We start from the raw sequence: 72,089 nt of genomic DNA, 5'->3' as shown, positions 1-72,089 counted from the left end.
AGGCCTATAAGCCTGAGTGAAGGAGTCCATGTTGATGCCATGCTGGGGGTCACGCTACAGGTGAGCAATAATAAATCACACTCAGAGGAAGCAGCGACAGCCAACAAGTGCTGATGCAATGATAATAAGTGATGGGTAAGGCCCGCTCGTTGGGTGGAGCAGACATTACCAGTTGTGAGCATTCTCCAGCGTCAACAAGGGCCACTCTAAGTCCACTTTACATGTTGAGGCTGTTTTACATGAACACCTTCATCATGTTTTAGTCCCCACATTGTCGGTCCGCCAGACGGAGTGTGACGCCCGATCCCCACATTGTCGGAGCGTGACACGTCAAGGACTGAAATTCTCCCCGTTGGTGGAGGATGCGGCAGAAGAATGGTGGATTGGAAAAATACCAGAGGGGAATGTGCAATGGAGAGAGAGAGAGAGAGTAATGCAGTGATTTCTTGTGCGACAGAGCCCCACAGCAGACACTGAGGGAATAGCAGGTAATGAGTCCGTCGGGAGGGTTTTTTTTTTTTAAAAAAAGGTGTTTGATGACATATTTAATGGGAAAGACTATCTTTAAATTGACATGAGGGGACGACACCCTGTTGGGGAACTGCTGGGGGTCCCCCCTCTGCACTCTGCTGGGGCCAGTAGCTGCCAAACTGGAAAACATGTTGAATTAATGAATATGTGGCCTTGAATTATGAATTAGTGCCAAATGCTAATAGATTGCTGCATCGATAGGAATGCAGCCTTTGGGAACATAAGGTTGTTGTTATTTTGAGCAACTTAAAGTGATTTTCATTAGTTTCACTGTCCTATTTGTGTATGTACATGAAGCCCAACCTTTAGTCTTCATGAATATTGTATTGTGTATTGCTGTTTTGCTTGTATTTTCTACAGGTGATTCTTGAAATATCCATCATGTCGTTCTAATTGCGTCACAAGGATGCCCTTTTCAAACATGGTGTCGCTGGTCATCAACAGAGGTGGGTCGGGTAGCCAGAAATTGTACTCAAGTAAGAGTGCTGTTACTTTAGACATTTATTACTCAAGTAAAAGTAAGGAGTAGTCACCCAAATATTTTTACTTCAGTAAAAGTAAAAAGTATGTTGTGAAAAAAACTACTCAAGTACTGAGTAACTGATGAGTAACCTGTCCGTTTAATGATGACCGCAACAAACAATGCACAAAAACATAAAAATAACAATTCAGAGCCAGGAATATCTCTTAAGCAACTAAAACAATAATATATATTAAATAATAATATACATTAACATAAAAAAAATGAAGGCAAATTGAGCCACAATAACTTAACAGCACCATAGGCTCAGTAGGCAGATATTACAAAGGAAAATAACAAGTTAGCCTTTACGCAAACCATAAACTGATAGATGTGGGCTGCACAGCAGCGGTCACATGACCGCCTGGCTTTGTTTGATTGGTGAAACGGAGTCAAAACGTCACCTGTGACTGCATTTGATTGGTGAAACGGAGTCAAACGTCACCAGTGGCTGCATTTGATTGGTGAAACGGAGTCAAACGTCACCTGTGACTGCATTTGATTGGTGAAACGGAGTCAAACGTCACCAGTGACTGTATTTGATTGGTGAAACGGAGTCAAACGTCACCAGTGACTGCATTTGATTGGTGAAACGGAGTCAAACGTCACCAGTGACAGCATTTGATTGGTGAAACGGAGTGAAACGTCACCAGTGACTGTATTTGATTGTGAAACGGAGTGAAACGTCACCAGTGACTGCATTTAATTGGTGAAACGGAGTGAAACGTCACCAGTGACTGTATTTGATTGGTGAAACGGAGTGAAACGTCACCAGTGACTGTATTTGATTGGTGAAACGGAGTCACACATCACCAGTGACTGTATTTGATTGGTGAAACGGAGTCAAACGTCACCAGTGACTGCATTTGATTGGTGAAACGGAGTGAAACGTCACCAGTGACTGTATTTGATTGGTGAAACGGAGTGAAACGTCACCAGTGACTGTATTTGATTGGTGAAACGGAGTCACACATCACCAGTGACTGCATTTAATTGGTGAAAACGGAGTGAAACGTCACCAGTGACTGTATTTGATTGGTGAAACGGAGTCAAACGTCACCAGTGACTGTATTTGATTGGTGAAACGGAGTCACACATCACCAGTGACTGTATTTGATTGGTGAAACGGAGTCAAACGTCACCAGTGACTGTATTTGATTGGTGAAACGAGTCACACATCACCAGTGACTGCATTAATTGGTGAAACGGAGTCAAACGTCACCGGTGACTGCATTTGATTGGTGAAACGGAGTCAAACGTCACCAGTGACTGCATTTGATTGGTGAAACGGAGTCAAACGTCACCTGTGACTGTATTTGATTGGTGAAACGGAGTCAAACGTCACCTGTGACTGCATTTGATTGGTGAAACGGAGTCAAACATCACCAGTGACTGCATTTGATTGGTGAAACGGAGTCAAACATCACCGTGACTGTATTTGATTGGTGAAACGGAGTCAAACGTCACCTGTGACTGCATTTGATTGGTGAAACGGAGTCAAACGTCACCTGTGACTGCATTTGATTGGTGAAACGGAGTCAAACGTCACCAGTGACTGTATTTGATTGGTGAAACGGAGTCAAACGTCACCTGTGACTGCATTTGATTGGTGAAACGGAGTCACACGTCACCAGTGACTGCATTTGATTGTTGAAACGGAGTCAAACATCACCGGTGACTGCATTTGATTGGTGAAACGGAGTCAAACATCACCGGTGACTGCATTTGATTGGTGAAACGGAGTCAAACGTCACCTGTGACTGCATTTGATTGGTGAAACGGAGTCAAACATCACCGGTGACTGCATTTGATTGGTGAAACGGAGTCAAACGTCACCTGTGACTGCATTTGATTGGTGAAACGGAGTCAAACGTCACCAGTGACTGTATTTGATTGGTGAAACGGAGTCAAACGTCACCTGTGACTGCATTTGATTGGTGAAACGGAGTCAAACGTCACCTGTGACTGCATTTGATTGGTGAAACGGAGTCAAACGTCACCAGTGACTGTATTTGATTGGTGAAACGGAGTCAAACGTCACCTGTGACTGCATTTGATTGGTGAAACGGAGTCACACGTCACCAGTGACTGCATTTGATTGTTGAAACGGAGTCAAACATCACCGGTGACTGCATTTGATTGGTGAAACGGAGTCAAACATCACCGGTGACTGCATTTGATTGGTGAAACGGAGTCAAACGTCACCTGTGACTGCATTTGATTGGTGAAACGGAGTCAAACATCACCGGTGACTGCATTTGATTGGTGAAACGGAGTCAAACGTCACCTGTGACTGCATTTGATTGGTGAAACGGAGTCAAACGTCACCAGTGACTGCATTTGATTGGTGAAACGGAGTCAAACGTCACCTGTGACTGCATTTGATTGGTGAAACGGAGTCAAACGTCACCAGTGACTGTATTTGATTGGTGAAACGGAGTCAAACGTCACCAGTGACTGCATTTGATTGGTGAAACGGAGTCAAACGTCACCAGTGACTGTATTTGATTGGTGAAACGGAGTCAAACGTCACCAGTGACTGCATTTGATTGGTGAAACGGAGTCAAACGTCACCTGTGACTGCATTTGATTGGTGAAACGGAGTCAAACGTCACCAGTGACTGCATTTGATTGGTGAAACGGAGTCAAACGTCACCTGTGACTGCATTTGATTGGTGAAACGGAGTCAAACGTCACCAGTGACTGTATTTGATTGGTGAAACGGAGTCAAACGTCACCAGTGACTGCATTTGATTGGTGAAACGGAGTCAAACGTCACCTGTGACTGCATTTGATTGGTGAAACGGAGTCAAACGTCACCAGTGACTGCATTTGATTGGTGAAACGGAGTCAAACGTCACCTGTGACTGCATTTGATTGGTGAAACGGAGTCAAACGTCACCAGTGACTGTATTTGATTGGTGAAACGGAGTCAAACGTCACCAGTGACTGCATTTGATTGGTGAAACGGAGTCAAACGTCACCAGTGACTGCATTTAATTGGTGAAACGGAGTGAAACGTCACCAGTGACTGTATTTGATTGGTGAAACGGAGTGAAACGTCACCAGTGACTGTATTTGATTGGTGAAACGGAGTCACACATCACCAGTGACTGTATTTGATTGGTGAAACGGAGTCAAACGTCACCAGTGACTGTATTTGATTGGTGAAACGGAGTCACACATCACCAGTGACTGCATTTAATTGGTGAAACGGAGTGAAACGTCACCAGTGACTGTATTTGATTGGTGAAACGGAGTCAAACGTCACCAGTGACTGTATTTGATTGGTGAAACGGAGTCACACATCACCAGTGACTGCATTTAATTGGTGAAACGGAGTGAAACGTCACCAGTGACTGTATTTGATTGGTGAAACGGAGTCAAACGTCACCAGTGACTGTATTTGATTGGTGAAACGGAGTCACACATCACCAGTGACTGTATTTGATTGGTGAAACGGAGTCAAACGTCACCAGTGACTGTATTTGATTGGTGAAACGGAGTCACACATCACCAGTGACTGCATTTAATTGGTGAAACGGAGTCAAACATCACCGGTGACTGCATTTGATTGGTGAAACGGAGTCAAACGTCACCAGTGACTGCATTTGATTGGTGAAACGGAGTCAAACGTCACCTGTGACTGTATTTGATTGGTGAAACGGAGTCAAACGTCACCTGTGACTGCATTTGATTGGTGAAACGGAGTCAAACATCACCAGTGACTGCATTTGATTGGTGAAACGGAGTCAAACATCACCGGTGACTGTATTTGATTGGTGAAACTGAGTCAAACGTCACCTGTGACTGCATTTGATTGGTGAAACGGAGTCAAACGTCACCAGTGACTGCATTTGATTGTTGAAACGGAGTCAAACATCACCGGTGACTGCATTTGATTGGTGAAACGGAGTCAAACATCACCGGTGACTGCATTTGATTGGTGAAACGGAGTCAAACGTCACCTGTGACTGCATTTGATTGGTGAAACGGAGTCAAACATCACCGGTGACTGCATTTGATTGGTGAAACGGAGTCAAACGTCACCAGTGACTGCATTTGATTGGTGAAACGGAGTCAAACGTCACCTGTGACTGCATTTGATTGGTTAAACGGAGTCAAACGTCACCAGTGACTGCATTTGATTGGTGAAACGGAATCAAACATCACCGGTGACTGCATTTGATTGGTGAAACGGAGTCAAACGTCACCAGTGACTGCATTTGATTGGTGAAACGGAGTCAAACGTCACCAGTGACTGTATTTGATTGGTGAAACGGAGTCACACATCACCAGTGACTGCATTTGATTGGTGAAACGGAGTCAAACGTCACCAGTGACTGCATTTGATTGATGAAACGGAGTCAAACGTCACCGGTGACTGCATTTGATTGGTGAAACGGAGTCAAACGTCACCGGTGACTGTATTTGATTGGTGAAACGGAGTCAAACGTCACCAGTGACTGCATTTGATTGGTGAAACGGAGTCAAACGTCACCAGTGACTGTATTTGATTGGTGAAACGGAGTCAAACGTCACCAGTGACTGCATTTGATTGGTGAAACGGAGTCAAACGTCACCAGTGACTGCATTTGATTGGTGAAACGGAGTCAAACGTCACCAGTGACTGCATTTGATTGGTGAAACGGATTCAAACGTCACCAGTGACTGCATTTGATTGGTGAAACGGAGTCAAACGTCACCAGTGACTGCATTTGATTGGTGAAACGGAGTCAAACGTCACCAGTGACTGTATTTGATTGGTGAAACGGAGTCAAACGTCACCGGTGACTGTATTTGATTGGTGAAACGGAGTCAAACGTCACCAGTGACTGCATTTGATTGGTGAAACGGAGTCAAACGTCACCGGTGACTGTATTTGATTGGTGAAACGGAGTCAAACGTCACCAGTGACTGCATTTGATTGGTGAAACGGAGTCAAACGTCACCAGTGACTGCATTTGATTGGTGAAACGGAGTCAAACGTCACCAGTGACTGTATTTGATTGGTGAAACGGAGTCAAACGTCACCAGTGACTGCATTTGATTGGTGAAACGGAGTCAAACGTCACCTGTGACTGCATTTGATTGGTGAAACGGAGTCAAACGTCACCAGTGACTGCATTTGATTGGTGAAACGGAGTCAAACGTCACCTGTGACTGCATTTGATTGGTGAAACGGAGTCAAACGTCACCAGTGACTGTATTTGATTGGTGAAACGGAGTCAAACGTCACCAGTGACTGCATTTGATTGGTGAAACGGAGTCAAACGTCACCAGTGACTGCATTTAATTGGTGAAACGGAGTGAAACGTCACCAGTGACTGTATTTGATTGGTGAAACGGAGTGAAACGTCACCAGTGACTGTATTTGATTGGTGAAACGGAGTCACACATCACCAGTGACTGTATTTGATTGGTGAAACGGAGTCAAACGTCACCAGTGACTGTATTTGATTGGTGAAACGGAGTCACACATCACCAGTGACTGCATTTAATTGGTGAAACGGAGTGAAACGTCACCAGTGACTGTATTTGATTGGTGAAACGGAGTCAAACGTCACCAGTGACTGTATTTGATTGGTGAAACGGAGTCACACATCACCAGTGACTGCATTTAATTGGTGAAACGGAGTGAAACGTCACCAGTGACTGTATTTGATTGGTGAAACGGAGTCAAACGTCACCAGTGACTGTATTTGATTGGTGAAACGGAGTCACACATCACCAGTGACTGTATTTGATTGGTGAAACGGAGTCAAACGTCACCAGTGACTGTATTTGATTGGTGAAACGGAGTCACACATCACCAGTGACTGCATTTAATTGGTGAAACGGAGTCAAACATCACCGGTGACTGCATTTGATTGGTGAAACGGAGTCAAACGTCACCAGTGACTGCATTTGATTGGTGAAACGGAGTCAAACGTCACCTGTGACTGTATTTGATTGGTGAAACGGAGTCAAACGTCACCTGTGACTGCATTTGATTGGTGAAACGGAGTCAAACATCACCAGTGACTGCATTTGATTGGTGAAACGGAGTCAAACATCACCGGTGACTGTATTTGATTGGTGAAACTGAGTCAAACGTCACCTGTGACTGCATTTGATTGGTGAAACGGAGTCAAACGTCACCAGTGACTGCATTTGATTGTTGAAACGGAGTCAAACATCACCGGTGACTGCATTTGATTGGTGAAACGGAGTCAAACATCACCGGTGACTGCATTTGATTGGTGAAACGGAGTCAAACGTCACCTGTGACTGCATTTGATTGGTGAAACGGAGTCAAACATCACCGGTGACTGCATTTGATTGGTGAAACGGAGTCAAACGTCACCAGTGACTGCATTTGATTGGTGAAACGGAGTCAAACGTCACCTGTGACTGCATTTGATTGGTTAAACGGAGTCAAACGTCACCAGTGACTGCATTTGATTGGTGAAACGGAATCAAACATCACCGGTGACTGCATTTGATTGGTGAAACGGAGTCAAACGTCACCAGTGACTGCATTTGATTGGTGAAACGGAGTCAAACGTCACCAGTGACTGTATTTGATTGGTGAAACGGAGTCACACATCACCAGTGACTGCATTTGATTGGTGAAACGGAGTCAAACGTCACCAGTGACTGCATTTGATTGATGAAACGGAGTCAAACGTCACCGGTGACTGCATTTGATTGGTGAAACGGAGTCAAACGTCACCGGTGACTGTATTTGATTGGTGAAACGGAGTCAAACGTCACCAGTGACTGCATTTGATTGGTGAAACGGAGTCAAACGTCACCAGTGACTGTATTTGATTGGTGAAACGGAGTCAAACGTCACCAGTGACTGCATTTGATTGGTGAAACGGAGTCAAACGTCACCAGTGACTGCATTTGATTGGTGAAACGGAGTCAAACGTCACCAGTGACTGCATTTGATTGGTGAAACGGATTCAAACGTCACCAGTGACTGCATTTGATTGGTGAAACGGAGTCAAACGTCACCAGTGACTGCATTTGATTGGTGAAACGGAGTCAAACGTCACCAGTGACTGTATTTGATTGGTGAAACGGAGTCAAACGTCACCGGTGACTGTATTTGATTGGTGAAACGGAGTCAAACGTCACCAGTGACTGCATTTGATTGGTGAAACGGAGTCAAACGTCACCGGTGACTGTATTTGATTGGTGAAACGGAGTCAAACGTCACCAGTGACTGCATTTGATTGGTGAAACGGAGTCAAACGTCACCAGTGACTGCATTTGATTGGTGAAACGGAATCAAACGTCACCTGTGACTGCATTTGATTGGTGAAACGGAGTCAAACGTCACCAGTGACTGCATTTGATTGGTGAAACGGAGTCAAACATCACCGGTGACTGCATTTGATTGGTGAAACGGAGTCAAACGTCACCAGTGACTGTATTTGATTGGTGAAACGGAGTCAAACGTCACCAGTGACTGCATTTGATTGGTGAAACGGAGTCAAACGTCACCAGTGACTGTATTTGATTGGTGAAACGGAGTCAAACGTCACCAGTGACTGTATTTGATTGGTGAAACGGAGTCAAACGTCACCAGTGACTGCATTTGATTGGTGAAACGGAGTCAAACGTCACCAGTGACTGCATTTGATTGGTGAAACGGAGTCAAACGTCACCAGTGACTGCATTTGATTGGTGAAACGGAGTCAAACGTCACCAGTGACTGTATTTGATTGGTGAAACGGAGTCAAACGTCACCAGTGACTGTATTTGATTGGTAAAACGGAGTCAAACGTCACCAGTGACTGCATTTGATTGGTGAAACGGAGTGAAACGTCACCAGTGACTGTATTTGATTGGTGAAACGGAGTGAAACGTCACCAGTGACTGCATTTAATTGGTGAAACGGAGGGAAACGTCACCAGTGACTGTATTTGATTGGTGAAACGGAGTGAAACGTCACCAGTGACTGTATTTGATTGGTGAAACGGAGTCACACATCACCAGTGACTGTATTTGATTGGTGAAACGGAGTCAAACGTCACCAGTGACTGTATTTGATTGGTGAAACGGAGTCACACATCACCAGTGACTGTATTTGATTGGTGAAACGGAGTCACACATCACCAGTGACTGCATTTAATTGGTGAAACGGAGTGAAACGTCACCAGTGACTGTATTTGATTGGTGAAACGGAGTGAAACGTCACCAGTGACTGTATTTGATTGGTGAAACGGAGTCACACATCACCAGTGACTGTATTTGATTGGTGAAACGGAGTCAAACGTCACCAGTGACTGCATTTGATTGGTGAAACAGAGTGAAACGTCACCAGTGACTGTATTTGATTGGTGAAACGGAGTCAAACGTCACCAGTGACTGTATTTGATTGGTGAAACGGAGTCAAACGTCACCAGTGACTGCATTTGATTGGTGAAACGGAGTCAAACGTCACCAGTGACTGTATTTGATTGGTGAAACGGAGTCAAACGTCACCAGTGACTGTATTTGATTGGTGAAACTGAGTCAAACGTCACCAGTGACTGCATTTGATTGGTGAAACGGAGTCAAACGTCACCAGTGACTGTATTTGATTGGTGAAACGGAGTCAAACGTCACCAGTGACTGCATTTGATTGGTGAAACGGAGTCAAACGTCACCAGTGACTGCATTTGATTGGTGAAACGGAGTCAAACGTCACCAGTGACTGCATTTGATTGGTGAAACGGATTCAAACGTCACCAGTGACTGCATTTGATTGGTGAAACGGAGTCAAACGTCACCAGTGACTGCATTTGATTGGTGAAACGGAGTCAAACGTCACCTGTGACTGTATTTGATTGGTGAAACGGAGTCAAACGTCACCTGTGACTGCATTTGATTGGTGAAACGGAGTCAAACATCACCAGTGACTGCATTTGATTGGTGAAACGGAGTCAAACATCACCGGTGACTGTATTTGATTGGTGAAACTGAGTCAAACGTCACCTGTGACTGCATTTGATTGGTGAAACGGAGTCAAACGTCACCAGTGACTGCATTTGATTGTTGAAACGGAGTCAAACATCACCGGTGACTGCATTTGATTGGTGAAACGGAGTCAAACATCACCGGTGACTGCATTTGATTGGTGAAACGGAGTCAAACGTCACCTGTGACTGCATTTGATTGGTGAAACGGAGTCAAACATCACCGGTGACTGCATTTGATTGGTGAAACGGAGTCAAACGTCACCTGTGACTGCATTTGATTGGTGAAACGGAGTCACACATCACCAGTGACTGCATTTGATTGGTGAAACGGAGTCAAACGTCACCAGTGACTGCATTTGATTGGTGAAACGGAGTCAAACGTCACCTGTGACTGCATTTGATTGGTTAAACGGAGTCAAACGTCACCAGTGACTGCATTTGATTGGTGAAACGGAATCAAACATCACCGGTGACTGCATTTGATTGGTGAAACGGAGTCAAACGTCACCAGTGACTGCATTTGATTGGTGAAACGGAGTCAAACGTCACCAGTGACTGTATTTGATTGGTGAAACGGAGTCACACATCACCAGTGACTGCATTTGATTGGTGAAACGGAGTCAAACGTCACCAGTGACTGCATTTGATTGATGAAACGGAGTCAAACGTCACCGGTGACTGCATTTGATTGGTGAAACGGAGTCAAACGTCACCGGTGACTGTATTTGATTGGTGAAACGGAGTCAAACGTCACCAGTGACTGCATTTGATTGGTGAAACGGAGTCAAACGTCACCAGTGACTGTATTTGATTGGTGAAACGGAGTCAAACGTCACCAGTGACTGCATTTGATTGGTGAAACGGAGTCAAACGTCACCAGTGACTGCATTTGATTGGTGAAACGGAGTCAAACGTCACCAGTGACTGCATTTGATTGGTGAAACGGATTCAAACGTCACCAGTGACTGCATTTGATTGGTGAAACGGAGTCAAACGTCACCAGTGACTGCATTTGATTGGTGAAACGGAGTCAAACGTCACCAGTGACTGTATTTGATTGGTGAAACGGAGTCAAACGTCACCGGTGACTGTATTTGATTGGTGAAACGGAGTCAAACGTCACCAGTGACTGCATTTGATTGGTGAAACGGAGTCAAACGTCACCGGTGACTGTATTTGATTGGTGAAACGGAGTCAAACGTCACCAGTGACTGCATTTGATTGGTGAAACGGAGTCAAACGTCACCAGTGACTGCATTTGATTGGTGAAACGGAATCAAACGTCACCTGTGACTGCATTTGATTGGTGAAACGGAGTCAAACGTCACCAGTGACTGCATTTGATTGGTGAAACGGAGTCAAACATCACCGGTGACTGCATTTGATTGGTGAAACGGAGTCAAACGTCACCAGTGACTGTATTTGATTGGTGAAACGGAGTCAAACGTCACCAGTGACTGCATTTGATTGGTGAAACGGAGTCAAACGTCACCAGTGACTGTATTTGATTGGTGAAACGGAGTCAAACGTCACCAGTGACTGTATTTGATTGGTGAAACGGAGTCAAACGTCACCAGTGACTGCATTTGATTGGTGAAACGGAGTCAAACGTCACCAGTGACTGCATTTGATTGGTGAAACGGAGTCAAACGTCACCAGTGACTGCATTTGATTGGTGAAACGGAGTCAAACGTCACCAGTGACTGTATTTGATTGGTGAAACGGAGTCAAACGTCACCAGTGACTGTATTTGATTGGTAAAACGGAGTCAAACGTCACCAGTGACTGCATTTGATTGGTGAAACGGAGTGAAACGTCACCAGTGACTGTATTTGATTGGTGAAACGGAGTGAAACGTCACCAGTGACTGCATTTAATTGGTGAAACGGAGGGAAACGTCACCAGTGACTGTATTTGATTGGTGAAACGGAGTGAAACGTCACCAGTGACTGTATTTGATTGGTGAAACGGAGTCACACATCACCAGTGACTGTATTTGATTGGTGAAACGGAGTCAAACGTCACCAGTGACTGTATTTGATTGGTGAAACGGAGTCACACATCACCAGTGACTGTATTTGATTGGTGAAACGGAGTCACACATCACCAGTGACTGCATTTAATTGGTGAAACGGAGTGAAACGTCACCAGTGACTGTATTTGATTGGTGAAACGGAGTGAAACGTCACCAGTGACTGTATTTGATTGGTGAAACGGAGTCACACATCACCAGTGACTGTATTTGATTGGTGAAACGGAGTCAAACGTCACCAGTGACTGCATTTGATTGGTGAAACAGAGTGAAACGTCACCAGTGACTGTATTTGATTGGTGAAACGGAGTCAAACGTCACCAGTGACTGTATTTGATTGGTGAAACGGAGTCAAACGTCACCAGTGACTGCATTTGATTGGTGAAACGGAGTCAAACGTCACCAGTGACTGTATTTGATTGGTGAAACGGAGTCAAACGTCACCAGTGACTGTATTTGATTGGTGAAACTGAGTCAAACGTCACCAGTGACTGCATTTGATTGGTGAAACGGAGTCAAACGTCACCGGTGACTGCATTTGATTGGTGAAACGGAGTCAAACGTCACCAGTGACTGCATTTGATTGGTGAAACGGAGTCAAACGTCACCAGTGACTGCATTTGATTGGTGAAACGGAGTCAAACGTCACCAGTGACTGTATTTGATTGGTGAAACGGAGTCATACGTCACCAGTGACTGTATTTGATTGGTGAAACGGAGTCAAACGTCACCAGTGACTGCATTTGATTGGTGAAACGGAGTCAAACGTCACCAGTGACTGCATTTGATTGGTGAAACGGAGTCAAACGTCACCTGTGACTGTATTTGATTGGTGAAACGGAGTGAAACGTCACCAGTGACTGCATTTAATTGGTGAAACGGAGTCACACATCACCAGTGACTGCATTTGATTGGTGAAACGGAGTCCAACGTCACCAGTGACTGCATTTAATTGGTGAAACGGAGTCCAACGTCACCAGTGACTGCATTTAATTGGTGAAACGGAGTCCAACGTCACCAGTGACTGCATTTAATTGGTGAAACGGAGTCAAACATCACCGGTGACTGCATTTAATTGGTGAAACGCAGGCACGCGATTGATCCTACTTTGAAGGTCTGTCTGACAAACCAAAACAAACAAAGTGTGCATTAACAGACGGATAAAAAATCAGTAGAGAGTAGCGAGCTGAATGTAGATAAATGGATCGGCGTAAAAGTAGCGTTTCTTCTCTATAAATATACTCAAGTAAAAATAAAAGTATGTTGCATTAAAACTACTCTTAGAAGTACAATTTATCCCAAAAGTTACTCAAGTAGATGTAACGGAGTAAATGTAGCGCGTTACTACCCACCTCTGGTCATCAAGTACCATATTTTCCAGACCATGGGGACACCGCCAATGGTCTATGTCCAATCTTTTTTCATATATAAGGCGCACCGGATTATAGAGCGCATTAAAGGAGTCATATTATTATATTTTTTTTCTAAATGTAAAAGACTTCCTTGTGGTCTACATCAGTGTTTTTCAACCTTTTTCGAGCCAAGGCACATTTTTTGCATTAAAAAAATCCTGAGGCACACCACCAGCAGAAATCATAAACTCTGTTGACAGTAAAAAGTCGTTATCGCAATTGTTGGATATGACTTTAAACCACAACCAACCACGCATTAATATAGCTCTTGTCTCAAAGTAGGTGTACTGTCACGACCTGTCACACCACGCCGTGACTTATTTGGAGTTTTTTGCTGTTTTCCTGTGTGTAGTGTTTTAGTTCTTGTCTTGCACTCTTATTTTGGTGGCTTTTTGTCTTTTTTTGGTATTCTCCTGTAGCAGTTTCATGTCTTTCTTTGAGTGATATTTCCCACATCTACTTTGTTTTAGCAATCAAGAATATTTCAGTTGTTATTATCCTTCTTTGTGGGGACATTGTTGATTGTCATGTCATGTTTGGATGTACATGGTGGACGCCGTCTTTGCTCCACAGTAAGTCTTTGCTGTCGTCCAGCATTCTGTTTTTGTTTACTTTGTAGGCAGTTCAGTTGTAGTTTCGTTCTGCATAGCCTTACCTAAGCTTCAATGCCTTTTCTTAAGGGCACAAACTTTTGTTTATTTTTGGTTTAAGCATAAGACACCTTTTTACCTGCACACTGCCTCCCGCTGTTTCCGACATTTACAAAGCAATTAGCTACCGGCTGCCACCTACTGATATGGAAGAGTATTACACGGTTACTCTGCTGAGTTCTAGACAACACCGACACTCAACAACAACACATCATTTGCAGACTATAATTACTGGTTTGCAAAAAATATTTTTAACCCAAATAGGTGAAATTAGATAATCTCCCACGGCACACCAGACTGTATCTCACGGCACACTAGTGTGCCACGGCACAGTGGTTGAAAAACACTGCTCTACATAACATGTAATGGTGGTTCTTTGCTCAAAATGTTGCATAGATGATGTTTTACACATCATCTTCAAGTCACTTTCTGACGGTTGCTTCAGAATGCGCCGTTTTGTGGGCGGTCTCATTTTACGTGGCTCACCTTCGACAGCGTCTCCTCCCCGTCATCTTTGTTGTAGCGGTGTAGCGTGCAAGGACGGGAGTGGAAGAACTGTCAAAAGATGGCGCTAACTGTTGTAATGACATTCAGACTGTTGTGATCCGCTGCCCGGATCATGTTCTGTTTGGGTTTTTCGAGTCACTTGGGCATTTCTGTTGGTTTTGGACTCCTTTAGTTCCTGTTTGTGCACCTCTGAGTTGGTTTCCATAGCTACTTATTATTTTCACCTGCCGCTTGTGTTCCGGTCACGCACTTATTTGCGTCACGCGACTGTTACGTGGGTTTTGGCTTGTCTCCTAGCCCCCTGTTAGTGATCCTAGTCTGTGCTAAGTTGTAGCCTTAGCTTCCGGTGCGCTCGGCACCTTATCCAGTCGGTTTGTTTTCTGTTTTGTACCTGTTTTGTGTTGTTTTACTATTAAATCAAGTCCTTACCTGCAAGTCCGGTCCTGATTCGTCCATTTGCATCCTGGGAGAACAAACCCCGCACCAACATTGTGACAGAAAAGCCCAAGTGACTCGAAAAACCCAAACAGAACATGATCCGGGCAGCGGATCACAACACAGACTTTACTTAAATCAATAACGGAGCAGCATCTCCTGATCCGTGGCTCACAAGTGCAACAACAACGCCCGAAATGTGTCCCGTGAAAAACCGTCCGACCGGAACGCTCTAATAACTAAAGTTTCTTGGGTGAATAATGTAAACTCACTATACCGGTATGTTTTAGTGCTTTCTTGGTGAGTTTACTGATAGACATAAGTAAGAACTTTACACTACTTTATATTAGAAATGGCAACAGTGGAGGATGAATGTCACATAACAAGAAGATAGAGAAAAAGAAGAAGCTTATCGACTACGGTGTCGACACAGACTACAAAGGCGGATTCGGGCAATTTTTCAGGATCTATGCAGATCCCAAATACAGATCAGCAGGTACCAGAAGGTAAGAAAAGTTGCTTTCGCATAATATTGCAAAACAGAACGCCAGATAATATGTCTTACCTTATACACACACCATAATAATACTCCTATGTTGAAGCACAGTACAATCCATCAAGCGGTGTGGCTTCATAGCTTACCAAAGTCCTACTAAAACAGTTTGACAGATTTTTGAGCGCCGTGTGTAATGTTCTATATTTTCAATGGAACACGTTGGTGTTGTTTACTTAAGTCATATTGCAGTCTGCACATATCTCTTATGTGTGTGTCCCACTTATCATTACACCATGCATCAAATAAAATTGCTTCGAAGGTCAGTTAGCAAAACCAGAATTATTCCGTACATTAGGCGCACCGGCTTATAAGGCGCACTGTTGAGTTTTGAGGGGGGAAAAATTATTTTAAGTGCGCCTTATAGTCCAGATAATACGATACACCTGATCCTAATGCGTGTTGTACCTCTCTCATTGTAATATACGATGTAAAAGGTAATGACTGTGTAACCTCCAATTATATTTATCTGTCCTCTGAAAAATCAATCAATCACTGTCTCAGAGATTAATTAAAAAACGGTATTTTAATGAGATGACTAAGATATCTGGTATGTATGTTGGAATGTCAAAAATGTCAACTTGAATTGTCGCCGCTGTGATTAAACTGCAATGTCAATGCAAAACCTTCGGCGCTAATCAATTAGGCATGAAGAGCGGCTGATGACTGCAGCATGGAAGACGCTGCTGATCGCCTTTTCACGGCTGGCAGCGAGCTGATGAGGGGACGTGGGGACTGACAGTCTCTCCGTTTCGTTCCGAAACTTTTCAAAGACAATGGACAAAAACATCTCATCTTTTTGCTTATGTGTAAGTGACCATGGACTGGACCTGGGTGGTTCCTCACTTGGAATGCTTCCTTCAGTAACCTTCAATAAGGTACTTTGTACTCGGTTCTTTAGTGTCTCGGAAAATGGTCACATCTAGTCTTAGACTTAGATTGGTCACATCTAGTCTTAGACTTAGATTGGTCACATCTAGTCTTAGACTTAGATTGGTCATATCTAGTCTTAGACTTAGATTGGTCACATCTAGTCTTAGACTTATATTGGTCACATCTAGTCTTAGACTTAGATTGGTCACATCTAGTCTTAGACTTAGATTGGTCACATCTAGTCTTAGACTTATATTGGTCACATCTAGTCTTAGACTTAGATTGGTCACATCTAGTCTTAGACTTAGATTGGTCACATCTAGTCTTAGACTTAGATTGGTCATATCTAGTCTTAGACTTAGATTTAGATTGGTCACATCCAGCCTTTGACTTAGATTGGTCACATCTAGTCTTAGACTTAGATTGGTCACATCCAGCTTTATACTTAGATTGGTCACATATAGTCTTAGACTTAGATTGGTCACATCCAGCTTTATACTTAGATTGGTCACATATAGTCTTAGACTTAGATTGGTCACATCCAGCTTTATACTTAGATTGGTCACATCTAGTCTTAGACTTAGATTGGTCACATCCAGCTTTATACTTAGATTGGTCACATCTAGTCTTAGACTTAGGTTGGTCACCTCTAGTCTTAGACTTAGATTGGTCGCATCTAGTATTAGACTTAGACTTAGATTGGTCACATCTAGTCTTAGACTTAGATTGGTCACATCCAGTCTTAGACTTAGATTGGTCACATCCAGTCTTAGACTTAGATTTAGATTGGTCAAATCCGGCCTTAGACTTAGATTGGTCAGATCCAGTCTTAGACTTAGATTGGTCACATCTAGTCTTAGACTTAGATTGGTCACATCTAGTCTTAGACTTAGATTGGTCACATCTAGTCTTAGACTTAGATTGGTCACATCCAGTCTTAGACTTAGATTGGTCACATCTAGTCTTAGACTTAGATTTAGATTGGTCACATCCAGCCTTTGACTTAGATTGGTCACATCTAGTCTTAGAATTAGATTGGTCACATCTAGTCTTAGACTTAGATTGGTCACATCTAGTCTTAGACTTAGATTGGTCACATCTAGTCTTAGACTTAGATTGGTCACATCCAGTCTTAGACTTAGATTTAGATTGGTCACATCCAGCCTTTGACTTAGATTGGTCACATCTAGTCTTTGACTTAGATTGGTCACATCTAGTCTTAGACTTAGATTGGTCACATCCAGTTTTAGATATAGATTGGTCACATCCAGTCTTAGACTTAGATTGGTCACATCTAGTCTTAGACTTAGGTTGGTCACATCCAGTCTTAGACTTAGATTGGTCACATCCAGTCTTAGACTTAGATTGGTCACATCTAGTCTTGGACTTAGATTGGTCACATCTAGTCTTAGACTTAGATTGGTCACATCCAGTCTTAGACTTAGATTGGTCACATCTAGTCTTAGACTTAGATTGGTCACATCTAGTCTTAGACTTAGATTGGTCACATCTAGTCTTAGACTTAGATTGGTCACATCTAGTCTTAAACTTAGATTGGTCACATCCAGTCTTAGACTTAGATTGGTCACATCTAGTCTTAGATTGGTCACATCTAGTCTTAGACTTAGATTGGTCACATCTAGTCTTGGACTTAGATTGGTCACATCCAGTCTTAAACTTAGATTTAGATTGGTCACATCTAGTCTTAGACTTAGATTGGTCACATCCAGTCTTAGACTTAGATTGGTCACATCTAGTCTTAGACTTAGATTGGTCACATCCAGTTTTAGCCTTTGATAGGTCACATCTAGTCTTAGATTTAGATTGGTCACATCTAGTCTTAGACTTAGATTGGTCACATCTAGTCTTAGACTTAGATTGGTCATATCCAGCCTTTGACTTAGATTGGTCAACTCTAGTCTTGGACTTAGATTGGTCACATCTAGTCTTAGACTTAGATTGGTCACATCCAGTCTTAGACTTAGATTGGTCACATCTAGTCTTAGACTTAGATTGGTCACATCCAGTCTTAGACTTAGATTTAGATTGGTCACATCCAGCCTTTGACTTAGATTGGTCACATCTAGTCTTAGACTTAGATTGGTCACATCTAGTCTTAGACTTAGATTGGTCACATCCAGTCTAAGACTTAGATTGGTCACATCTAGTCTTAGACTTAGATTGGTCACATCTAGTCTTAGACTTAGATTGGTCACATCCAGTCTTAGACTTAGATTGGTCACATCTAGTCTTAGACTTAGATTGGTCACATCCAGTCTTAGACTTAGATTGGCCACATCCAGTCTTAGACTTAGATTGGTCACATCTAGTCTTACACTTAGATTGGTCACATCCAGTTTTAGATATAGATTGGTCACATCCAGTCTTAGACTTAGATTGGTCACATCTAGTCTTAGACTTAGGTTGGTCACATCCAGTCTTAGACTTAGATTGGTCACATCCAGTCTTAGACTTAGATTGGTCACATCTACTCTTAGACTTTGATTGGTCACATCTAGTCTTAGACTTAGATTGGTCACATCCAGTCTTAGACTTAGATTGGTCACATCTAGTCTTAGACTTAGATTGGTCACATCTAGTCTTAGACTTAGATTGGTCACATCCAGTCTTAGACTTAGATTGGTCACATCTAGTCTTAGACTTAGATTGGTCACATCTAGTCTTAGACTTAGATTGGTCACATTCAGTCTTAGACTTAAATTGGTCACATCTAGACTTAGACTTAGATTTAGATTGGTCACATCTAGTCTTAGACTTAGATTGGTCACATCCAGTCTTAGACTTAGATTGGTCACATCTAGTCTTAGACTTAGATTGGTCACATCCAGTCTTAGACTTAGATTGGTCACATCTAGTCTTAGACTTAGATTGGTCACATCTAGTCTTAGACTTAGATTGGTCACATCTAGTCTTAGACTTAGATTGGTCACATCTAGTCTTAGACTTAGATTTAGATTGGTCACATCTAGTCTTAGACTTAGATTGGTCACATCTAGTCTTAGACTTAGATTTAGATTGGTCACATCCAGCGTTTGACTTAGATTGGTCACATCTAGTCTTAGACTTAGATCGGTCACATCTAGTCTTAGACTTAGATTGGTCACATCTAGTCTTAGACTTAGATTGGTCACATCTAGTCTTTGACTTAGATTGGTCACATCTAGTCTTAGACTTAGATTGTTCACATCCAGTCTTAGACTTAGATTGGTCACATCTAGTCTTAGACTTAGATTGGTCACATCTAGTCTTAGACTTAGATTGGTCACATCTAGTCTTAGACTTAGATTGGTCACATCCAGTTTTAGACTTTGATAGGTCACATCTAGTCTTAGACTTAGATTGGTCACATCTAGTCTTAGACTTAGATTGGTCCCATCCAGTCTTAGACTTAGATTGGTCACATCTAGTCTTAGACTTAGATTGGTCACATCTAGTCTTAGACTTAGATTGGTCACATCAAGTTTTAGACTTAGATTGGTCACATCTAGTCTTAGACTTAGATTGGTCACATCTAGTCTTAGACTTAGATTGGTCACATCTAGTCTTAGACTTGGATTGGTCACATCCAGTCTTAGACTTAGATTGGTCACATCTAGTCTTAGACTTAGATTTAGATTGGTCACATCCAGCCTTTGACTTAGATTGGTCACATCTAGTCTTAGAATTAGATTGGTCACATCTAGTCTTAGACTTAGATTGGTCACATCCAGTCTTAGACTTAGATTGGTCACATCTAGTCTTAGACTTAGATTGGTCACATCTAGTCTTAGACTTAGATTGGTCACATCTAGTCTTAGACTTAGATTTAGATTGGTCACATCTAGTCTTAGATTGGTCACATCTAGTCCTAGACTTGGATTGGTCACATCCAGTCTTAGACTTAGATTGGTCACATCTAGTCTTAGACTTAGATTTAGATTGGTCACATCCAGCCTTTGACTTAGATTGGTCACATCTAGTCTTAGACTTAGATTGGTCACATCTAGTCTTAGACTTAGATTGGTCACATCCAGTCTTAGACTTAGATTGGTCACATCTAGTCTTAGACTTAGATTGGTCACATCTAGTCTTAGACTTAGATTGGTCACATCCAGTCTTAGACTTAGATTGGTCACATCTAGTCTTAGACTTAGATTTAGATTGGTCACATCCAGCCTTTGACTTAGATTGGTCACATCTAGTCTTAGACTTAGATTGGTCACATCTAGTCTTAGACTTAGATTGGTCACATCAAGTTTTAGACTTAGAGTGGTCACATCTAGTCTTAGACTTAGATTGGTCACATCTAGTCTTAGACTTAGATTGGTCACATCCAGTCTTAGACTTAGATTGGTCACATCTAGTCTTAGACTTAGATTGGTCACATCCAGTCTTAGACTTAGATTTAGATTGGTCACATCCAGCCTTTGACTTAGATTGGTCACATCTAGTCTTAGACTTAGATTGGTCACATCTAGTCTTAGACTTAGATTGGTCACATCCAGTTTTAGACTTAGATTGGTCACATCTAGTCTTAGACTTAGATTGGTCACATCTAGTCTTAGACTTAGATTTGTCACATCCAGTCTTAGACTTAGATTGGTCACATCTAGTCTTAGACTTAGATTGGTCACATCTAGTCTTAGACTTAGATTGGCCACATCCAGTCTTTGACTTAGATTGGTCACATCTAGTCTTAGACTTAGATTGGTCACATCTAGTCTTAAACTTGGATTGGTCACATCCAGTCTTAGACTTAGATTGGTCACATCTAGTCTTAGACTTAGATTTAGATTGGTCACATCCAGCCTTTGACTTAGATTGGTCACATCTAGTCTTAGAATTAGATTGGTCACATCTAGTCTTAGACTTAGATTGGTCACATCCAGTCTTAGACTTAGATTGGTCACATCTAGTCTTAGACTTAGATTTGTGACATCCAGTCTTAGACTTAGATTTGTCACATCCAGTCTTAGACTTGCATTGGTCACAACCAGTTTTAGACTTAGATTGGTCACAACCAGTCTTAGACTTAGACTAGTCACATCCAGTCTAAGACTTAGATTGGTCACATTTAGTCTTAGACTTAGATTGGTCACATCTAGTCTTACACTTAGGTTGGTCACATCCTGTCTTGGACTGGGATTGGTCACATATAGTCTTAGTCTTAGATTTGTCACATCCAGTCTTAGGCTTACATTGGTCACATCCAGTCTTAGACTTAGACTTAGATTGGTCACATCTAGTCTTAGATGTAGATTTGTTACATCCAGTCTTAGACTTACATTGGTCACATCTAGTCTTAGACTTAGATTTTTCACATCCAGTTTTAGACTTACATTGGTCACATCCAGTCTTACACTTAGATTGGTCACATCCAGTCTTAGACTTAGGTTGGTCACATCTAGTCTTAGTCTTAGATTGGTCACATCCAGTCTTAGACTTAGATTGTTCACATCCAGCCTTAGACTTAGATTGGTCACATTTAGTCTTAGACTTAGATTGGTCACATCTAGTCTTAGACTTAGATTGGTCACATCCAGCCTTATACTTAGATTGGTCAAATCTAGTCTTAGACTTACATTGGTCACCTCTAGTCTTAGACTTAGATTGGTCGCATCTAGTCTTAGACTTAGTTTGTCACATCTAGTCTTAGACTTACATTGGTCACATCTAGTCTTAGACTTAGATTTTTCACATCCAGTTTTAGACTTACATTGGTCACATCCAGTCTTACACTTAGATTGGTCACATCCCGTCTTAGAATTAGATTGGTCACATCCAGTCTTAGACTTAAAATGGTGACATCTAGTCTTAGACTTAGATTGGTCACATCCAGCTTTATACTTAGATTGGTCACATCTAGTCTTAGACTTAGGTTGGTCACCTCTAGTCTTAGACTTAGATTGGTCGCATTTAGTCTTAGACTTAGACTTAGATTGGTCACATCCAGTCTTATACTTAGATTGGTCACATCCAGTCTTAGACTTAGGTTGGTCACATCTAGTCTTAGTCTTAGATTGTTCACATCCAGTCTTAGACTTAGATTTGTCACATCTAGTCTTAGACTTAGATTGGTCACATCCATTCTTAGACTTAGATTGCTCACATCTAGTCTTAGACTTAGATTTGTCACATCCAGTCTTAGACTTAGATTTGTCACATCCAGTCTTAGACTTGCATTGGTCACAACCAGTTTTAGACTTAGATTGGTCACAACCAGTCTTAGACTTAGACTAGTCACATCCAGTCTAAGACTTAGATTGGTCACATTTAGTCTTAGACTTAGATTGGTCACATCTAGTCTTACACTTAGGTTGGTCACATCCTGTCTTGGACTGGGATTGGTCACATCTAGTCTTAGTCTTAGATTTGTCACTTCCAGTCTTAGGCTTACATTGGTCACATCCAGTCTTAGACTTAGACTTAGATTGGTCACATCTAGTCTTAGACTTAGGTTGGTCACATCTAGTCTTCGACTTAGATTGGTCATATCTAGTCTTAGACTTAGATTGGTCACATCTAGTCTTAGACTTAGGTTGGTCACATCTAGTCTTCGACTTAGATTGGTCACATCTAGTCTTAGACTTAGATTGGTCACATCTAGTCTTAGACTTAGGTTGGTCACATCTAGTCTTCGACTTAGATTGGTCATATCTAGTCTTAGACTTAGATTGGTCACATCTAGTCTTAGACTTAGGTTGGTCACATCTAGTCTTCGACTTAGATTGGTCATATCTAGTCTTTGACTTAGGTTGGTCACATCTAGTCTTAGACTTAGGTTGGTCACATCTAGTCTTAGACTTAGGTTGGTCACATCTAGTCTTAGATATATAGGAATATAAAAACTGATGGTTTGGCTTCTCCAGGTTAGGAGTGCCTCATTTTTTTAACTTGACCTCCTCCAGGTACTGCAGTCCTGTATAATGATGCTTGCTTGTAATAAAGCAACGTGTTGTTCAGTAAACTCTTTTCTCTTTTGATCCAGCCGCACTGCCGGGTCACCCTTCTGCCCCGGGAGACTAGACTGAGACTAGACTACGATTAATCGCGATTAAATATGCTAATCGTTTGGCATCCCTATCATGTGACGACCACACACTACAGTCAGGGTCCCAATAAGCAGCTGAATGAATGCGTTTCTCAGAAGCCATTATTTCGGACGCAGCCCACAATAAACAAAGACAACCGGAGGAAGGGAAAAAAAAAAAAGTTTCTTTCACCACGCCGGCGTGATAAGAGCGTCTGAATTTCCACTCCCTTTATCACTCGCCGTCCCAGACAATGGATTGAATTTCAAAAGCCAATAAACAAGGGAGATGTCCATTCTGCGTGGCAGTTATCACACACGCCAGCCTCGCCGTGCCACCCCCCCCTCCCCCCGAAAAGAGCGGGAAAGGAGGGATGGAAATTAAAAAGTGGGGAGGGGGAAGAAAGGGAGCGGCGAAGATGAGACGCCTTCACGCTCCGCCTCTTCTTTCATGGCGCTGATAAAGGAAGGCATCAAGGCCAGGCTGGACCTGCCTTTTCTCTTTTGGAGGGCGATAGTGAGGGGGCGGGGGGGTCCCCCGCGGGGGTGTTTGGAGGAACGGGGAGTGGCAAGCCAACATAATAAATATTCTTATCGGTTATTGTCATTGTAATGGGGCGAGGGACGGGGGGGGGTGGGGGGGGGGACCCAGGGACCGACGGTGTTGACATGCAGAGGAGAAAGAATCAAAGATGGAAAGTAAAAGGAGGGGAGGGGGAAATATTTGAGTTTGTTTGTAATTATTGATGTCTGGTGGAGGATGCAAACAAGGAAACGCGACAACGGCGCCCACTTCTCCATCACTCGCTGCCAGGTGTCCTCAAAACGGCGCTCTAGAAACATCCCCGCCGATTATGGAAACATCCGCCGTTCAAACACAAGTCGTGTCGGTCAGTGCACTTGCACCCAAAGTCAGCGGGAAGTCGTACCGTCAGTTGGGGAGGGGTCTTGTTTACCTTTTAAAATCAGTACCGTATTTTCCCGACCATAGGGCGCACCGGATTATAAGGCGAACTGCCGATGAATGCTCTGTTTTCGATCTTTTTTCATATGTAAAGTTAAGTTAAAGTTAAAGTACCAATGATTGTCACACACACACTAGGTATGTGGTCTGCATTTGACCCATCACCCTTGTTCACCCCCTGGGAGGTGAGGGGAGCAATGAGCAGCAGCGGTGGCCGTGCCCGGGAACCATTTTTAGTGATTCAACCCCCAATTCCAACCCTTGATGCTGAGTGCCAAGCAGGGAGGTAATGGCTCCCGTTTTTATAGTCTTTGGTATGACTCGGCCGGGGTTTGAACTCACGACCTACCCATCTCAGGGCGGACACAAGGCCACTGAGTCCGGATTATAAGGCTCACTGCCGATGAGGGGATCTGAGTAGGATTTCACCTGCTAAAGTTAAGGAACTAAAGTTCCTTGGGTGAATAATGTAAACTCACTACACCGGTATGTTTTTAGTGCTTACATGGCGAGTTTACGGAACTCTAATAACAAAATTTCCTTGGGTGAATAATGTAAACTCACTACACTTTAGTGAAGTGAAGTGAATTATATTTATATAGCGCTTTTCTCTAGTGACTCAAAGCGCTTTACATAGTGAAAACCCAATATCTAAGTTACATTTAAACCAGTGTGGGTGGCACTGGGAGCAGGTGGGTAAAGTGTCTTGCCCAAGGACACAACGGCAGTGATTAGGATGGCGGAAGCGGGGATCCAACATGGAACCCTCAAGTTGCTGGCACGGCCACTCTACCAACCGAGCTATACTGCCTGTATAGTGCTTTCATGGTGAGTTCACTGACAGATATAAGTAAGAACTTTACACTACTTTATATTAGAAATGGCAACAGTGGAGGATGAATGTCACATAACAAGAAAATAGAGACATTCAGACTTTACTTCAATCAATAACGGAGCAGCATCTCCTCATTCGTGGCTCACTAGTGCAACAACAACGCCCGAAATGCGCCCCGTGAAAAAGCGTCCGATCGGAACTCTCTAATAACTAAAGTTCCTTGGGTGAATAATGTAAACTCACTACGCCGGTATGTTTTAGTGCTTTCATGGTGAGTTTACTGACAGATATAAGTAAAAACTTTACACTACTTTATATTAGAAATGGCAACAGTGGAGGATGAATGTCACATAACAAGAAAATAGAGACATTCAGACTTTACTTCAATCAATAACGGAGCAGCATCTCCTCATTCGTGGCTCACTAGTGCACCAACATCGCCCGAAATGCGCCCCGTGAAAAAGCGTCCGATCGGAACTCTCTAATAACTAAAGTTCCTTGGGTGAATAATGTAAACTCACTACACCGGTATGTTTTAGTGCTTTCATGGTGAGTTTACTGACAGATATAAGTAAGAACTTTACACTACTTTATATTAGAAATGGCAACAGTGGAGGATGAATGTCCCATAACAAGAAGATAGAGAAAAATAAGAAGCTTGTCGACTACGGTGTCGGCACGGACTGCAAAGGCGGATTCGCGCACATTTTCAGGACTTATGCAGATCCCAAATACACATCAGCAGGTACCAGAAGGTAAGAAAAGTTGCTTTTGCCTAATATAGCAAAACAAAACGGCAGATAATGTCTGCTAATAGGTGCCATTTTGCAATCCTTATACACACACCATACTAATACTGGTATGTTTAATGCACCGACAATCCATCAAGCGGTGTGGCTTCATAGTTTATCGAAGTTGTACTAAAAACATGTTGACAGATTTTTGAGCGCCGTGTGTAATGTTCTATATTCTCAATGGAACATTTAAAGTTTTGGTGTCTTTTACTGGCGTCATATTGCAGTCTACACATATCTCTTATGTGTGACTGCCATCCACTGGTCACACTTATCATTACACCATGTACCAAATAAAATTGCTTCGAGGTCGGTAAGCACAACCAGATTTATGCCGTACATTAGGCGCACCGGGTTATAAGGCGCACCGTCGAGGTTTGAGAAAATGAAAGGATTTTAAGTGCGCCTTATAGTCCGGAAAATACGGTACACTAGGGTTGCTGGGAAAATGTTTTTGATTTTTCTTTATTTCGATTTAAAATTTATCAAAAACTTTCAAGAATTTATATATATATATATATATATATATATATATATATATATATATATATATATATATATATATATATATATATATATATATATATATATATATATATATATATATATATATATATATATATATATATATATGTATATATATATACAGTATACATATATATATATATATACATATATATATATATATATATATATATATATATATATATATATATATATATATATATATATATATATATATATATATATATATATATACATACATATATATATATATATATATATATATATATATATATATATATATATATATATATATATATATATAAATATGTTTGATTCTTACATTTTTTTGAAGAATTCATTACTAAAGAAATGTTTTAGGCCATTTCAGCACTGACTTAAATTATTTGTCATACGTCAGCCAAGTGGAGCTTTTGTAACCTGTTTTGAAAAAGGTTTGGTCATATTGTTTTTTATACAAAATAACGTATTGCTAGTAGGGCTGAGCGATATGGCCTTTTATTAATATCTGGATGTTTTTAGGCCATGTCACGATACACCATATATATCTGGATATTTTGCCTTAGCCTTGAATGAACACATCGATGGAAAATGCAAGAAATGTAATGCCGAGTGCATATCATTATGTCAAGATAATGGCACTAGCATTTACTTCATTTAAGAATACTTTTCAACATATTGAGCAAAAAGATCTCATATTTGTTTTTCGTACCAAGAAAAGTGCACTTGTTATTAGTGAGAATATACTTATTTTAATGTATTTTTGGGTTCATTGAGGTTAGCTAATTAGGGACCGAGTCCCTTTGGGACAGAGGACCCTATTGTATTTCTAGCGTTTTATTATATTATTATTATTATTATACCGCCGCCTCTTTGAGCTGTAATCTGACCCCCTGAACATGCTTCAAAACTCACCAAATTGGACACACACACCAGGACTGGCGAAAATTTGGATCTAATCAAAAAACCAAACCCCAAAACTCAAAATTGCGCTCTAGCGCACCCTAGGAAGAAAACACAGACAAAACTGCCTCTAACTCCCAGTAGGAATGTCGTAGAGACATGAAACAAAAACCTCTATGTAGGTCTCACTTAGACCTAGATTTCATACACTGACAACCCCCAGCAAAAATCAAGAGGAAGTTTGCAATTCCCCCTTCAAAACAAAAGTGGAGTAAAAACAGTCAGCTTTTTTCAAACATTATCTCCTCTGAGCGCGTTTGTCGTGTCGGCTTCAAATTAGCACAGGAGAGAGATTGAACCCTTCTGATTAAAAGTTGATGAAAGAGTTTTAATTTTACTTGTTATGGAAAGTCTTGACAAGCTAAATGTTCTTGTTCTATTGACAGATAATTTTGCTTAGTTCAAGTAAAATGCCCCTAACTTTTGTATTTTTCTTTGTTCTTTTTTTAACACTGACTTCTTGCAGTGTGTTTCTCTCAGTGCATTCAGACACGTTTGTACGGGTTGTTGGGTTGAATTTGAGGATTTGACATTGAATTTAAGAAAGAAAACACGTATAAAGTGAACATAATTGAGTTAAATAAAGATGCACGGTCATAGATGACCATAGATGTTGGAGTCTCATGGCTCTCACAGACCATTCATCCCATCTGCAGGTTTTCCTTGCTGGACCGTGTGATGGTCCACCTAATGGAGACTCATGCTGCCATCTCACATTCATAAATTACAATCCAATATACTGATTCAGCATCCATCGACACCCCCACTCTACCCCACTTTAATGCTCAGCTGTGGACTCTTCATGTGAGTTATGGTGGGCAAGTTCCACCTTTGGGCTCAGCAGCATCTGATCTCCAATACCCGGCGGACTATTCCACGGTCCAACCTTCAACAATGTATTTTCAGCTAAATGGACTTAACTGTAAAATATCAATTTAGCCCTGGGACTTATCTATACATTTTCCTAACAAGTTCTTGATATATGTGATGTATATTCCATTTCAAGTGTGCCCTAACTCTCCTCTTTATGGACAAAGCGTCACATGGAGGTTTTCAAACATGAAATAGTTAGTGTTGTGCAACAATGTCCTCCTGCCACCTTCCACTTCTCCATGAAGAGACGGATGGAAATGTCCGCACATAAGAACTATTTTACATTCTAAGCATGAGTGCGCTGTCTTTTTTACAACGGTAGATGGAAAAACAGTCAAACTTTTTTAACGTACAATGGTAAATGGAAAAACTAACACTTTTTTAGGAGGAAGAAAATGTCAGTTTAGTCGTCACAATTTTACTGTAAAATGTACAGTGTTTTTTTTCTAGAAAAAAATGGCAATTTAGTCACCAGAATTGTACTGTAAAATTTACGGTGTTTTTTACAAGGTATAACGGTTAATGGAAAAACAGTAAAACTTTTTTTTTTTTTAAGTGGCAGTTTTAGTCCCCACAATTTTAATGTAAAATGTTGTGTTTTTTACAACGTTTAACAATAAATATATATATATTTTTTTTAGAATAAATTGGCAGTGTAGTCATTAGAATTTTATTGTAAAATGTACAGTGTTTTTTACAACGTGTAACGGTAGATGGAAAAACAGAACAACTTTTTTTCCGGAGAAAAAATGGTGGTTTAGTCGCCAGAATTTTACTGTAAAATGTACAGTGTTTTTTACAACGTATGATGGTAAGTGGAAAAACAGTAACTTTTTTTCTAGAAAAAAATGGCAGTTTAGTCACCAGAATTGTATTGTGAAATGTACAGTGTTTTTTACAAGGTATAACAGTTAATGGAAAAAAAGTAAAACTTTTTTTTTTTTTAAATGGCAGTTTTAGTCGCCACAATTTTACTGTAAAATGTAGTGTTTGTTACAATGTATAACAATAAAAAAAACTTCTTTTTTTTGGAAAAAATGGCAGTGTAGTCTTTAGAATTGTATTGTAAAATGTACAGTATTTTTTACAACGATAGATGGAAAAACAGTAAAACTTTTTTAACGTATAATGGTAAATGGAAAAACTAACACTTTTTTAGGAGGAAGAAAATGTCAGTTTAGTTGTCACAATTTTACTGTAAAATATACAGTGGGTTTTTTCTAGAAAAAAATGGCAATTTAGTCACCAGAATTGTACTGTAAAATTTACAGTGTTTTTTTTACAAGGTATAACGGTTAATGGAAAAACAGTAAAACTTTTTTTTTTTAAGTGGCAGTTTTAGTCCCCACAATTTTACTGTAAAATGTAGTGTTTTTTACAACGTATAACAATAAAAATATATATTTTTTTAGAATAAAATGGCAGTGTAGTCTTTAGAATTGTATTGTAAAATGTACAGTATTTTTTACAACGGTAGATGGAAAAACAGTAAAACTTTTTTAGCGTATAATGGTAAATGGAAAAACTAACACTTTTTTAGGAGGAAGAAAATGGCAGTTTAGTCGTCACAATTTTACTGTAAAATGTACAGTGTTTTTTTTCTACAAAAAAATGGCAATTTAGTCACCAGAATTTTACTGTAAAATGTACAGTGTTTTTACAAGGTATAACGGTTAATGGAAAAACAGTAAAACTTTTTTTTTTAAATGGCAGTTTTAGTCCCCACAATTTTACTGTAAAATGTAGTGTTTTTTAGAACGTATAACAATAAATATATATATATATATTTTTTAGAATAAAATGGCAGTGTAGTCATTAGAATGTTATTGTAAAATGTACAGTGTTTTTTACAATGTGCAACGGTAGATGGAAAAACAGTAAAACTTTTTTTCTGCAGAAAAAATGGCGGTTTAGTCGCCATAATTTTATTGTAAAATTTAGTGTTTTTTACAACGTATAACGGTAAATAGAAAAACAGTAAAAAAAAAAAAGTAAAAAATAAAGAAAATCCGAAAAAAATGGCGGTTTTGTCACCAGAATTTTACTGTAAAATGTAGTGTTTTTTACAACGTATATGGTAAATAGAAAAACAGTAAAAAAAAAAAAAAATTCAGAAAAAACTGTCAGTTTAGTCGTCAGAGCTTTACTGTTAAATTTACAGTGTTTTTTTACAACGTATAATGGTAAATGGAAAAACTAACACTTTTTTAGGAGGAAAAAACTGGCAGTTTAGTCGTCAGAATTTTACTGTAAAATGTAGTGTTTTTTACAACTTTTTTTCTAGAATAAAATAGCAATTTAGTCGCCAGAATTTTACTGTAAAATTTACAGTGGTTTTTTTACAAGGTATAACGGTTAATGGAAAAACAGTAAAACTTTTTTTTTTTTTAAATGGCAGTTTTAGTCCCCACAATTTTGCTGTAATGTGTTGTGTTTTTTACAACGTATAACAATAAATATATATATTTTTTTAGAATAAAATGGCGGTGTAGTCATTAGAATTTTATTGTAAAATGTACAGTGTTTTTTACAATGTGTAACGGTAGATGGAAAAACAGTAAAACTTTTTTTCTGCAGAAAAAATGGCGGTTTAGTCGCCATCATTTTATTGTAAAATTTAGTGTTTTTTACAACGTATAACGGTAAATAGAAAAACAGTAAAAAAAAAAGTAAAATATAAAGAAAATCCGAAAAAAATGGCGGTTTTGTCGCCAGAATTTTACTGTAAAATGTAGTGTTTTTTACAACGTATACGGTAAATAGAAAAACAGTAAAGAAAAAAATTCAGAAAAAACTGTCAGTTTAGTCGTCAGAGCTTTACTGTTAAATTTACAGTGTTTTTTTACAACGTATAATGGTTAATGGAAAAACTAACACTTTTTTAGGAGGAAAAAACTGGCAGTTTAGTCGTCAGAATTTTACTGTAAAATGTAGTGTTTTTTACAACGTATAACGGTAAATGGAAAAACAGTAACTTTTTTTCTAGAATAAAATGGCAATTTAGTCACCAGAATTTTACTGTAAAATTTACACTGTTTTTTTTACAAGGTATAACGGTTAATGGAAAAACAGTAAAACTTTTTTTTTTTTAAATGGCAGTTTTAGTCCCCACAATTTTGCTGTAAAATAAATGTTGTGTTTTTTACAACGTATAACAATAAATATATATATTTTTTTTTAGAATAAAATGGCAGTGTAGTCATTAGAATTTTATTGTAAAATGTACAGTGTTTTTTACAATGTGTAACGGTAGATGGAAAAACAGTAAAACTTTTTTTCTGCAGAAAAAATGGCGGTTTAGTCGCCATAATTTTACTGTAAAATGTAGTGTTTTTTACAACGTATAACGGTAAATAGAAAAACAGTAAAAAAAAATGTAAAATATAAAGAAAATACGAAAAAAATGGCGGTTTTGTCGCCAGAATTTTACTGTAAAATGTACAGTGTTTTTTTTCTAGAAAAAAATGGCAATTTAGTCACCAGAATTTTACTGTAAAATTTACAGTGTTTTTTTACAAGGTATAACGGTTAATGGAAAAACAGTAAAACTTTTTTTTTTTTTAAATGGCAGTTTTAGTCCCCACAATTTTGCTGTAAAGTGTTGTGTTTTTTACAACATATAACAATAAATATATATATTTTTTTAGAATAAAATGGCGGTGTAGTCATTAGAATTTTATTGTAAAATGTACAGTGTTTTTTACAATGTGTAACGGTAGATGGAAAAACAGTAAAACTTTTTTTCTGCAGAAAAAATGGCGGTTTAGTCGCCATCATTTTATTGTAAAATGTAGTGTTTTTTACAACGTTTAACGGTAAATAGAAAAACAGTAAAAAAAAATGTAAAATATAAAGAAAATCCGAAAAAAATGGTGGTTTTGTCGCCAGAATTTTACTGTAAAATGTAGTGTTTTTTACAACGTATACGGTAAATAGAAAAACAGTAAAAAAAAAAAAAAATTCAGAAAAATCTGTCAGTTTAGTCGTCAGAGCTTTACTGTTAAATTCACAGTGTTTTTACAACGTATAATGGTAAATGGAAAAACTAACACTTTTTTAGGAGGAAAAAACTGGCAGTTTAGTCGTCAGAATTTTACTGTAAAATGTAGTGTTTTTTACAACTTTTTTTCTAGAATAAAATGGCAATTTAGTCACCAGAATTTTACTGTAAAATTTACAGTGTTTTTTACAAGGTATAACGGTTAATGGAAAAACAGTAAAACTTTTTTTTTTTTTAAATGGCAGTTTTAGTCCCCACAATTTTGCTGTAAAATGTTGTGTTTTTTACAACGTATAACAATAAATATATATATTTTTTTAGAATAAAATGGCGGTGTAGTCATTAGAATTGTATTGTAAAATGTGCAGTGTTTTTTACAATGTGTAACGGTAGATGGAAAAACAGAAGAAAAAAAAATTCCAGAGAAAAAAATGGTGGTTTAGTCGCCCAAATTTTACTGTAAAATGTACAGTGTTTTTTACAAGTTATAACACTTAAAGGAAAAACAGTAAAAAAAAAAAAAAATGTTTTTGAAAAAATGGCAGTTTTAGTCGCCACATTGTAAAATGTTGTGTTTTTTACGACAATAAATACTGATAAAGTTTAGGAATGCTCATCAAACACTTATTTGGAACATCCCACAGGTGAACAGGCAAATTGGGAACGGGTGGGTGCCATGATTGGGTATAAAAGTAGATTCCATGAAATGCTCAGTCATTCACAAACAAGGATGGGGCGAGGGTCACCACTTTGTCAACAAATGCCTGAGCAAATTGTTGAACAGTTTAAGAAAAACCTTTCTCACCCGGTACGGTGACTCGGCCCCCCGGGTGAGTCAGTTGAAGGGCCCTCTGCTACAGCCTGTTAGGAATTCTCTCTCGTAGTTCTTTGCATGGCTGGCCTGCCAGGCTGCACGCCTCCATCGGATCAATTATTTAGACGAGCGTGAGCTTGCTGGGCTTTTCTGAGGATTTATGGGGTCCGGCAGCTGAGAGTTTGGCACAATGAAAAAGCTGCGGTGGGAGAGACAAACACCGGAGAGACTCGCTGAGATCGTTAGGACTGCAACATCTGATTAGAACAGCAGAAAATGCCATGATGTGTTTTCTTCTGAAAAAAAGGGACAACAGACTAGTGGGAAGAAACTTTTAGCCGCTTTTAAACGTGCACACCCGTGAAAATTATATCAACTTTTAAACGTGCACACTCGTGAAAATGACATTAACGTTCAAAAACGTGCACACCAGTGAAAATGACATTAAGTTGAGGTGTATTCCTCCTGACTGGGAAACGGGAAGAAAAACAAAAACGTGTTTGCTGAAGCACAGCATCCACGGCCACGTATGCACATTTGGCTTAGTGTGTGTGTGTTTATGCATGTGTGTGTGTGTGTGTGTGTGTTCTTGTATTTCTAGCCTTCTTGAGACGTGAAGAAGGAAAAGTATCTTCCATATGAGGAGGTGTGAACAAGTGATGACATAAATCAATAACACTGCATCTAATAGACAATGTCTCATTTGCACCCCTGCTGGTCAAAATGAGGGTGGTCCCAAAAAGGAGGGATTTTTCACATTGACTGTGTGTCGCTTTTAAAAGTGCTCCCCTCTCTGGCCAACATATGAAATAACAAGTGTGTGTAAAAATTGGAAGTACTCCCCTCTGGTCAACATATGAAATAACAAGTGTGTGTAAGAACATGAAATGCAAACCTTTTTCAAAACAGGTTACAAAAGCTCCACTTGGCTGACGAATGACAAATACTTAAAGTCAATGAATTCTTCAAAAAATGTAAGAATCAAACATATATATATATATATATATATATATATATATATATATATATATATATATATATATATATATATATATATATATATATATATATATATATATATATATATATATATATATATATATATATATATATATATATATATATATATATATATATATATATATATATATATATATATATATATATATATATATATATATATATATATATATATATATATATATATATATATATGTATATAGAGACATACTGTAATAACTTGAAGTAAATAATGAAGATTAAAAAACAATTACAAACAAAACATTAAAAAATAAAATAAAATAACTAAAAGCGGTCTTTTTCTCTCCGTGTGTCGACTTTGTTCTTATAAAATCGGGAACAATTTCTCGTATTCTTTCTGTTGCCGTAATATTGCAGTATTTTCTCGTAAAATTATTACTTTTTCATGCAAAATGGTGACATTTGTCATATAAAATTCTGACTTTTATCACGATATTGCCAATTTTTCTGTTCTTCTTGTAAAATAGTGAACTTTTTTGAAATACAATTACGATGAATATTATAATATTGCCAAAATGTTTAAGTTTTCTTATAAAATTGTGACCTTGGTCGAGTAAAATTACGACTCTTTTCATAAAATTGCCAAAATTTTAAGCTTTTCTTGTAAAACTGCGACTGTTAATGAGTAAAATTCAAACGTTTATCATAATATTGCACAAATGTTCAGTTTTTCTTGTAAAATGTTGATTTGCGTTGAGTAAAATGACGACTTTTATTGTAATACTGCCAACATTTTAAGTTTTTTTCGAGAAACTGTGACATTTTTCTTGTGAAATTCCAACTCATTTTTCACAACAAGCTTTTTTATATTTGCATAGTATGTATATATTATTAATGTTGTAAATACACTTCTTTATATATCTAGAATGGGTGGTCCTAAAGAGGGAGGCATTTTTCGGAGGTCTCAGGAAGGGAACACATACAAGTGTGTGTGTGTGTGTGTGTGTGTGTGTGTGTGTGTGTGTGTGTGTGTGTGTGTGTGTGTGTGTGTGTGTGTGTGTGTGTGTGTGTGTGTGTGTGTGTGTGTGTGTGTGTGTGTGTGTGTGTGCGTGTGTGTGTGTTCTTGTATTTCTACCCTTCTTGAGACATCAACAAATAAAAGTATCTTCCATATGAGGAGGTGTGAACAAGTGATGCCATAAATCAATAACATTGCATCTAATAGACAATGTCTCATTTGTGGTGACATCTATCAAAATGAGGGTGGTCCCAAAAAGGAGGGATTTTTCACATGAACTGTGTGTCGCTTTTAAAAGTGCTCCCCCTGTGGTCAACATATGAAATAACAAGTGTGTGTAAGGAATTGAAATGCGCCCCCTTTGGCTAAAATTAATTTAAAAAAATAAAAAAATATGTATATAGAAACATACTGTAATAATTTGAAGTAAATAGTGGAGATTAAAAACCAATTACAAACAAATATTCAATAAAAAAATAATTAACTAAAAGCAGTCTTTTTCTCACAATGTGTCGACTCTTTTTCTTATAAAATTGGAAAAAGTTCTGATATTCTTTCTGTTTTTGTAAAGGTGCAATATTTTCCTCATACAATTATTATTTTTGATGTAAAATTATCACTTTTTATTGCAAAATGGTGACATTTGTCATAAAAAATTCGGACTTGTATCACAATATTGCCAATTTTGTTGTCGTTGTTGTAAAATAGTGAGATTTTTTGAGTAAAATTATGACTTTTGTCATAATTTTGCCAAGTAAAATTCCGATTATTATTATAATATTGCCAACATTTTAAAGTTTTCTTACTTAGGAGGGATTTTTCAAATTGACTGTGTCGGTTTTAAAAGTGCTCCCCCTCTGGTCAACATATGAAATAACAAGTGTGTGTAAGAAATTGAAATGCTCCCTCTTTTAGCCAAAATTAATAAAATAAATGAATAAATATGTATATAGAGACATATTTTAATAACTTGTAGTAAATAATGATGATAAGACAAACAAAAAATTCGGGAAAAAAAACAAAAACTAAAAGCAGTCTTTTTCTCACAATGTGTAGACTTTTTTCTTATAAAATTGGGAACTATTTATAATTTTCTTTCTGTTTCTGTAATATTGCAATATTTTCTGGTAAAATTATGACTTTTTTTATGTAAAATGATTACTTTTAAATGCAAAATGGTGACATTTGTCATATAAAATTCAGATTTGTATCACAATATTGCCAATTTTTTTGTTGTTCTTTTTGGCCAAAATTAATACAAAAAATTAAATACTGTAATAACTTGAAGTAAATAATGAAGATTAAAAACCAATTACAAACTAAAAATTCCAAAAAAAAATAGATTAACTAAAAGCAGTCTTTTTCGCACAATGTGTCGACTCTTTTTCTTATAAAATTGGGAACAATTTATAATGTTCTTTCTGTTTCTGTAATATTGCAATATTTTCTCGTAAAATTATGACTTTTTTATGTAAAATGATTACTTTTTAATGCAAAATGGTGACATTTGTCATATAAAATTCAGATTTGTATCACAATATTGCCAATTTTTTTGTTGTTCTCTTTGGCCAAAATTAATACAAAAAATTAAATACTGTAATAACTTGAAGTAAATAATGAAGATTAAAAACCAATTACAAACTAAAAATTCCAAAAAAAAATAGATTAACTAAAAGCAGTCTTTTTCTCACAACGTGTCAACTCTTTTTCTTATAAAATTGGGAACAATTTATAATTTTCTTTCTGTTTCTGTAATATTGCAATATTTTCTCGTAAAATTATGACTTTTTTATGTAAAGTGATTACTTTTTAATGCAAAATGGTGACATTTGTCATATAAAATTCAGATTTGTATCAATATATTGCCAATTTTTTTGTTGTTCTTTGGCCAAAGTTAATACAAAAAATTAAATACTGTAATAACTTGAAGTAAATAATGAAGATTAAAAACCAATTACAAACTAAAAATTCCAAAAAAAATAGATTAACTAAAAGCAGTCTTTTTCTCACAATGTGTCGACTCTTTTTCTTATAAAATTGGGAACAATTTATAATTTTCTTTCTGTTTCTGTAATATTGCAATATTTTCTCGTAAAAGTATGACTTTTTTATGTAAAGTGATTACTTTTTAATGCAAAATGGTGACATTTGTCATATAAAATTTTTGGTTGTTCTTGTAAAATAGTGACATTTTATGAGTAAAATTATGACTATTGTCATTGTAAATTCAGATTATTATAAGTTTTCTTATAAAATTGTGACTTTTGTCGAGTAAAATTACAACTGTTTTCATAAAATTGCCAAAATTTTAAGCTTTTCTTGTAAAACTGCGACTGTTATTGAGTAAAATTCCAACTTTTATGATAATATTGCACAAATGTTCTGTTTTGACTTGCGTTGAGTAAAATGACGACTTTTATAATAACACTGGCAAAACTTAAAGTTTTTCTTGTGAAATTGTGACCTTTTTCTTGTGAAATTCCAACTAATTTTTCACAACAAGCTTTTGTATATTTGCATAGTATGTATATATTATTAATGTTGTAAATACACTTCTTTATATATCTAGAAAGGGTGGTCCTAAAGAGGGAGGCATTTTTCGGAGGTCTAAAGAAGGTAACTAATACAAGAACGTGTGTGTGTGTGTGTGTGTGTGTGTGTGTGTGTGTGTGTGTGTGTGTGTGTGTGTGTGTGTGTGTGTGTGTGTGTGTGTGTGTGTGTGTGTGTGTGTGTGTGTGTGTGTGTGTGTGTGTGTGTGTGTGTGTGTGTGTGTGTGTGCTCAGTGGCAGCCTGCAGCTGTAATGAATGGGGCCTGGGGATGGCTGAGAGGATGGGAGGTGGCAGATCATAAATAATCATTTATCCCAGCATTTCCCCGTCCCGCCGCCTGACACACCAGCGGGTCTGGCCGGCAGCGTGGGACCAGCTGCAGCGGGCGCCGTGCACACCTCGCCTCGGAGCGTGGGGGAGATTGTCTTCACTGCAGGCAGGGGGAATGTAAATAAGGCTGTCAAGTGATTCATTCTATTTCATCAGATTAATCACACTCTTGAACTGGGATTAATTGTGATTAAACACAGTTTTTTTTTTTTATTTGCATTAATAAAATGTGTAAGTAACTACTGTTGTCTCCATACCAATATGTTGGTACCGGTACCAAAATGTATTTCGATACTTTTCGATACTTTTCTAAATGAAGGGGACCACAAAAAATGTCATTATTGTCTTTATTTTAACAACAAATCTTAGGGTACATTAAACATATGCTTATTATTGTAAGTATTTATATAATGTAGTAACAGACACCTTCATAACAATATGTAATATGTACAATATACACACTGCAAGTATATATATAATGTAGTAACAGACACCTTCATAACAATATGTAATATGTACATTATACACACTGCAAGTATATATATAATGTATTAAGAGACACCTTCATTACAATATGTAATATGTTCAATATACACACTGCAAGTATAATGGAGTAACAGACACCTTCATAACAATATGTAATATGTACAATATACACACTGCGAGTATATATATAATGTAGTAACAGACACTTTCATAACAATATGTAATATGTACAATATACACACTGCAAGTATATATATGATGTAGTAACAGACACTTTCATAACAATATGTAATATGTACAATATACACACTGCAAGTATATATATATAATGTAGTAACAGACACCTTCATAACAATATGTAATATGTACAATATACACACTGCAAGTATATATATAATGTAGTAACAGACACCTTCATAACAATATGTAATATGTACAATATACACACTGCAAGTATATATATATAATGTAGTAACAGACACCTTCATAACAATATGTAATATGTACAATATACACAATGCAAGTATATATATATAATGTAGTAACAGACACCTTCATAACAATATGTAATATGTACAATATACACACTGCAAGTATATATATAATGTAGTAACAGACACTTTCATAACAATATGTAATATGTACAATATACACACTGCAAGTATATATATAATGTAGTAACAGACTCCTTCATAACAATATGTAATATGTACAATATACACACTGCAAGTATATATATAATGTAGTAACAGACACCTTCATAACAATATGTAATATATACAATATACACACTGCAAGTATATATATAATGTAGTAACAGACACCTTCATAACAATATGCAATATGTACAATATACACACTGCAAGTATATATATATATAATGTAGTAACAGACACCTTCATAACAATATGTAATATGTACAATATACACACTGCAAGTATATATATAATGTAGTAACAGACACCTTCATAACAATATGTAATAAGTACAATATACACACTGCAAGTATATATATAATGTAGTAACAGACTCCTTCATAACAATATGTATTATGTACAATATACACACTGCAAGTATATATATAATGTAGTAACAGACACCTCCATAACAATATGTAACATGGACATTACACACAATGCAAGTATATATATAATGTAGTAACAGACACCTTCATAACAATATGTAATATGTACAATATACACACTGCAAGTATATATATAATGTAGTAACAGACACCTCCATAACAATATGTAACATGGACATTATACACAATGCAAGTATATATATAATGTAGTAACAGACTCCTTCATAACAATATGTATTATGTACAATATACACACTGCAAGTATATGTATAATGTAGTAACAGACACCTTCATAACAATATGTAATATGTACAATATACACACTGCAAGTATATATATAATGTAGTAACAGACACCTTCATAATAACAAGAACATTATATTTGAATTAATCACATACAGTAACGTGTTAAAGTTGACAGTTCAGTAAATAAATCAAACATTGGACACAAAAGGATACGTACAAAACTTAGCTTCAGACTACAGGGGAAATCCAAAGCCGGCCTGTATTGTTATGTTTTATTTATCTTAAAATCAATAGCCACCTTGCCTATTAGCTTTTAATGTGTACCTCCACTTGGAGCCTGAAATTAAAGTGCGCTAAAGGAAATCAGCAGCACCTAATAGCAGAGCCCCGGGGGAGGAATGCAGTCATAAACACAGGTCCGTCATTCCTGCCGGGGGCAGCCTAGTAGCTTGTCGCTGGCACACACAAGAAAAAAAACCTAATTATTCCGAACACAACAGTGATAAACTAAAGATCTATGATGCACTTAAGACTATTGTCAAAAAGCTTAGTGCTATTAGTCAGGGAACATGAAGCATTCACAATTGCTTTGGGTAGTTTGGCCGATTGAAGCGACGGATGCATGATTGTGATCAAAGAAGATGCTGAACTCTCACTGAATGTCCGTGTTGAAAACTTGCAAAGACACACTTTAAACTTCATACCACACCAAACCAGGACTGTCAAACCATTCAATTATGCATCCCGATTAATCACAGTTTGTTCATTGCTAACTCAAAATTAACCTCGATTAACGACTTACGGACGGCTTCGAAGCGATTCTGGACCACCATCAGGAAGGGGAAGCAGTGCACTGTCAACACCGTGTATGGTGGGTATGGTGTTCTGCTGACCTCGACTGCGGCTGTTGTGGGTCGGTGGAGGGAATACTTCAAAGACTTCCTCAATCCTACCAACACGTCTTCCTATGAGGAAGCAGTGCCTGGGGAATCTGTGGTGGGCTCTCCTATTTCTGGGGCTGAGATTGCCGAGGTAGTTAAAAAGCTCCTCGGTGAAGATCCTTAAGGCTCTGGATGCTGTGGGGCTGTCTTGGTAGACAAGACTCTGCAACATCCCGTGGACATCGGGGGCGGTACCTCTGGATTGGCAGACCGGGGTGGTGGTTCCTCTCTTTAAGAAGGGGAACCGGAGGGTGTGTTCCAACTATCGTGGGATCACACTTCTCAGCCTTCCCGGTAAGGTCTATTCAGGTGTACTGGAGAGGAGGCTACGCCGGATAGTCAAACCTCGGATCCAGGAGGAACAGTGTGGTTTTCGTCCTGGTCGTGGAACGGTAGACCAGCTCTATACTCTCGGCAGGGTCCTTGAGGGTGCATGGGAGTTTGCCCAACCAGTCTACATGTGTTTTGTGGACTTGGAGAAGGCATTCGACCGTGTCCCTCGGGAAGTCCTGTGGGGAGTGCTCAGAGAGTATGGGGTATCGGACTGTCTGATTGTGGCGGTCCGCTCCCTGTATGATCAGTGTCAGAGCTTGGTCCGCATTGCCGGCAGTAAGTCGGACAAGTTTCCAGTGAGGGAAATGCCCTTTGTCACCCATTCTGTTCATAACTTTTATGGACAGAATTTCTAGGCGCAGTCAGGGCGTTGAGGGGATCCGGTTTGGTGGCTGCAGGATTAGGTCTCTGCTTTTTGCAGATGATGTGGTCCTGATGGCTTCAACTGGCCAGGATCTTCAGCTCTCACTGGATCGGTTCGCAGCCGAGTGTGAAGCGACTGGGATGAGAATCAGCACCTCCAAGTCCGAGTCCATGGTTCTCGCCCGGGAAAGGGTGGAGTGCCATCTCCAGGTTGGGGAGGAGATCTTGCCCCAAGTGGAGGAGTTCAAGTACCTCAGAGTCTTGTTCACGAGTGAGGGAAGAGTGGATCGTGAGATCGACAGGCGGATCGGTGCGGCGTCTTCAGTAATGCGGACGCTGTATCGATCCGTTGTGGTGAAGAAGGAGCTGAGCCGGAAGGCAAAGCTCTCAATTTACCGGTCGATCTACGTTCCCATCCTCACCTATGGTCATGAGCTTTGGGTTATGACTGAAAGGACAAGATCACGGGTAGAAGTGGCCAAAATTAGTTTCCTCCGCCAGGTGGCGGGGCTTTCCCTTAGAGATAGGGTGAGAAGCTATGTCATCCGAGAGGAGCTCAAAGTAAAGCCGCTGCTCCTCCACATGGAGAGGAGCCAGATGAGGTGGTTCGGGCATCTGCTCAGGATGCCACCCGAACGCCTCCCTAGGGAGGTGTTTAGGGCACGTCCGACCGGCAGGAGGCCACAGGGAAAACCCAGGACACGTTGGGAAGACTATGTCTCCCGGCTGGCCTGGGAACGGCTCGGGATCCCCCGGGAGGAGCTGGACGAAGTGGCTGGGGAGAGGGAAGTCTGGGCTTCCCTGCTTAGGCTGCTGCCCCCGCGACCCGACCTCGGATAAGCGGAAGAAAATGGATGGATGGATGGATTGATAATTGCAGAGAAAAATAATTTTAAAATGCCTGCAGTGCGTTGGTGTCTTGACAGACTTTGTATTTTGTAGGAATACAGAATTTGTATTCCTGCTGTAGGAGCACTTGCCTTCAGAAGAGGAGCTACTCTTCTATGGTTATATATCAGTTTTGCACATTAATAACACAAAATGTGGATTGTTATGATCAAGGTTCGATTATCAAAGATATTAGGTCATGTAAAATGTGATATTTCTACCAGAATAAATGCTTCTGATATTCTGTAGATTGCATGTTGTACAAGTTAATGATATCCATTTCTCTGCATGACAATGTTTTGCCTGTCTCTATATATTAATAACATGTAATATTCAGTCTGTTGAACATTCTGTATTTACTGACTATCAATCAGAATAGCTTAAATCAAAATAAAATCCAAATTACTCTCAATTAATATACTTGTTAAAATACCTGCAGTGTATCGCGGTTAATCACAGTGTGTTTAAAATTAACCTCAATTAATCGCAGAGAAATATAATTTTTAAAATACCTGCAGTGCGTTGGTGTCTTGCCAGACTTTGTATTTTGTAGGAATACAGAATGTGAATTCCTGCTGTAGGAGCACTTGCATTCAGAAGAGGAGCTACTCTTCCATGTTTAGATGCCAGTTTCCCGCATTAATAACAATAATTAACAAATCAAATCAAATCAAATCAACTTTATTTATAAAGCACATTTAAAATTTACCACAGGGGTAGCCAAAGTGCTGTACAATGGGCAGGTTAAAAGATAATACGAGAACCGAGCAAACACAACACAACACAAACAGAACACGATAAAAAATACATAAATAAAATAAATAAAACATAAAAACACGTTCACAGCAGGTGTATTATGGGGCGCCATTGCAGGAAGGATATCACTCAGTGTTAAAAGCCATGGAATAAAAGTATGTTTTTAAGAGAGATTTAAAAACAGGAAGAGAAGAGGCTTGTCTAACACTCAGAGGTAGGTCGTTCCAGAGCTTGGGAGCAGCAGCGGCGAAAGCTCTGTCACCTCTAAGCAAGCATTAATTTGCGGACTATAAATCAGAACAGAATATACTGTCGCGACGGGAATGTAATTACCCCATGTGGGCTGCAGAGGGCAGTGGCAAACATGCCTGCAGTATCAGACCTAGTCTCGGTGGGAGCGAAGAAGGAGACGAGAAAATGTTCGAGGAGCGTGTGTGTGTGTCTGTGTGTGTGTGTGTGTGTGTGTGTGTGTGTGTGTGTGTGTGTGTGTGTGTGTGTGTGTGTGTGTGTGTGTGTGTGTGTGTGTGTGTGTGTGTGTGTGTGTGTGTGTGTGTGTGTGTGTGTGTGTGTGTGTGTGTGTGTGTGTGTGTGTGTGTGTGTGTGTGTGTGTGTGTGTGTGTGGCACTTCTGCTTATTTAGTTCAACAGTGCTATAATTGGCTGACTTGTTCAAAGACAGTTTCCCTCCTTCATATCGTCGCCGCTATTACAATAAACCTTATTTCAATCTGCCAGAAAGCATTTATTCAGGTAGAAATATCACAGAATAACTTTACAAAACATCTTTGGCAAAGCACGATCGTATCGTAAGACGATTTCTCGTTGTTTTGTTGGTTAGACCGAATGAGAAGCATAGCACTAATATTAAAGTTAAAGTTAAAGTAGCAATGATTGTCACACACACACTAGGTGTGGCGAAATTATTCTCTGCATTTGACCCATCACCCTTGTTCACCCCCTGGGAGGTGAGGGGAGCAGTGAGCAGCAGCGGTGGCCGCGCCCGGGAATCATTTTTGGTGATTTAAACCCCCAATTCCAACCCTTGATGCTGAGTGCCAAGCAGGGAGGTAATGGCTCCCATTTGTATAGTCTTTGGTATGACTCGAGGTTTGAACTCACGACCTACCGATCTCAGGCCACTGAGCAGGTCGATACATGTAAACACTCCGGTGTATTCCGCATGTGATAACTTCAGTGTGTGTTTATTCCTGTCATGGACCAAAGTTGCAGTAGTCGAAGTAAAAGCAACTAACGCAGCAAAGGTTGGGACTTGTACAGAAAATAATGATGCCACATCATATGGATCCCCCGGTGAGAAACGGTCTTTATTCTCTCTCCCCTTGCGGCTGGATCAGAGCACCGGGTCAGCCACAGTTCACCGCAAATACAGCTGGAAGATACTGTTTGTTTGTTTTGTTGCACTACACTGCCAAAGAATGTATATGGTGGTACAGTATGGCACGGTTACTCAACTAACCATTGAAGCTAAAGACCGGGGAGCCGGATTTCTCCCTTAACTATGTGTCTTATTTTCTATCAGTTAGTGATGGGCACTAACACCCATTTCTTTCCCATCCGATACCGGCTAAAATTCTGCACATTGATGTTGCTTTTTGATGCAGTACCGCCTGAGGGATCCAAGGTGCGTAATATCATGGCTTACGTGCAGTGATTTCTCCAGATTCCCTGAACCTTTTAATGATATTACGGAGCGTAGATGGTGAAATCCCTAAATTCCTTGCAATAGCTGCTTGAGAAATGTTGTTCTTGAACAAATTGCTCACGCATTTGTTGACAAAGTGGCAAAGTTTGTACAATTTAGTTGGTGACAAGATGAAGATGCAACAAAATTAGGTTTAATAAACGTGAAAAAGCCAGCAAATTATTGGTATTTAAAGATTGGTAAAACTTGGTATAATTCAGTTGGTGATAAGTTTAAGATGCAACATAATAAGTAGCATATTCTAAATTTACTTTCGACCAAATTAAACAAAGACAGCAAATAATTACACCACACATAATTAAAATATATACAAGTTAAAATGTTACTTTGATGAAACTTTAAAAAATGTTCAATAATTTTTTATGATTTTTCTGAATTTACAGGTTTTTTAATTTGTTAAAACTTTGTATAATTAAGTTGGTGACGAGTTGAAAGTGCAACAAAATTAGGTTTAATAAACGTGAAAATGCCAGAAAATTATTTACATCGGTTGGTATTTAAAGATTGGTAAAACTTGGGATAATTCAGTTGGTGATAAGTTGAAGATGCAACATAATAAGTAGCATTTTCTAAATTTATTTTCGACCAAATTAAAACAAAGACAGCAATTAATTACACCACACCTAATTAAAATATATACAAGTTAAAATGTTTCTTTGATGAAACTTAAAAAAAATGTTCAATAATTGTTTACGATTTTTCTGAATTTACAGGTTTTTTAATTTGTTAAAACTTTGTATAATTAAGTTGGTGACAAGTTGAAAGTGCAACAAAATTAGGTTTAATAAACGTGAAAATGCCAGAAAATTATTTACATCGGTTGGTATTTAAAGATTGGTAAAACTTGGGATAATTCAGTTGGTGATAAGTTGAAGATGCAACTTAATAAGTAACATTTTCTACATTAATTTTCGACCAAATTAAAACAAAGACAGCAATTAATTACACCACACCTAATTAAAATATATACAAGTTAAAATGTTACTTTGATGAAACTTTAAAAAATGTTCAATAATTTTTTACGATTTTTCTGAATTTACAGGTTTTTTAATTTGTTAAAACTTTGTATAATTAAGTTGGTGGCGAGTTGAAAGTGCAACAAAATTAGGTTTAATAAACGTGAAAATGCCAGAAAATTATTTACATCGGTTGGTATTTAAAGATTGGTAGAACTTGGGATAATTCAGTTGGTGATAAGTTGAAGATGCAACATAATAAGTAGCATTTTCTAAATGTATTTTCGACCAAATTAAAACAAAGACAGCAATTAATTACACCACACCTAATTAAAATATATACAAGTTAAAATGTTACTTTGCTGAAATTTTAAAAAATGTTCAATAATTTTTAACGATTTTTCTGAATTTACAGGTTTTTTAATTTGTTAAAACTTTGTATAATTAAGTTGGTGACGAGTTGAAAGTGCAACAAAATTAGGTTTAATAAACGTGAAAATGCCAGAAAATTATTTACATCGGTTGGTATTTAAAGATTGGTAAAACTTGGAATAATTCAGTTGGTGATAAGTTGAAGATGCAACATAATAAGTAGCATTTTCTAAATGTATTTTCGACCAAATTAAAACAAAGACAGCAATTAATTACACCACACCTAATTAAAATATATACAAGTTAAAATGTTACTTTGATGAAACTTTAAAAAATGTTCAATAATTTTTTACGATTTTTCTGAATTTACAGGTTTTTTAATTTGTTAAAACTTTGTATAATTAAGTTGGTGACGAGTTGAAAGTGCAACAAAATTAGGTTTAATAAACGTGAAAATGCCAGAAAATTATTTACATCGGTTGGTATTTAAAGATTGGTAAAACTTGGGATAATTCAGTTGGTGATACGTTGAAGATGCAACATAATAAGTAGCATTTTCTGAATTTATTTTCGACCAAATTAAAACAAAGACAGCAATTAATTACACCACACCTAATTAAAATATATACAAGTTAAAATGTTTCTTTGATGAAACTTAAAAAAAATGTTCAATAATTTTTTACGATTTTTCTGAATTTACAGGTTTTTTAATTTGTTAAAATATTGTATAATTAAGTTGGTGACAAGTTGAAAGTGCAACAAAATTAGGTTTAATAAACGTGAAAATGCCAGAAAATTATTTACATCGGTTGGTATTTAAAGATTGGTCAAACTTGGGATAATTCAGTTGGTGATAAGTTGAAGATGCAACATAATAAGTAGCATTTTCTAAATTTATTTTCGACCAAATTAAAACAAAGACAGCAATTAATTACACCACACCTAATTAAAATATATACAAGTTAAAATGTTACTTTGATGAAACTTTAAAAAATGTTCAATAATTTTTTACGATTTTTCTGAATTTACAGGTTTTTTAATTTGTTAAAACTTTGTATAATTAAGTTGGTGACAAGATAAAATGCAACAAAATTAGGTTTAATAAACGTGAAAATGCCAGAAAATTATTTACATCGGTTGGTATTTAAAGATTGGTAAAACTTGGGATAATTCAATTGGTGATAAGTTGAAGATGCAACATAATAAGTAGCATTTTCTAAATTTATTTTCGACCAAATTAAAACAAAGACAGCAATTAATTACACCACACCTAATTAAAATATATACAAGTTAAAATGTTACTTTGATGAAACTTTAAAAAATGTTCAATAATTTGTAACGATTTTTCTGAATTTACAGGTTTTTTAATTTGTTAAAACTTTGTATAATTAAGTTGGTGACAAGTTGAAAGTGCAACAAAATTAGGTTTAATAAACGTGAAAATGCCAGAAAATTATTTACATCGGTTGGTATTTAAAGATTGGTAAAACTTGGGATTATTCAGTTGGTGATAAGTTGAAGATGCAACAAAATAAGTAGCATTTTCTAAATTTATTTTCGACCAAATTAAAACAAAGACAGCAATTAATTACACCACACCTAATTAAAATATATACAAGTTAAAATGTTACTTTGATGAAACTTTAAAAAATGTTCAATAATTTTTTACGATTTTTCTGAATTTACAGGTTTTTTAATTTGTTAAAACTTTGTATAATTAAGTTGGTGACAAGATAAAATGCAACAAAATTAGGTTTAATAAACGTGAAAATGCCAGAAAATTATTTACATCGGTTGGTATTTAAAGATTGGTAAAACTTGGGATAATTCAATTGGTGATAAGTTGAAGATGCAACATAATAAGTAGCATTTTCTAAATTTATTTTCGACCAAATTAAAACAAAGACAGCAATTAATTACACCACACCTAATTAAAATATATACAAGTTAAAATGTTACTTTGATGAAACTTTAAAAAATGTTCAATAATTTGTAACGATTTTTCTGAATTTACAGGTTTTTTAATTTGTTAAAACTTTGTATAATTAAGTTGGTGACAAGTTGAAAGTGCAACAAAATTAGGTTTAATAAACGTGAAAATGCCAGAAAATTATTTACATCGGTTGGTATTTAAAGATTGGTAAAACTTGGGATTATTCAGTTGGTGATAAGTTGAAGATGCAACAAAATAAGTAGCATTTTCTAAATTTATTTTCGACCAAATTAAAACAAAGACAGCAATTAATTACACCACACCTAATTAAAATATATACAAGTTAAAATGTTACTTTGATGAAACTTTAAAAAATGTTCAATAATTTTTTAAGATTTTTCTGAATTTACAGGTTTTTTAATTTGTTAAAACTTTGTATAATTAAGTTGGTGACGAGTTGAAAGTGCAACAAAATTAGGTTTAATAAACGTGAAAATGCCAGAAAATTATTTACATCGGTTGGTATTTAAAGATTGGTAAAACTTGGGATAATTCAGTTGGTGATAAGTTGAAGATGCAACATAATAAGTAGCATTTTCTAAATTTATTTTCGACCAAATTAAAACAAAGACAGCAATTAATTACACCACACCTAATTAAAATATATACAAGTTAAAATGTTACTTTGATGAAACTTAAAAAAAATGTTCAATAATTTTTTACGATTTTTCTGAATTTACAGGTTTTTTAATTTGTTAAAACTTTGTATAATTAAGTTGGTGACAAGTTGAAAGTGCAACAAAATTAGGTTTAATAAACGTGAAAATGCCAGAAAATTATTTACATCGGTTGGTATTTAAAGATTGGTAAAACTTGGGATTATTCAGTTGGTGATAAGTTGAAGATGCAACATAATAAGTAGCATTTTCTAAATTAATTTTCGACCAAATTAAAACAAAGACAGCAATTAATTACACCACACCTAATTAAAATATATACAAGTTAAAATGTTTCTTTGATGAAACTTAAAAAAAATGTTCAATAATTGTTTACGATTTTTCTGAATTTACAGGTTTTTTAATTTGTTAAAACTTTGTATAATTAAGTTGGTGACAAGTTGAAAGTGCAACAAAATTAGGTTTAATAAACGTGAAAATGCCAGAAAATTATTTACATTGGTTGGTATTTAAAGATTGGTAAAACTTGGGATTATTCAGTTGGTGATAAGTTGAAGATGCAACATAATAAGTAGCATTTTCTAAATTTATTTTCGACCAAATTAAAACAAAGACAGCAATTAATTACACCACACCTAATTAAAATATATACAAGTTAAAATGTTACTTTGATGAAACTTTAAAAAAATTTCAATATTTTTTTACGATTTTTCTGAATTTACAGGTTTTTTAATTTGTTAAAACTTTGTATAATTAAGTTGGTGACAAGTTGAAAGTGCAACAAAATTAGGTTTAATAAACGTGAAAATGCCAGAAAATTATTTACATCGGTTGGTATTTAAAGATTGGTAAAACTTGGGATAATTCAGTTGGTGATAAGTTGAAGATGCAACATAATAAGTAGCATTTTCTAAATTTATTTTCGACCAAATTAAAACAAAGACAGCAATTAATTACACCACACCTAATTAAAATATATACAAGTTAAAATGTTACTTTGATGAAACTTTAAAAAATGTTCAATAATTTTTTACGATTTTTCTGAATTTACAGGTTTTTTAATTTGTTAAAACTTTGTATAATTAAGTTGGTGACGAGTTGAAAGTGCAACAAAATTAGGTTTAATAAACGTGAAAATGCCAGAAAATTATTTACATCGGTTGGTATTTAAAGATTGGTAAAACTTGGGATTATTCAGTTGGTGATAAGTTGAAGATGCAACATAATAAGTAGCATTTTCTAAATTTATTTTCGACCAAATTAAAACAAAGACAGCAATTAATTACACCACACCTAATTAAAATATATACAAGTTAAAATGTTTCTTTGATGAAACTTTAAAAAATGTTCAATAATTTTTTACGATTTTTCTGAATTTACAGGTTTTTTAATTTGTTAAAACTTTGTATAATTAAGTTGGTGACAAGTTGAAAGTGCAACAAAATTAGGTTTAATAAACGTGAAAATGCCAGAAAATTATTTACATCGGTTGGTATTTAAAGATTGGTAAAACTTGGGATAATTCAGTTGGTGATAAGTTGAAGATGCAACATAATAAGTAGCATTTTCTAAATTTATTTTCGACCAAATTAAAACAAAGACAGCAATTAATTACACCACACCTAATTAAAATATATACAAGTTAAAATGTTACTTTGATGAAACTTTAAAAAATGTTCAATAATTTTTTACGATTTTTCTGAATTTACAGGTTTTTTAATTTGTTAAAACTTTGTATAATTAAGTTGGTGACAGGATAAAATGCAACAAAATTAGGTTTAATAAACGTGAAAATGCCAGAAAATTATTTACATCGGTTGGTATTTAAAGATTGGTAAAACTTGGGATTATTCAGTTGGTGATAAGTTGAAGATGCAACATAATAAGTAGCATTTTCTAAATTTATTTTCGACCAAATTAAAACAAAGACAGCAATTAATTACACCACACCTAATTAATATATATACAAGTTAAAATGTTTCTTTGATGAAACTTTAAAAAATGTTCAATAATTTTTTACGATTTTTCTGAATTTACAGGTTTTTTAATTTGTTAAAACTTTGTATAATTAAGTTGGTGACAAGTTGAAAGTGCAACAAAATTAGGTTTAATAAACGTGAAAATGCCAGAAAATTATTTACATCGGTTGGTATTTAAAGATTGGTCAAACTTGGGATAATTCAGTTGGTGATAAGTTGAAGATGCAACATAATAAGTAGCATTTTCTAAATTTATTTTCGACCAAATTAAAACAAAGACAGCAATTAATTACACCACACCTAATTAAAATATATACAAGTTAAAATGTTACTTTGATGAAACTTTAAAAAATGTTCAATAATTTTTTACGATTTTTCTGAATTTACAGGTTTTTTAATTTGTTAAAACTTTGTATAATTAAGTTGGTGACAAGTTGAAAGTGCAACAAAATTAGGTTTAATAAACGTGAAAATGCCAGAAAATTATTTACATCGGTTGGTATTTAAAGATTGGTAAAACTTGGGATAATTCAGTTGGTGATACGTTGAAGATGCAACATAATAAGTAGCATTTTCTAAATTTATTTTCGACCAAATTAAAACAAAGACAGCAATTAATTACACCACACCTAATTAAAATATATACAAGTTAAAATGTTACTTTGATGAAACTTTAAAAAATGTTCAATAATTTTTTACGATTTTTCTGAATTTACAGGTTTTTTAATTTGTTAAAACTTTGTATAATTAAGTTGGTGACAAGTTGAAAGTGCAACAAAATTAGGTTTAATAAACGTGAAAATGCCAGAAAATTATTTACATCGGTTGGTATTTAAAGATTGGTAAAACTTGGGATAATTCAGTTGGTGATACGTTGAAGATGCAACATAATAAGTAGCATTTTCTGAATTTATTTTCGACCAAATTAAAACAAAGACAGCAATTAATTACACCACACCTAATTAAAATATATACAAGTTAAAATGTTACTTTGATGAAACTTTAAAAAATGTTCAATAATTTTTTACGATTTTTCTGAATTTACAGGTTTTTTAATTTGTTAAAACTTTGTATAATTAAGTTGGTGACGAGTTGAAAGTGCAACAAAATTAGGTTTAATAAACTTGAAAATGCCAGAAAATTATTTACATCGGTTGGTATTTAAAGATTGGTAAAACTTGGGATTATTCAGTTGGTGATAAGTTGAAGATGCAACATAATAAGTAGCATTTTCTAAATGTATTTTCGACCAAATTAAAACAAAGACAGCAATTAATTACACCACACCTAATTAAAATATATACAAGTTAAAATGTTACTTTGATGAAACTTTAAAAAATGTTCAATAATTTTTTACGATTTTTCTGAATTTACAGGTTTTTTAATTTGTTAAAACTTTGTATAATTAAGTTGGTGACAGGATAAAATGCAACAAAATTAGGTTTAATAAATGTGAAAATGCCAGAAAATTATTTACATCGGTTGGTATTTAAAGATTGGTAAAACTTGGGATAATTCAGTTGGTGATACGTTGAAGATGCAACATAATAAGTAGCATTTTCTGAATTTATTTTCGACCAAATTAAAACAAAGACAGCAATTAATTACACCACACCTAATTAAAATATATACAAGTTAAAATGTTTCTTTGATGAAACTTTAAAAAATGTTCAATAATTTTTTACGATTTTTCTGAATTTACAGGTTTTTTAATTTGTTAAAACTTTGTATAATTAAGTTGGTGACAAGTTGAAAGTGCAACAAAATTAGGTTTAATAAACGTGAAAATGCCAGAAAATTATTTACATCGGTTGGTATTTAAAGATTGGTCAAACTTGGGATAATTCAGTTGGTGATAAGTTGAAGATGCAACATAATAAGTAGCATTTTCTAAATTTATTTTCGACCAAATTAAAACAAAGACAGCAATTAATTACACCACACCTAATTAAAATATATACAAGTTAAAATGTTACTTTGATGAAACTTTAAAAAATGTTCAATAATTTTTTACGATTTTTCTGAATTTACAGGTTTTTTAATTTGTTAAAACTTTGTATAATTAAGTTGGTGACAAGTTGAAAGTGCAACAAAATTAGGTTTAATAAACGTGAAAATGCCAGAAAATTATTTACATCGGTTGGTATTTAAAGATTGGTAAAACTTGGGATAATTCAGTTGGTGATACGTTGAAGATGCAACATAATAAGTAGCATTTTCTAAATTTATTTTCGACCAAATTAAAACAAAGACAGCAATTAATTACACCACACCTAATTAAAATATATACAAGTTAAAATGTTACTTTGATGAAACTTTAAAAAATGTTCAATAATTTTTTACGATTTTTCTGAATTTACAGGTTTTTTAATTTGTTAAAACTTTGTATAATTAAGTTGGTGACAAGTTGAAAGTGCAACAAAATTAGGTTTAATAAACGTGAAAATGCCAGAAAATTATTTACATCGGTTGGTATTTAAAGATTGGTAAAACTTGGGATAATTCAGTTGGTGATACGTTGAAGATGCAACATAATAAGTAGCATTTTCTGAATTTATTTTCGACCAAATTAAAACAAAGACAGCAATTAATTACACCACACCTAATTAAAATATATACAAGTTAAAATGTTACTTTGATGAAACTTTAAAAAATGTTCAATAATTTTTTACGATTTTTCTGAATTTACAGGTTTTTTAATTTGTTAAAACTTTGTATAATTAAGTTGGTGACGAGTTGAAAGTGCAACAAAATTAGGTTTAATAAACTTGAAAATGCCAGAAAATTATTTACATCGGTTGGTATTTAAAGATTGGTAAAACTTGGGATTATTCAGTTGGTGATAAGTTGAAGATGCAACATAATAAGTAGCATTTTCTAAATGTATTTTCGACCAAATTAAAACAAAGACAGCAATTAATTACACCACACCTAATTAAAATATATACAAGTTAAAATGTTACTTTGATGAAACTTTAAAAAATGTTCAATAATTTTTTACGATTTTTCTGAATTTACAGGTTTTTTAATTTGTTAAAACTTTGTATAATTAAGTTGGTGACAAGTTGAAGGTGCAACAAAATTAGGTTCAGTAAACCTGAAAAAAAACCCGTCCTTGTTTGTGAATGACTGAGCATTTCATGGAATCTACTTTTATACCCAATCATGGCACCCACCTGTTCCCAATTAGCCTGTTCACCTGCGGGATGTTCCAAATAAGTCTTTGATGAGCATTCCTCAATTTTCTCACTCTTTTTTGCCACTTGTGGCAGCTTTTTTGAAACATGTTGCAGGCATCAAATTCCAAATGAGCTAACATTTGCAAAAAATAACAAAGTTTTCCAGTTCGAACGTTAAATATCTTGTCTTTGCAGTCTATTTGTCAGGCTTGTCACTGACAGTTTAGTTATGTTTTGGTTTTTCCTCTGTTTGTTTATTTCCTGTCAGCGCTCTTATTTTGGTTCAGTTTACTGCGAGTCTCCCTGAGCGATGTTTCCCCTCAGCTGCGGCTGATTGGCACCTAGCCACACCTGGTGTCAATCAGCCAGCTGCTATTTAAACCTGCCTTACCCTCCAGTCAGTGCTGGAGTATTGTCGTTGTAGCTGTAAGATACTATCTGTAAGCTGTAAGCTGTATCCTGTAGCTGTTTGCAGCTTCCTGTTCCCTGTTTCCTGTTTGCTGGTTCCTGGTTCCTGGTTTGTGTTTTGCCTTCATTTTTGGACATTTTCCTGCACCAAGCCTGCCATCTCTGAATCTCGGGGTTTGTCACCAACACCTTCACTGCAAAAACTGAAATCTAAGTAAGATTAAATATGTCAAATAAGGGTGATATTTGCTTATTTTCTGTCTGATAAGATCATTATTCTCACTAGGCAGATTTTATGTTAGAGTGTTTTACTTGTTTTAAGTGTTTTGGTCCTAAATGATCTCAGTAAGATATTACAGCTTGTTGCTGAGATTTGATGACCTATATTGAGTAAAACATGCTTGAAACTAGAATATCAACTGTTGCAAAGCTGTGTCATCAACACTCACAAATATGAAACTACTTTTTTAAAGTAAAAAGTTGTTATTTCAAGCGTGAAATAAAAAATCATGATTTTGACACAATTGTGTCTCATAATTAAAACAGATGACAGCCAAATGGACTTTGCTGTTTTATTTTCAATGAAACAATAGAAAACAGGTACTCATATAGTAGTACAGTTGGCACAGTACAGTAAACTGACAGTTCATATTTAAACATTTAACATGTGACATTTCTAACAATTTTGAACAGAAATAGTTCATGCACATTCAGGTAAATTCTTCAAAATTACAATTTAAAAAAATTTGTCCAGGGGCCGGGCTGTATATATATATATATATATATATATATATATATATATATATATATATATATATATATATATATATATATATATATATATATATATATATATATATATATATATATATATATATATATATATATCCTTGCTCACTAATTGACTGAAAGAGCACGCACTTGGCGTGATGATGTCATGTTATCGATGGAAAAATGCATTTTTAGACAATATGATTTGCCTGAGCGGCTAGGAGACCCCAAGAGTAACAAGCCCTTGCCTTGTTGCCTTTCCATTAAGAACAATAAATTAGTTTTTAGTATAAGTTTGCTGGTTTCAAGAAATGTAATGCCGAGCGCATATCATTATGTCAAGATAATGGCACTAGCATTTACTTCATTTAAGACAATTTTTCAACATATTGAGGAAAAAATATCTCATATTTGTTCACTTGTTGTTAGTGAGAATATACTTCTTTTAAGGTATTTTGGGGTTCATTGAGGTTAGCTAATTTTACTTGTTTTGGAAAGTCTTGACAAGCCAAATTTTCTTGTTCTATTGGCAGATAATTTTGCTTAGTTCAAGTAAAATACCCCTCATTTTTGTTTAGTTTTTTCTTGTTTTTGAACACTGACTTTTTGCAGTGTTGTGACACTATTCAATTGAACATAAGTTGAAAGGGATTTGCAAATCATTGTATTCTCTTTTTATTTACCATTTACACAACGTGACAACTTCACTGCTGTTGGGTTTTGTATATTAACTATTTTGTAAGAAACTGAATCCTTATTATTATCATAACGGAGGGGTTGCGGCTTGCTGCAGAGGTTTGTTCTCCCAGGATGCAAACAGACTTTTCCGGACAGGACTTGAAGGTAGGAACATATTTAATAATCAATTAATCCTACACATCAGACAAGACAGGAACCAAACTAAAGGAAATCGTGCCGATCACACGAGAAGCTAACGAACAAAAAAACTTAACGCAGTAAACATAGAAGCTAATAGGGCTGCGAATCTTTGGGTGTCCCACGATTCGATTCAATATCGATTCTTGGGGTCACGATTCAATTATGAATCGATATTTTTGATTCAACGCGATTCTTGATTCAAAAACGATATTTTTCTGGTTCAAAACAGTTCTCTATTCATTCAATACATAGATTTCAGCAGGATCTACCCCAGTCTGCTGACATGCAAGCAGAGTAGTAGATTTTTGTAAAAAGCTTTTATAATTGTAAAGGACAATGTTTTATCAACTGATTGCAATAATGTAAATTTGTTTTAACTATTAAATGAACCAAACATATGACTTATTTTATATTTGTGAAAATATTGGACACAGTGTGTTGTCCAGCTTATGAGATGCGATGCAAGTGTAAGCCACTGTGACACTATTGTTCTTTTTTATAAATGTCTAATGATAATGTCAATGAGGGATTTTTAATCACTGCTATGTTGAAATTGTAACTAATATTGATACTGTTGTTGATAATATTAATTTTTTTTCCACTACTTTTGGTTTGTTCTGTGTCGTGTTTGTGTCTCCTCTCAATTGCTCTGTTTATTGCAGTTCTGAGTGTTGCTTGGTCTGGTTTGGTTATGGAACTGGATTGCATTGTTATGGTATTGCTGTGTATTGTTTTGTTGGATTGATTAATTAAAAAAAAATATATATATATATATATACAAAAAAAAATATATATATATATATATATACAAAAATATATATATATATATATATATATATATATATATATATATATATATATATATATATATATATATATATATATATATATATATATATATATATATATATATATATATATATATATATATATATAAAAAATTAAAAACATTTTAAAAAATAAAATCGATTTTTGAAAAATTAGAATCGATACTGAATCGTACAATGTGAGAATGACGATCTGAATTCGAATCGATTTTTTCCCACACCCCTAGAAGCCAAACACTTAGCATGGACTGTGGCATGGAACAACATGAAACTGTGGCAGGAAACCAGTAACACTTACGTGGACACGGCATGAATTGAGCAACTAGCATAAACTTGGAATCGGACATGAAAACGAGCAGCATGAACTATGGTACCGCATGAAACAAGCAATGACGCCAGGACGACTGACTGGCAAAGACAGGCTTAAATAATGGTCTCCTGATTAGAGCAGGTGCGTGTCCGGAACACCAGAGGCAGGTGAAACTAATAAGTCGCCATGGAAACTAAAACAAACAAGGGTGCACAAAAACAGGAACTATGGAGTCTTAAAACTAACAGAAAATAACAAAAACATGATCCAGACCACAGATCATGACAAATATAAGTTGACAAGGATTTGCAAATCATTGTATTCTCCTTTTATTGACCATTTACACAACGTGACAACTTCACTGCTTTTGGCTTTTGTATATTGACTGTTTTTTAAGAAACCGAATCCTTATTACCGTAATTTCCGGACTATAAGCCGCACCTGACTATAAGCCGCACCAGCTAAATTTCGGGGAAAATACAGATTGCTCCATATATAAGCCGCACCCGACTATAAGCCGCAGGGTTTTAATGTGTAATTACCGTAGTATATAGGGGTTCCTCCTACCACGGAGGGGATTGTCGGGACAGAGATGACTGTTTGGGAACGCAAAGCGTCCCATTTATTAACTATAAATATTTCAATCATTCAATCAAACTTTCACATCTTTGACATGGCGAGCAGCATTCGTGCAGAGTACAAATAATACAACGGTGCAAAGTAATACAAAGTGCTCGCATGTACGTTATCAAAATGAAAAGTCAGTCTTTAATCATTGTGTCATCGTCTTCCTCCTGCGTACCAAAACCACAGAAATCCTCTTCGTCGGTGTCGGAGAAGAACAGGCCGTATATAAGCCGCACCCTTGTATAAGCCGCAGGGACCAGAACGAGGGGAAAAAGTAGCGGCTTATAGTCCGGAAATTACGGTATCTATTATTAGTTTTTTTAGAATCGTATGTAAATGTATTTTTCATTATTTGTTATGACTCCTTTCTTTTGTAATGTATTTGATTCTGAATTAGCGGCGGTTAGGTAGGTAGGTAGGTAAGTCTTTATTGTCATTGCACAAGTACAACGAAACTTTGTTTTCAGCACAAACCCGTTCAAAATTACACAAACAAACAGTGTACAGCAGGGGTGTCAAACTCATTTTAGCTCAGGGGCCGCATGGAGAACCATCTATTCCTACGTGGGCCGGACTGGTAAAATCATGGCATAATAACTTTAAAATACAACTACGGCAACTTCAGATTGTTTTCTTGGTTTTACTTTGGCCTAAAATAGAACAAGCACATTCTGAAAAAAGGACATATCACATATGATCCTCCTGACAAAACAATTCAAGTTAGTTGAAAAATCTGCGGAAAAAAATGGTACAGTTTCAAAAACTCCATGAAGAACACAATGAATTTAGACTTAATCTCAGTGTATCTACAAAGCAATTCAACTTTAAGTCACAGCCCATGTAGGATTGAACAAAAAACATAAGAAAGCATAAATAAAAACTCCTCTATGCATCAACTACCTCATTTGTCTTTCCACTGTTCACTTTCTTTGAATTTTCACAGAAGAAACTAATTTTCACAGAACCATATCAATGTGTCTCATGCAGCATTTTAAGTGGGGTTACCAATTGTTTATTTTACTCCTGTGTGTTTTACGTTGGGTCAGGGGAGAGGAGTCCCAGCCCCGCTACTGTGTACCTCTTGCTTGGTATACTTGCTCGCCCCAATATAAACAATTTGCTTGCCTAACAGAATTGCTATTGCGACATCCAGTGGACACATTTAGAAAAACAGTTTATTTAATTTTAAAATGCAGCTCAATTTTACACTGACTCATCTCGCGGGCCGGATTGAACCTGTTCGAGGGCCTGATCCGGCCCACGGGCCGCATGTTTGACATCCCTGGTGTACAGGGTTACAGAACAGGAACGCTGATGGGTCGCCACAAGGCGCCCCGTAAAAGATGGGGAAAAAGGTAAAACGCTGGGGAAGGATGAGTAAAAAAATACAATCTGGACTGGGCTCCTAAGGGAAAAAAAACCTCCATAGCAAAGCACATATGTATATTACAACATACATCTCGAGATATCTAGCAACAGAGGGGAGGGAGTGCGGGGTCATGGTGACCGGCTGCAGCTCTCAGGCGCTGACCATCCGTCCATCACCCCTATGGGATTTGCATCGAGGGCGTTGGGTTGGGGGGGGTGTATGTGTGGCGTATATTTTTTTGGATGCATGTTTGTGTGTAAGCCTGCAGTGTGTCTCTGTTCCGCGGCCTTGATCTTGTGCAGCCGATAAGTCCAAAGTCAACAACAACAGGTGTGTGTCCATGAGAGACAAGAAGGGAGTTTGTCGTGTCTTTCCTACACTGTCCTTCTGGAGAGCCTCCAAGCCAAGGGAAACAATCCAAGTTAGAATGTTTTGTATGTGAGTGAAAATAAAATGTGCTTTTCACTCTAAATTGTCTACGACTGGTCCTCAAAATGAAATTAGTTAGCACTGCAGGAAGAATAATCAACACTTCCAGCTAGGATCAGCATGTCATGCTCCAGCTGCAATTAAATGTTATCTTGTGTCCTTTTATCCGCCGAGCACATTACCGATGCGTCACTCGTAAATAATTTAGCAAAATGTCTACGCCGCCAGAGTTGAGGACGCCGTCCCCATAAAACTTCACTGTCACATGCCCATCGCTTGTTGCCCCCTTTTTTTTTTTTTTGTGTGTGCTTTAACACAATAATGTGCTTCCATTACGGGCAAATGTTCCCGATTCATTCCTCCCGCGTCTGACACCGCCAATGGCCGACTCATCCACCACAGACACGGGCATCCATCACCTCTGTTTACTGTATGTCACGCTTAAGCACTTGAGAGCATAATCATGACTTCCAAAGTCTTAAGTTTACGAGGAGCCCACAAAGGCGCAACCTTCCTTTCATATGCTGCGCTGACAGTGACAAACGGGCTGGCGTCGGGCGTAAACTGTGACAGTCGCCCCGGCGCAATAAACAAGTGTTGCCTTCACTTGACTGCGGGAAATAACAGTGATTAAAGGCGGTCGCATAAAAATGAGGACAGTCTTAATGCGCCGTAAGCTCTCAATGGCCAGTTAAAACTTTAAAGCTGCTTGATGAGGGTGAGTGTGTGAAAAAAATAAAAATGAAAATAATGAACATGGTGGCTCAACACTTGAGGAACAAGCTAACCATGAATTAGGGTTGTACAGTATACCGTTACAACCCTACGGTACTGTACTAGTACTATACCAGTACTAGTATAGTAACGCGATACTAATGATTCATATTCGGTACTAGACCGCCTCGTCGTGACATCGTGACATTTCTGGTTTCACGAGCAGAGGAGCATGTTCGGCAGCGCACGCACACACAGAGTACCGTATTTTTCGGACTATAAGTCGCAGTTTTTTTTTCAAAGTTTGGCCGGGGGTGCGACTTATACTCAGGAGCGACTTATGTGTGAAATTATTCACACATTAGCGTAAAATATCAAATAATATTATTTAGCTCATTCACGTAAGAGACTAGACGTATAAGATTTCATGGGATTTAGCGATTAGGAGTGACAGGTTGTTTGGTAAACGTATAGCATGTTCTATATGTTATAGTTAATAATAATATGTTACGTTAACATACTAACGTTCTCAGTTGGTTATTTATGCCTCATATAACGTTAGGGATGATGTTCCAAACCGGTTCTCCCAATTGTTCGATAAGAAAAGAACCGATTCTATGGACTCAAATCCCTTTTTGAGAACCGGTTCCCGTTATCAAGGCCACTATAGTAAAGAAAAAGAGTTGGTTCTTTATTCGAATCCCTGGGAACGAATCCCTTCCCACAGGAGATGCCCTGTGGGACGGCAATGTTATGCCCATTTAATTGAAGACTCTTAGCGACACCTTGTGGCGATATGAAAATACTACGCGTCATTAATTTGGGGACGTCAGTTAAGTTCATGAGACAATTGAGAAGTAGACAAGTTGTGTTAGCTCTTACAAGCCGTGGAAAAGATAAGTCTGTAAGTAAACTGTTTAACTTGTTTATGTAACTCAATATTAAGGTGGAAAGTGGTTACATTTAATAGTAAGATGTTTATTGAAAAACGATTTTTGTGCACTGTTTCAATGGATGTTTTGAGGACTTAAAATGGCTGCCAGTTGTGTATTTCCACCATCGAAATAGTTTCAACACTCAGAAGTATTTGTTTGATGATAGTACTGTATATTTGTGTGAAGCTAATATTTACATATTGTGTATTACATTTCAGTATGTTAATTTAATCACATAGCTTATACATTTGTCATTGTGTGTATTTCAGTTTAAAAAAACATAAAAATAACAGTCCAGTGCAAGACAAAAGTAAAGATGGGAAAAGACAAAGCCAGATCAACAACTATAAAGAGCCTAAATGGATGAATCTGCTTTGGAACTTTATTAGATGTCTTGGATTGTTTGTTAGCTGTCTGCCTGTGTGTGTAGTTAGTATGTTCCAATAGCAGCAGAAGTGCACTTTTTGGAGAGCTGTATTGTTTTCAGTTTTGTGCCCAAGGGACTGATTTTTTTTATCACTATTTATACGCCTATAGTGATCACAGAGACTGGTTGTTTTTGTGTTACTGTATATATTTGTTTTTCTGAAAAATCCCACTTAATATACTTTGGGTAACAACAGTCAATATTTATTTATTTTATTTTTTTAGGGGGGTAACAGTCAATATTTATTTTATTTTTTTTTTCTTATAAAATAAAAGTGAGCTTTTGTTAAAACAAATATTGTGGGTTTTTTTCCATATACAACAACCTATCTGGATTCGATAAGAGAATCGATAAGGAATCGGTTCGATAAGAGGATTCGATAATGGGCTCTAACGGGATAATTTCTTATCAAACATCATCCGTATATAACGTACACTTATTCAGCCTGTTGTTCACTATTCTTTATTTATTTTAAATTGCCTTTCAAATGTCTATTCTTGGTGTTGGCTTATATCAAATACATTTCCCCAAAAAATGCGACCTATACTCCAGTGCGACTTCTATATGTTTTTTTTTCCTTCTTTATTATGCATTTTCGGCCGGTGCGACTTATACTCCGAAAAATACGGTACTTACAAGCAGACACAGTGTGTGTCAGGGCAGGGTTTTTGCAGCTTACTGCGAGGTTTGTTCTCCCGGGAGGAAAACGGACTATTCTGGACAAGGTGTGCAGGTAGGAACATATTTATTAATGTTCTCAAAACAACGACACCTGGAGTCGATCTCTTGCAGATCGGCCTCAGTCTACAAAAACATTACAACATCACACCCAAGACAATTGGGCACACACGCACACACACCCCCTCCCCCACCCCGCGCCTTCACCACCGCTTGTTTGCTCCAACTCCCCTTCCTTCTGTTGCGAGTTTGTCGTGATTAAATGTAATGTGTTTATGTGTGCATTGCAAATGAGGTTTTTTACTCTTCCCCCCTTTCCCAATATCACCTTTTTTCCACCTTTTTTTAAGGAGCGCCGTAAAAATGGCTGATCCGTTGGCGGTCCCGTCTTGTCTCCCTGTAACGTATGTCTGCTCCTAGTGGGATTGTGCCGAAAATTTACTTTTCAGTTCTTATGTGTCTTGTGCATGCTAAGAATTGACAATAAATCTGTCATGTCTGTGTGATCATGTTTTGTTTTGGTTATGTTCGGTTTGGTTTTTGGACCCTTTGTGCACTCTTGTTTGTTTTGTTTCCATGACGAGCCATTACTTTTCACCTGTCCTCATGTCACGCACCTGTCTCACGGTTTGCACTCGCGCACCTGTCACTAATCATGTCACTGTTATTTAAGCCTGTCTTGTTCTGTTGATCGTCCTGGTGACATTATCCTTACTACCTCTGCTACCTTTCATTCCAAGCCATTGTTCCCTGCAAGGTTTTTCATGCCACAGTAAGTGTTGTATATTTCATGTTTATAGTTTTTGCCTTTGTGCAAGTTTTTTGCTTCATTAGCCAAGTTTTTGTACTTCCGCCTCGTGCGCGCTTTCCGTTTGTTCTTTTTGTTAGTGTAAAAATAAACATGTCCTTACCTTCACGCCTTGCCCGCGCCAACTTTCCTTTGCATTCCGGGAAAACACAACACCCCAAGGTCCACGTTTTGACAAAATCATCTTGAATCTCTAATCTTGAAAACTCAAAGTACTACAAAAAACGGAAAACAAAGGCGAAGGCACGACGCGCTGATCGCACTTGGAGCTAAACTAACACTTAGCATAAACTATGACAAGTGAAACTTGCTAGCTGTGGCATGAACAAACAAAAACTTACGTATACAAGGCAAAGAAATACTCACCCCCAAATCCTCCACACGACACCTCCGCTCCGGACAGGCTAACCTCCTCCAACCTCCGAGGACAAAGCTACGAACAATGAGGGACCGGGCTTTCTGCTCTGCCGCTCCCAGTCTGTGGAACGCTCTCCCTGACCACCTGAGGGCACCACAGACTGTGGATGCTTTTAAAAAAGGCTTAAAAGCCCTTCTTTTTTTTTAAAAAAACAACATTTTTTTAGATATATGCATACTAGTTATAGCTATTTGGCTGTTCTAGTTTTTATTTGTATTTATTTCTTTATTATATTTTTTATTTTATTATTTTAATACACTGTAGCACTTTGAGATTGTTTAATCAATATAAAGTGCTTTTTACAAATAAAATCTATTATTATTATTATTATTATGAAGCGAACACTTGGCATCAGCTTGGAATCAGACATGAACCGAACAATGACGCCAGGCCGACTGACTGGCAAAAGCAGGCTTAAATAGTGTCTCTTGATTAGAGCCAGGTGAGCGTCCCGAACAACAGCGGCAGGTGAAAATCATACGCAACCATGGCAACCAAAACAAACAAGAGTGCACAAAAAACAGAAACTACATGGAGTCAAACTAACAGAACATAACGAAAACATGATCCGGACCACGGATCATGCCAGTGTGTAGTTAAAGTTCAAGTTAAAGTACCAATGATTGTCACACACACACTACGTGTGGTGAAATGTGTCCTCTGCATTTGAATTAGAATAATCATGTATATATTATCACACAACTCTTATGCTTAAGGGCCGTTGCTATAGTTATTATCACTTCTGCTCAAGTTGTACTTTTTCTATCCGTGCAAATCCAGTCGTCTGCTGACTGCCGAGGGCGAACATCGAGTACCGTGACGCAGACAGAGCAGAGACAGGACGATATCACGAGTGTCAGCACATTTGCATTTCCTTAATAGTCATATATTGTGTCTAACTGGAGCTGCTGAGATTACCCCCCTTCCTTCAGCGGCAGCTTCAGTGATGAAACCAGGGACCTCCCAAATAAATAGAGGAGCACGTGGGCTGCACTTTAGAGCGTAGGTTGGATCTGTAACTAGAATACAGCCCAAAAAACATCTCTCCTCATTCGAGCCGAATTGGACTCTGTCTCTGCATGATTCCTTGCTTCTCGTCTGTTTAATAGATGTCATCAGTGTTTGAACCTGACACCCATCTCCTCGTTCACCCCTTGGGAGGTGAGGGGAGCAGTGAGCAGCAGCGGTGGCCGCGCCCGGGAATCATTTTTGGTGATTAAACCCCCAATTCCAACCCTTGATGCTGAGTGACAAGCAGGGAGGTAACGCGTCCCATTTTTATAGTCTTTGGTATGACTCGGCCGGGGTTTGAACTCATGACCTACCGATCTCAGGGTGGACACTCTAACCACCAGGCCACTGAGCAGGTCAGACAGAAAAGTGAGAAAGGACACATGTTGGTAAATAAAAGGGTTATACTTGTATAGTTTTGATGTGACAATCTACAATGTAAATAGTCATGGAAATAAAGATGAATGAAAAGGTGTGTCCAAACTTTTGGTCTGTACTGTGTATAAAAAATAGAGTTTAAAACAATATGCAAATGAATTTTTAAAAATGGAACATTTGTACGCCGTCATTAAAAATGCATGTGTAATATAAAATGATCAATTGTTCATCGTGTTGCCTGTCGAAAAGCTTCATGATGACTAAGCGCTGACTGAGGAGTGTATGTTCTACAAGGGTAAGTTCAATTTTGTAGTCCCGTACTCTGGTCCTGATAAATAATGTCAAAATGATACTTGGTGTGCTTTTATTTTTGTCCATCAAATAATGTTTATTAAACTAGACAATGAAACGGTAAGAAATTTGGTGACCACAGATGACGTGCTAGCTGTCAAAGTCGGGACCCAGGGTCCAGACCCTATGGACTATTATGTTTGATCCACTATGGACTGGACTCTCACAATATTATGTTAAATCCACTATGGACTGGACTCTCACACTATTATGTTAGATCCACTATGGACTGGACTCTCACACTATTATGTTAGATCCACTATGGACTGGACTCTCACTATTATGTCAGATCCGCTATGGACTGGACTCTCACAATATTATGTTAGATCCACTATGGACTGGACTCTCGCACTATTATGTTAGATCCACTATGGACTGGACTCTCACACTATTATGTTAGATCCACTATGGACTGGACTGTCACACTATTATGTTAGATCCACTATGGACTGGACTCTCACACTATTATGTTTGATCCACTATGGACTGGACTCTCACAATATTATGTTAAATCCACTATGGACTGGACTCTCACACTATTATGTTAGATCCACTATGGACTGGACTCTCACTATTATGTTAGATCCACTATGGACTGGACTCTCACACTATTATGTTAGATCCACTATGGACTGGACTCTCACTATTATGTCAGATCCACTATGGACTGGACTCTCACAATATTATGTTAGATACACTATGGACTGGACTCTAACAGTATTATGTTAGATCCACTATGGACTGGACTGTCACACTATTATGTTAGATCCACTATGGACTAGACTCTCACTATTATGTTAGATCCACTATGGACTGGACTCTCACTATTATGTTAGATCCACTATGGACTGGACTCTCACTATTATGTTAGATCCACTATGGACTGGACTCTCACAATATTATGTTAAATCCACTATGGACTGGACTCTCACAATATTATGTTAGATCCACTATGGACTGGACTCTTACACTATTATGTTAGATCCACTATGGACTGGACTCCCACTATTATGTTAGATCCACTATGGACTGGACTCGCACTATTATGTTAGATCCACTATGGACTAGACTCTCACACTTTTATGTTGGATCCACTATGGACTGGACTCTCATACTATTATGTTAGATCCACTATGGACTGGACTCTCACACTATTATGTTAGATCCACTATGGACTGGACTCTCACACTATTATGTTAGATCCACTATGGACTGGACTCCCACTATTATGTTAGATCCACTATGGACTGGACTCTCACACTATTATGTTAGATCCACTATGGACTGGACTCTCACAATATTATGTTAAATCCACTGTGGACTGGACTCTCACACTATTATGTTAGATCCACTATGGACTGGACTCTCACAATATTATGTTAGATCCACTATGGACTGGACTCTCACTATTATGTTAAATCCACTATGGACTAGACTCTCACACTTTTATGTTGGATCCACTATGGACTGGACTCTCACACTTTTATGTTGGATCCACTATGGACTGGACTCTCACACTATTATGTTAGATCTACTATGGACTGGACTCTCACTATTATGTTAGATCCACTATGGACTGGACTCTCACACTATTATGTTAGATCCACTATGGACTGGACTCTCACACTATTATGTTAGATCCACTATGGACTGGACTCTCACAATATTATGTTAAATCCACTATGGACTGGACTCTTACAATATTATGTTAGATCCACTATGGACTGGACTCTCACACTATTATGTTAGATCCACTATGGACTGGACTCTCACACTATTATGTTAGATCCACTATGGACTGGACTCTCACACTATTATGTTAAATCCACTATGGACTGGACTCTCACACTATTATGTTAGATCCACTATGGACTGGACTCTCACTATCATGATAGATCCACTATGGACTGGACTCTCACTATTATGTTAGATCCACTATGGACTGGACTCTCACTATTATGTTAGATCCACTATGGACTGGACTCTCACACTATTATGTTAGATCCACTATGGACTGGACTCTCACTATTATGTCAGATCCACTATGGACTGGACTCTCACAATATTATGTTAGATCCACTATGGACTGGACTCTCGCACTATTATGTTAGATCCACTATGGACTGGACTCTCACTATTATGTTAGATCCACTATGGACTGGACTCTCACACTATTATGTTAGATCCACTATGGACTGGACTCTCACACTATTATGTTAGATCCACTATGGACTGGACTCTCACACTATTATGTTAGATCCACTATGGACTGGACCCTCACACTATTATGTTAGATCCACTATGGACTGGACTGTCACACTATTATGTTAGATCCACTATGGACTGGACTCTCACACTATTATGTTAGATCCACTATGGACTGGACTCTCACACTATTATGTTAGATCCACTATGGACTGGACTCTCACACTATTATGTTAGATCCACTATGGACTGGACTCTCACACTATTATGTTAGATCCACTATGGACTGGACTCTCACACTATTATGTTAGATCCACTATGGACTGGACTGTCACGCTATTATGTTAGATCCACTATGGACTAAACTCTCACTATTATGTTAGATCCACTATGGACTGGACTCTCACTATTATGTTAGATCCACTATGGACTGGACTCTCACTATTATGTTAAATCCACTATGGACTAGACTCTCACTATTATGTTAGATCCACTATGGACTGGACTCTCACTCTTTTATGTTGGATCCACTATGGACTGGACTCTCACACTATTATGTTAGATCCACTATGAACTGGACTCTCACACTATTATGTTAGATCCACTATGGACTGGACTGTCACACTATTATGTTAGATCCACTATGGACTAGACTCTCACTATTATGTTAGATCCACTATGGACTGGACTCTCACACTTTTATGTTGGATCCACTATGGACTGGACTCTCACACTATTATGTTAGATCCACTATGGACTGGACTCTCACTATTATGTTAGATCCACTATGGACTGGACTCTCACACTATTATGTTAGATCCACTATGGACTGGACTCTCACTATTATGTCAGATCCACTATGGACTGGACTCTCACAATATTATGTTAGATCCACTATGGACTGGACTCTAACAGTATTATGTTAGATCCACTATGGACTGGACTCTCACACTATTATGTTAGATCCACTATGGACTGGACTCTCACAATATTATGTTAAATCCACGATGGACTGGACTGTCACACTATTATGTTAGATCCACTATGGACTAGACTCTCACTATTATGTTAGATCCACTATGGACTGGACTCTCACACTTTTATGTTAGATCCACTATGGACTGGACTCTCACACTATTATGTTAGATCCACTATGGACTGGACTCTCACACTATTATGTTAGATCCACTATGGACTGGACTCTCACACTATTATGTTAGATCCACTATGGACTGGACTCTCACTATTATGTTAAATCCACTATGGACTGGACTCTCACAATATTATGTTAGATCCACTATGGACTGGACTCTCACTATTATGTTAGATCCATTATGGACTGGACTCTCACTATTATGTTAAATCCACTATGGACTGGACTCTCACAATATTATGTTAGATCCACTATGAACTGGACTCTCACACTATCATGTTAGATCCACTATGGACTGGACTCTCACAATATTATGTTAAATCCACCATGGACTGGACTCTCACAGTATTATGTTAGATCCACTATGGACTGGACTCTCACTATTATGTTAGATCCACTATGGACTGGACTCTCACACTATTATGTTAGATCCACTATGGACTGGACTCTCACAACATTATGTTAGATCCACTATGGACTGGACTCTCACTATTATGTTAGATCCACTATGGACTGGACTCTCACTATTATGTTAGATCCACTATGGACTGGACTCTCACAATATTATGTTAAATCCACTATGGACTGGACTCTCACACTATTATGTTAGATCCACTATTGACTGGACTCTCACACTATTATGTTAGATCCACTATGGACTGGACTCTCACTATTATGTTAGATCCACTATGGACTGGACTCTCACTATTATGTTAGATCCACTATGGACTGGACACTCACTATTATGTTAGATCCACTATGGACTGGACTCTCACTATTATGTTAGATCCACTATGGACTGGACTCTCACTATTATGTTAGATCCACTAGGGACTAGACTCTCACTATTAAAAAACATGATATTAAGTGCGCCTTCGAGTCTGGAAAATAGGGTGAATATAAATAATATATATGAATGAGGTAGATCCCCTGGACTTGGTCAATTGAAAAGTAGCTGGCCTGCAGAAAAAGTGTGACCTACTGTAAAACATATTTACCAGCGGCCGCTATAATCTTCTTTCCAACGATCCCCCGCTCAACACTTTGAGTCATCACCATGACGTGATGTCTAATCCCACAGCTAACACCTCCTCCAATTGTATGGTGACGGCCGCCCTCATCCCTCTTACTTTCTCTAATCTGGTGCACGCTCCCACTCACCGGCTCCCATCGACTTTTGTCTCCCGTTCGCACATGGCCGGGCCGGGAATGTGCTGAGTAACTCGGGGACGAGGGAGCGAATGGAGGAGAAGGTGATGGCGCTTGCTCACAGGACTCGCCCGTAAATGAACTCATTTTTCATCCTGCCCGCCTCCCTCCTCCCCTCCCTCCTGTTAATGACTGGCACTTTCCTCATACGGAGCCGTGGCCCCTCTGAAGAGCCTGGCCGGCGACAGGACGCCATTCATCTCCTGGTGACGGCGGGAGAAGGACATGGAGACGGACATGAAGGTGGCAGGTCGGGTGGGACAGGATTATAGCAGAGGAAAATATAGAATAAGGAAAAGTATGCACTTAGTAAGCAAACATCTCAATGGACTGATATTGATCCGTGGAAGCCACCTCCCAACTTTAATCAGTGTCCCATCCAGCCTCACCAAACTAATGAAAGTTTCCATCTTTTCTGTTCCAAATAGGGCGACGGCGTTCCGTGGCGGGTTATTCATCACTGTCGCTTTTCCACCATGAAAATCAATCAATTGTTGGCTCTGAATGCAAATGTTGATGAAAAGTGAAGTTGAGGGTCAAACAAGTTTTCAGAAATCTCGCACTGAAGACTCTGGCCTTGAACGGGACCGCAATAAGACGGACTGTCACATTTGTCCAAGTGGCAGCAGAGTGGAAAAACAAGTGGAATCTATATTGAAGCTAATACCACATATATCTGATTGATGACGCCTAAAGACTTCCAAAGTCTGCGGATGAATAGACATGATCAAAGTAGTATCAAAGTCACGTACAAAGCTCAAAAGCGGTGAAGTTGTCACGTTGTGTAAATGGTAAATACAACCAATCCTTTTCAACTTATATTCAATTGAATAGACTGCAAAGACAAGATATTTCATGTTCACACATGGCCTTTCCTTTTAACAACACCCAGTAAAGGTTTGGGAACTGAGGAGACACATTTTTCAAGTGGAATTATTCCCCATTCTTGCTTGATGTACAGCTTAAGTTGTCCAACAGTCTCCCTTCTCATATTTTAGCCTGGACTACAGGCAGGCCAGTCTAGTACCCGCACTCTTTTACTGTGAAGCCACGCTGTTGTAACACGTGGCTTGGCATTGTCTTGCTGAAATAAGCAGGGGCGTCCGTGGTAACGTTGCTTGGATGGCAACATATGTTGCTCCAAAACCTGTATGTACTTTTCAGCATTAAAGGTGCCTTCACAGATGTGTAAGTTACCCATGTCTTGGGCACTAATACACCCCCATATCATCACACATGCTGCCTTTTACACTTTGCGCCTAGAACAATCCGGATGCTTCTTTTCTTCTTTGGTCCGGAGGACACAACGTCCACAGTTTCCAAAAAACTATTTGAAATGTGGACTCGTCAGACCACAGAACACTTTTCCACTTTGCATCAGTCCATCTTAGATGAGCTCGGCCCCAGCAAAGCCGGCGGCGTTTCTGGGTGTTGTTGATAAATGGCTTTGACTTTGCATAGTAGAGTTTTAACTTGCACTTACAGATGTAACGACCAACTGTAGTTACTGACAGTGGCTTTCTGAAGTGTTCCTGGGCCCGTGTGGTGATATCCTTTACACACCGATGTCGCTTTTTGATGCAGTACAGCCTGAGGGATCCAAGGTCACTGGCATTCAATGTTACAAGTGGTAGGGCACGTAAACTGAGCGTGGCGAGCAAGGTGAATAAATAGCTCTCTGATTAGTGGTCGACAGCAGCTGAGCGTGGAACCACTAACTAGAGGCAGGTGAACCCAATGAATCCCCATGGTGACCAAAATAAACCCATGAGTGCACACAACAGGAACTCAGGGAGTTGTTGCATCGACCAACTCTTTCTCCCAGGGAATCTGGGTTACTGGTCAATCCCAAGTTGTTTCGATGACATATATGCTGAGTAAGAAGGACCATCAAGACAGAATTGGAATATTTTCAAGTTTTACTAAAGCTTTAGGAGATCAGTTTAACCAATACATTCATATCGGCTACTCTAGTTGATCTGACATTCAACTGCCCCCCCCCCCCCCCCCCCCCCTCCGCTCCCCCTCGCAACACTGATTAAGAAGATTTGGGGATTTGGTTTCGCATTCCTGATAGTTTAAGACACTAAACAGACAATCTGAAGACAAAGAGAGACTGGTAGT

This window comes from Entelurus aequoreus, linkage group LG01 (genome assembly GCF_033978785.1).
Source record: "Entelurus aequoreus isolate RoL-2023_Sb linkage group LG01, RoL_Eaeq_v1.1, whole genome shotgun sequence".
Lineage (NCBI taxonomy): Eukaryota > Metazoa > Chordata > Actinopteri > Syngnathiformes > Syngnathidae > Entelurus > Entelurus aequoreus.
Note: the sequence above shows the minus strand (reverse complement) of the source record.